Source organism: Hippocampus bargibanti, linkage group LG08, assembly GCF_051943395.1.
Source record: "Hippocampus bargibanti isolate YZ-2025 linkage group LG08, ASM5194339v1, whole genome shotgun sequence".
NCBI lineage: Eukaryota > Metazoa > Chordata > Actinopteri > Syngnathiformes > Syngnathidae > Hippocampus > Hippocampus bargibanti.
Genome location: NC_142741.1, coordinates 1,963,780 through 2,024,727, shown reverse-complemented (window position 1 = coordinate 2,024,727; position 60,948 = coordinate 1,963,780). Strand labels below are relative to the sequence as shown.

General features: G+C 40.0%; 4 protein-coding genes across 4 annotated transcripts in view; 2 read left to right on the top strand and 2 right to left on the bottom strand.

Annotated features, from left to right (window-relative positions):
- Positions 1 to 3,291: 3,291 nt before the first annotated feature.
- Positions 3,292 to 10,776, bottom strand: tank (TRAF family member-associated NFKB activator). The gene is made up of 8 exons (XM_089003225.1): positions 10,613 to 10,776; positions 9,203 to 9,344; positions 8,595 to 8,703; positions 8,390 to 8,454; positions 6,864 to 6,916; positions 6,663 to 6,781; positions 4,908 to 5,350; positions 3,292 to 4,556 (listed from the first exon to the last, which is right to left on the bottom strand). The coding sequence occupies exons 2-8, from the start codon at positions 9,299 to 9,301 to the stop codon at positions 4,386 to 4,388; spliced, it is 1,059 nt and encodes a 352-aa protein (XP_088859351.1). The 5' UTR covers positions 9,302 to 9,344; positions 10,613 to 10,776; the 3' UTR covers positions 3,292 to 4,385.
- A 2,512-nt stretch (positions 10,777 to 13,288) lies between these two features.
- On the top strand, positions 13,289 to 33,307 carry rbms1b (RNA binding motif, single stranded interacting protein 1b). Its single transcript, XM_089002421.1, has 13 exons — positions 13,289 to 13,583; positions 17,632 to 17,798; positions 19,090 to 19,148; positions 20,934 to 21,025; positions 23,581 to 23,738; positions 24,517 to 24,596; positions 25,690 to 25,805; positions 26,497 to 26,546; positions 26,632 to 26,719; positions 27,414 to 27,464; positions 28,063 to 28,173; positions 29,246 to 29,326; positions 30,246 to 33,307. The coding sequence occupies exons 1-13, from the start codon at positions 13,533 to 13,535 to the stop codon at positions 30,315 to 30,317; spliced, it is 1,176 nt and encodes a 391-aa protein (XP_088858547.1). The 5' UTR covers positions 13,289 to 13,532; the 3' UTR covers positions 30,318 to 33,307.
- A 3,198-nt stretch (positions 33,308 to 36,505) lies between these two features.
- Positions 36,506 to 43,200, top strand: cd302 (CD302 molecule). The gene is made up of 6 exons (XM_089002128.1): positions 36,506 to 36,668; positions 38,115 to 38,240; positions 39,367 to 39,477; positions 40,284 to 40,466; positions 41,412 to 41,432; positions 41,543 to 43,200. The coding sequence occupies exons 1-6, from the start codon at positions 36,575 to 36,577 to the stop codon at positions 41,746 to 41,748; spliced, it is 741 nt and encodes a 246-aa protein (XP_088858254.1). The 5' UTR covers positions 36,506 to 36,574; the 3' UTR covers positions 41,749 to 43,200.
- Positions 43,201 to 45,037: 1,837 nt separating this feature from the next.
- The window catches only part of tanc1b (tetratricopeptide repeat, ankyrin repeat and coiled-coil containing 1b), an 83,714-nt gene continuing 67,803 nt past the window's right edge, over positions 45,038 to 60,948 (bottom strand). The window contains exons 19-26 of the mRNA XM_089002127.1: positions 60,129 to 60,262; positions 59,120 to 59,243; positions 58,173 to 58,348; positions 57,409 to 57,541; positions 53,652 to 53,743; positions 48,497 to 48,643; positions 48,304 to 48,404; positions 45,038 to 47,577 (exon numbers count right to left, since the gene is read on the bottom strand). Coding sequence (XP_088858253.1) covers positions 46,671 to 47,577; positions 48,304 to 48,404; positions 48,497 to 48,643; positions 53,652 to 53,743; positions 57,409 to 57,541; positions 58,173 to 58,348; positions 59,120 to 59,243; positions 60,129 to 60,262 — 1,814 coding nt within the window. The 3' untranslated portion in view covers positions 45,038 to 46,670. The remainder of the gene's footprint in view (positions 47,578 to 48,303; positions 48,405 to 48,496; positions 48,644 to 53,651; positions 53,744 to 57,408; positions 57,542 to 58,172; positions 58,349 to 59,119; positions 59,244 to 60,128; positions 60,263 to 60,948) is intronic.

Genomic DNA, 60,948 nt, shown 5'->3' with positions numbered 1-60,948 from the left:
CCTTCTCCAAACACAGGGGGCGCTAAAGTAATAAACAAATAAATACATAAATAAACAAACAAGTAAATACATAAATACACGTACATGTACATATATGTACATGTACGTGGATGTATCTATATGTACGTGTGTGTATATGTACATATACATATTTATACACACATATACATACATATACATACATGTACATATACATACACACACATTAATGTATGTGTAAATATACATAAAAATACACATACATTTGCATGCATGTCCATATACATACATACATACACGTACATACATACACAGCCACGTACATATACATACACGTCCACGTACATATATAGATACATATACATACACACACATCTTAAACACATATATATAGATAATATATAGATAATATAGATTATATATATATATATATATACACACTGTATATACACACACACACACACACACACACACATATATATATATATACACATACACACACATCTATATATATACATACATCTATATATATATATATATATATATATATATATATATATATATATATATATATATATATATAAATAAATAAATTAGAATAAAGAAATAAAATACAAGACCACGAGAGCCGTCAATGGCGTTTCCAAACAGTGAATGACAACGTAATTATGAGCAAGCAGCTGTTCATCCTCCCAGAGAGAAAAGCTAGCAGGCTGAACTATGTTCAACTCTTCACAGATTAACCAGAAAGGATCATTAGGGATCTGTATTTGCCAGACAAGCCCCCTCCAAACCCCCCCCAAACCCCTCACCCCGCCATCCCAAACATCCCCGGCAACACACACTGTCCATGCTGTGCTGCAGAATGTAAAAATGACGTGGTGTGTCATTAAAAATGCACTAATAAACATGTAATGTTTGGCATGGTAAATGGAGGAAGGGGGAGGGGTTGGGTGTGTGTGTGTGTGGGGGGGGGGGGGGCACTTTACGTTTCCAGAGTTATTTATGAAACGCAATTAAAGACTGTGCGGATAAATATCAGCTCGCAGTGGATATGAGACATCTACACACACACACACACTCCTGTTTCAATGGTATTGTGAGGACCGGATATCTGCAGATAAGGAGTGAGGACTACCGTTACTGATATGTTTAGAGAAGAACGACTGTTACATTTGAACAGTAAATGTCACCCCATTTCCCACTTCAACTTGTTTAAAAACAAAAAATAAAAAGTGGACTTGAAACTGAAATAACAGCAGGCGTGAGGTTTCTGAATGGGCACATTCAAAGTCCTCACCCCTGTAGTGAATTTGGATAAAATACCGTTTTACTTTTTGTGGTATGAAATTTTTCTTCTAATTAACCACGCACACACACACACACAAACACACACACACAGTGAGTAAAAAAGTGTGTGTATCCAAGTGAAATGAAAATACACACTAAAAATCATTTTGGGTGAATTTGTGAGGACCTCTCTGAAACTTTAACAGATGCATATATAGACCCTCTAGAAGCCTTTAGAATGAAAAACTTGTGAGGACCGGCCAAAAGGTCCTCACTTGTCAAAAATGTCCTCACTACATATGGTATAAAATGGTCCTCACAAGACTAGTCATACAAACACAAAGACACACACACACAACAATGCAAATGAGACCACTCGAGATTGTTCAAAGTTTTTACAGCATTGTAAGGGGGGGGGGGGCAATGTCGACATTTGTTTTTAAATATATTTTCTATGGGGAGGGGGGGACTGATTTCCTCAGATAATGTTGAATCAAAAATTACGATATGCCATTTTTATTGAGGGATTTTGTATTTTCAAACTTGATCGTTTTTTACTCAAGCTCCGTCATCACTGAAATATAGAAATAAATATAAAAAAAATGCAGAACACACAAGCACTGGTCGCCAAATGTGGAGGTAATAGAGCTAATTGAACAGCACGTTTGTGCCTGATTGTTGTGTGTTGTTACGTCTTTGACACCAATTCCCGAGTGTAATGACCATATGGTATGTAAACTTCTGAAATGGCGGCTAACTTGGAAATAATTTCAGGGAGAAAAAAAAAACAACCCAGTGATTGAGCAACAGCTGCTTCACAATTACGATGCTAATTTCAACAACAGGTTTGTGGGCGGATAGTCTTACCACTATTTTTGAATGATTAGCTTAAATGTAATTCAATGAAGAAATGTGGAAAATTGCATATGGCGCTTACTGACACCGAGGATTCAACTTTTGCTTATTCCAGCAAAAACAGAGCTAAAAAGCAAAGCTAGTCCTTTGTTTTTATTTTATTTGTTTATTTTTAATGGCTGTCTCAAAACTTTCCATAGATGACATTATGACAAATTCGAAAGACATGTAAAGGATTTTTATACCCATCTTACACCAGTAAGCTACATTAAGTTGCTTTAATGTGCTGTTAGCGATTTTGTTTGTTAGCAACATTCATGCTGTTAGCATTTTCGTTTGTTAGCAACATTCATATCCTTTTTTAGAGGTACTGAGCCGAACCAGTTAATATGGATATTCACCCAACCTTTCGTGAGTGAAAAATGGTTATGTAGGTTTTAAAATTTCAAGATAAAAAAAAGTTTATATTAAAAACAGTCAAAATAGATATGTATACTCCCCCCCCCCCCAAAAAAAAAAAGTATGACGTACTATCGCGACAGTCACATGGTGACGACAAAGGAAAGCTACATTTCCACAGCACTGATTGGCCAAGCAATGTCATGTGATCATCAGCAGCCAATGATGGCCAAGCAGGCGTGTCCAAACTAACAGTTGACAAATGAGCCCATTTCCAACGGAGCTTGGGCGCCATCTTGTGCATTTTCTGGGACGCTACATTGGAGTCCTGACGCCTCGACTTGATATGGGAGGACTCCTTTAATCGATTGCAAACATTTATGCTTTGCTCTTCAGAACTATTTGAATCCTATTCATAACTGGGTAAGTAACAAGAACGCATCTTCTCCGAATCTGAAGCCATTGTTTTGATTCTCCAGCAAGGCAAGTCACAAACTGGGGGCGGGACCTTCTGAAACTTCTGAAAATCCTCAATTCACAGCTCAATTTGTTGCAGTTTTAGCACATTTGAAGTCATTTTTATTGGTGTTTTGCAATTGACTAAAAATATCAGCATGTGTGTTTTGGGTATTTTAGATGCTATAAAACGTTTTTCTGATGTCAGTTAGGAAACAAAAAAATGGTGTCGGTTGTCCTTTAAATAAAAATGCTGTGATCAATGCAAAGTGCCTTTCAAAAATGCATCAACAAAAAGAGAAAACCCCGATCCGCCTGACAATAAAAGAGCCATCGCAAGGGTTTATTTCCTCATTATGCATCATCATTAAAATCTCAGCTGTAGGCCTATTAGGAAAAAAAAAACAAATACAGTGATACCTCGGTTTACGAACCCCTTGGCTTACAAACTTTTCGGTTTACGAACGTTATATTTATGAACATATTACCTTGGCATACAAACTATTTTTCGGGATACACACGGAGCTGCCACAATGAGTGATGTGTCGTTCGCGAACGAGCCCGTTCTCCTAACAAGAAAATGGTGGCCACTGTTTTGTCCTCTATTCCCCGCCCTCAGTCTTCGGTTAAAGCCACGTGATTGGTGAAGAACGCAGCATTGAGCGGGGGGGTGGTTTAAACATTAAAGAGACAGTGAGAGAGTTTCAACTTTGATAGTTCAAAAGAATAGTGTAGACTGCAAGGTTAAAATATCCCATCAATCAGGCTCCACAAACAACCCGCACAAGCCATCTGTACGCTTGATGCAAAAAGCTATCAACCCAGCTAAACAGAACACAATTGATGAGGAACTCGGTAAAATTATGGCAGAGAAAGCACCTACACAAAGGATCATTCCTCAAGATGGTGAAAGAAGAAGGCTACGTTCCTCATCAAGTGTTTAATGCTGAGGAAACCGGCCACTCCATTCCATCAAGACATCAACGACCATCACAAAGTCAATAAAATGACTATTGTACAGTACAGTTTATTTCTTTAATTATAATACCATAGCACATTTATTATACATAAAATAAGGTATATTTTGTGTAGTTGTAGTTTTAAGGCTTAGAAAATTAGAAAGTAGAAAATTATGTTTTATGGGGACCTGGGAACGGATTATTCTGATTTTAATACTTTCCTATGGGAAGTTATTTTTTGGGATACACACTTTTCACCTTACGCACTCTGTCCGGGAACCAATTAAGTTCGTAAGCCAAGGTATCACTGTATGTGCGGTTGGAGTGTACCATTCAATTCTTCAATATTAAATAAGATGGATTCAAGTCTGATTTGCAGCGTCCCGTACAGTGAACGTACTTTGCGGCTATGAAGTCTCCGGGCTGCTTTGCGTGCGCGAGCATCCGTCAGCGATGCGTTTCATCCGAAGGGGAGAAATGTGAGTAAAGGTGGCTGTTCATTTGCTCCTGAGGAACCACGGCGTGGCAGAAGGCACATTTATCCGGGATGTCGCGCTGATCCGTCGCCGTCTCCGCCGCCGCGTCGGCCTCCTCGCACAGTTCGGGGCTCCACAGGGACTGAAGCGAAGGAAGTTGGGGTTTTATTTATGGGTGAAAAATGATACGGCGTGTACGCAATGTGAAAGCAGAAAGGCCAAAATAGGATTCTGGTGCGTCTGGCGATGTTACTTTTACAACCGTCGTGGCAGTTCCCGATTAAAAAGGTTCTAAAAAAAAAAGCGTTGTGATCATGCGAGCGCGCAGTTTACACGGAAAAACAAAGGGATTAGCACTCATTACGCGATAATGTGTTTCAAGTTGCGCCGCGGCGCTTATTTTGGACTTTTCACACACTCGCGCTCTTCCATTAGCGAGGAGCTAAGCAGAAACCGATAATTTGCTACTGCTTTTCGCAGACCTGCTTCTCACCTGCTGGGGACCTCGAACGTCCTCCTGGGAGAGCGAGGAGGACGTGGTGCGGGAGGCGAAAGTGGGGATGACAAAAGGCACGGACATTTCCGAAGGCTCCTCCTCTTCCTCTTCGTCGTGGTCCGCTTGCTCCGCCTCCCCTTCCTTGTTGTTGGTCGCCGCGAGGATGCCGCTGAGAGGCCGCCCGATGGGCGCGGTTAGAGCTACGTGCCTCTCCGGGGCGCTATTCAGGAAGTCGTATTCGCTGTCCACGGGAGGCGGGAATTTCACGCTGAACTTGGAGAGAGAGTCTATAAAGTGGCTGTCGTCGGGGCTGGCGCCGCGCGACGCTAGCAAGACGGGCACCAGCGGGAGGTGCGCCGTCGACCTGGACGGCAAGAAGAAAGGGGCTTCGGGTTCCGCGGCGCGGTCTGTGCACTGGATGGGCATGGAGAACTGCTGATCTGTCACACAGCACATTCGACCTTTTCTAAATGATTCTTTTTTTCTCCTTCCCGTCGCCATTACAGTGAACACGGATGATGTAGAAGTGATCAACATTTTGGACAACAGGTGGAAAATGTTAATGAGTGTGAAAATGTTACGCTAGGGTGGGGAATAAAGTTCGGAGGGAATGAACATGCTTGAACTCTGCTTTAAAAAAATATAAATGAATAAACAAACAAATGAATAGCGATCGATAGTTCGGCAGCTATATAGGTAAGCAGATAGCTAGATAGATTGCTAGGTAGATAGCTAGGTAGATAGTTAGGTAGATAGCTAGATAGCTATTCAGACAGCTAGATAGATAGCTATCGCTAGGTAGATAACTAGACAGATAGCTAGGTAGATAGCTAGCTAGATAGCTAGCTAGGTATACAGTTAGGTAGATAGGTAGATAGCTAGACAGATTGCTAGGTAGATAGCTAGGTAGATAGTTAGGTAGATAGCTAGATAGCCATTTAGACAGCTAGCTAGATAGATAGCTATAGCTAGGTAGACAGCTAGGTAGATAACTAGACAGATAGCTAGATGGATAGCTAGGTACATAGCTATCTAGATAATTAGATAGCTAGGCAGATAGCTAGATAGGCAGATAGATAGCTAGGCAGACAACTAGGTAGATAGCAAGATATGTATATAGCTAGATATATAGATAGGTAGATAGCTAGATTGATAGTTAGATAGATAGCTAGATAGATATGTAGATAGCAAGTTAGACAGTTAGTTAGACAGATAGGTAGACAGCTAGCTAGGAAGATAGCTAACTAGGTAGATAGCTAGCTAGCAACATTGGTAGCTAGATAGATAGCGAACTCGATAGCTCGCTAGCTAAATAGATAGGAGCAGATTTAAATGCAGCACAAAAAAACACCCCAAAAAGGAAGTACGCAGCTCAGCAAATACCGAACACATTTGAGAACACATTACACATGAGAACACATTATTATTATTATTATTATTATTATTATTATTATTATTATTATTATTATTATTATTAAGCCCAGATCCACTAAAATATCGCATTGGAATTTTGGAATCCCTCTCAAATAAAATGCCTTTTTGATGTCTAATTCCTTTTTTGCTCCTTTTGAGTTATTTTAGAAAACAGGAAGTCTTACATAAAGGCCCCTTTCACCTCAACACACCAGACACGACATCATACACTAATATATAATTACGATCTTAGCTAAAATCTAATTTGAACAAATTTATATTTGGGATATTTTACTTCAGGCCTCGCATATTAATTTCTCCGGCATAGATTATAAATACCGGTTGCAGTTTCCATCCCTCCTCGGAATCTCTTCAGGTGATCTTTTTGCCTTCGGGAGAGAGAGCGAATCTGCCGGAAAGTTCCATGAATGGCTTCCAGTGCATCCAACATGTCCTGACTGACAAAACAAAATACACCATTGAAACACTTGGAACATGTGGGGGAATCAATTAATAATAATAATAATAATAAAGACTTACTATTCAACACAGTTAGTGACAGTTTTTAGCGGAGCAACATTGCTGAGAGTCTCCTGGGAGGGGAAAAAAAAAACATTTATGATTATAGTGGAATGTATTCAAGGTAATAAATAGTCTTACAGTAACGTTGTCCTCTGGCACCATCTTGTGAGAGTGAAAGTGCAGTTCAAGACCACGTGATTTGTGGGGTGAAAAGGGGTTGGGGGTTCGTTTTCAACCAATCACATCATTTGTAATAACATCCCAGTCAAATAAAAATGACTTGAAAATGATTAGCATATTTTGAATTCAAATCTATTTTATGAAATGTTGTTATTGATCGATTTGTCCACAAGATGGCGTTTTCTTTCACTGTTGTTATTTCCTGAGAGCTTCACAGCAGTTTTGGACAAGTCCCTTCATGATCATCGCCCGATTTTGAAAACGGGCTGGAATTGATGTGGAAGTTTTCAATGAGCCTGCATTGATTGATTTATGGTTCTCCTCCCACGTCATAATTACGGCAACGTTAGGGATGACCGCAACTGAACTACGAGCTATGAATAACAACACAGACATTTATTTAATTCTTAGGGGGGGTGAGTAAATGATAGTAGCTTTTATTCTGTCTCCTCAAAATTTCAAATACTGTATATAAAATACAGTGATACCTTGGCTTACGAACTTAATTGGTTCCCATACAGAGTGTGTAAGGTGACAAGTGTGTATCCCAAAAATTAGTTTCCCATAGGAAACCATTAAAATGACAATAATCCGTTCCCAGGTCGCCATAAAACATAATTTTCTACTTTTCTAAGCCTTAGAACTACACAAAATATACCTTATTTTATGTATAATAAATGTGCTATGGTATTATAATTAAAGAACTAAACTGTACAGTATAATAAAGCCATTTTGTTTACCTTTGTGATGGTTGTTGATGTCTTGAAGGAGTGGAGTGGCCGGTTTGACCAGCATTAAACACTTGATGAGGAACGTAGCCTTCTTTCACCATATTGAGGAATGATCTATTTTAGGTGGTTTCTCTGCGATAATTTTACCTTGTTCCTCATCAATTGTGTTCTGTTGAGCTGGGTCAATAGCTTTTTGCATCAAGAGTACAGATGGCTTGTGCGGGTTGTTTGTGGAGCCTGATTGATGGGATATTTTAACCTTGCAGTCTACACTATTCTTTTGAACTATCAAAGTTGAAACTCTCTCACTGTCTCTTTAATGTTTAAACCACCCCCCCTCAATGCTGCGTTCTTGACCAATCACGTGGCTTTAACCGAAGACTGGGGGCGGGGAATAGAGGATAAAAACAGTCAGCTGCCATTTTGCTGTTAGAAGAACTGGCTCGTTCGCGAACGATACATCACTCATTGAGGCAGCTCCGTGTGTATCCCGAAAAATAGCTTGTATGCCAAGGTAAATTTTTCATAAATGTAACGTTCGTAAACCGTAAAGATCGTAAGCCAAGGGGTTTGTAAACCGAGGTATCAGTGTATATAAAATACAATTTAAAAGAAGGGGGAGAGCACACATACCGGATGCTGTCTTTTCCCATGTGCCCCGTCCATGAGATGGTTGCACGATTCGCATTTGGTCTCCCCTTAGAATCCAAAGAAAGAGTGTAAATAAGTGGCAGGCAAATACGAAGTTGGCTGCATGTCATACCAAAAAAAAAGTCCTTCACAAAGTCCCAGAAAGACTTGCAGGAGAGGAGTAGAAGATTCGGTTATCTTCCCTCACCTGATGGTTGCTTTGTTGTCGACAGCTGAGCTTTCAGTTGGGCAATCAGCTGCTGCTGGTCTTCGATCTGCCTTTGCAGTTCTTGAGTGTATTGCTGATAATATTCAGTCTGTTCAAAAATAACAAAAAAAAATACATGTATGGTTGGACTGAGTTGTCCAAAGCATTATCTGGTCACGTCGGATGTTTTTAAACTCATTCACTGCCAGAGGATGTGCAAAAATGTGTGCACTCCAGTGCCAGGGTTTTTGTCATTGTCACTCGAATTCCAGGACCCACAGAATATTGAGTTTTAGGACTACTACATAAACATTCAATGCAACGTAACTCTCTTTTTTCATCAGAAAAAAAAGTTAATTCCTAAGTTATATGGGGTCTGGAGTTATATGAGCGTGAAATGAGGGCAGCTGTCCAAAATACAATGCAGTACATACATATTGGTTTATATAGCGCTATACCTTGGCCTGACGTCACGAATAAGGGGGCGGGACCTTCTGATACTGACCATTTCCGGTTCACTATCTACCGTGGTCGAACAGGCACTGCGTGGTGGTTATTAAAGACATTTTTGCGCCGTGTTCGGTTATGCAAGTGATTGGCAACCTTACCATTTGTTGCAGCTCCTTTTGGGCATTGTCCTTTTCAATAGAGACCTGGCGATAAGCTTCGAAAGCTTTGTTGAGCTGGTCTCCAATGTTCCTCTCCATGCCGTGTGCGCCGCAATCATCACTGACAGAGCTGACATGGGACCTGTCAATATACAGTGATATGTCGGTTTACGAAGCCCTTGCCTTACGAACATTTCGGTTTACGAACGTTACATTTATGACAATTTTACCTTGTCATACGAACTTTTTTCGTACACGGAGCTGACATCAACGACCATCACAAATTATAATACCATATCATATTTATTATAGATAAAATAAGGTATATTTTGTGGAGTTTTAAGGCTTAGAAAAGTAGAAAATTATGTTTTATGGGGACCTGGGAATGGATTATTCTCATTTTAATGGTTTCCTATGGGAAATTAATTTTTGGGATACACACTTCGCCTTACACACTGTCTGGGAAACAATTAAGTTTGTCAGCCAAGGTATCAGTATATATGTATATATATATTCTCATGTCATCATAAAAAAAATAATATATTAAACATGCGCAATTTGCAAAAAAAACAAGTTCTGTCACTCTGATGCAACAGTTTGAGTAGTATAATGGCATTTCCAGCTGAAGCATCACACACGCGAAAAACAATGAAATTTACACCTGAAAGGCTTTCCTGCACCATTTAGTGTCAGAGCGTACACATAAAACAATCAATATATATATTGATTAGCACATTAAGTATTTGGTGATCATATTTCTACTTGTAGAAGCTGATGTAAGGAATGAAAAGACATTTTCTTAACACTTAAGTTTGGCAATTTCCCCATTGTACAGGCAGACAAATGAGTCGTGAAACACAATGCTGGACTTCCAAATACTTTATGAAAACTTTTTTTAAAAATAGTTTTAAGTCCCTGCAGTAACCCAGTTAAATCCTTTACATTTTAGGAAATGCCTTGATGATGAAACAACGTTCTGAAAACCAGTAAACATGATGACCATGGCGAAGCAATTCCTGCAAGTAGACTTCCTCTAATTGTACTCTCGTTTCAAGATCCGATGGCAACTCCAGCAATAAAATAAGCCATTTTAAAACTTCAAGACGAGTAATATAAGACTGAGGATAAGTAATAACTATTTATTGTAGCCATCGTGTTTTTGCTTTAAAAAAAAAGTTATTGAGTCCAACTTGCTTATTTATATTATCATGAACAGGAGTGGCACGGGAAGTTTACCTTGGCGAACTTTTACTACTCAAATGTTACTTTTCAATCGATTTCACAATATGGGCGAATCGCAAATTAAGCGTCCAGATGTAGAAAACCGTATAAAGCTAATCAAGCTAACCGAATATCAATTTGCGTGCACCATTACGTCACAACACAAATGCAACTCAGGCGAGCGCTTACCTTCATTAAGGATTAAAGGCGAATATAATGCGTGGACGACATGATCTTCTTCACGCGAAAACAAAACACACACGCGCACCCACGCAGTGTTAGGAAGTGGGGCAGAGGAGATGGTGAAGTGTGTGTGTGGGTTTTTTTTTAACATAGCCTACTTTAGCAAAGTTGGGAACTTCCCTCGGGGAATCCCCACTGTTCCGCGCACTTCCGCCTGTGGTTGTTATGAGCCAATGAGAACGCGTCTTGGCGGCCCGCTCTTGGCGTTTTGGTCCCGCCCACTTTTGTCTGCTACTTTTATGGTAAATTTATGTACTGTATTAGTTGATATTCGAGAGTAAATGTTTGCTCATTTTATAATGTCACTTAGTGGAACACTAAAACTTAATGTACCCGTTTTTAATCAGTATTATTATAATTTAATTTACATCAAGAATTATTACGATTGTGGTGAGGTACTCGAAATGGCCAGCAGATGGCAGCAAGAAGACTTTTGGACTGTTTAATAATCTTTTCCTTTCGGCCTTTCCCTTCAAGGGGTCGTAATAATAATAATAATAATAATAATAATAATAATAATAATAATACATTTCATTTATAAGCACCTTTTAAAACTCTCAAGGTCACTTTACAGTCACAGTCAATAAATCTTGTGACAGCATGCGCTTCATTGATGCTTCCTCCAAGGAAAACAAACAGTGTGGTGTAGGTCTTCAGAAATTTAACACCAGACGGAGGACAACGCTAAACACTCGGCATTCCGGCATGTTGGGGGGGGGTTGAAGTGGGAAGAATGCGAGCACGAACGCATATCAAATTTCAACGGACTAGATTAACAATTTGTGAAAGAATTTAGAGGCCCGCTTATTAAATGACAACCGACACCACTGAACAAGTTGTGTCCATAATTTGTAAAATCACTTCAAATGACTTCTACTGAGCGCATTTTACAAAGATTCCATCGCATATAGCTATATTTTACATTTTAAGACTCGCACTGAATATTCAGGAAGTCTTGTTTTTGAGTTGATGACGATGCCTGACGTGACATACCAAAAATGCATTGTGTGTCGCTTTCTCGGTCAGGGGCGCTCCCTCCGTGACGTCACGTCTGGAATAGTCACCAACTCGAAAACAAGACTTCCTGAATATTCAGCGCGAGTCTTAAACGTCAAATATAGCTATATGCAGTGGAATTTCTGTAAAATATGCTCAGTAGAAGTCATTTGAAGTGATTTTACAAATTATGGACACAACTTGTCCGGGGGCGCCGGTTGTCCTTTAAAGCGCAATACGGACAAGAAAAAATAAATAAAAATAAAAACAGATTGTCAACAATACAACAATTGGGCTAAACAATAGCAAAACAGCGTTAACGGTGTTGCAATGCCTTTTTTTGTGCACTTCCAGGAATGCAAGCAAACAGGATGTCCTCAAGATCGGCGCAACAGGCCGTGCAGAGCAGACTTCCACGTAAAAAAAAAAGGTAAAGCAAGAAGGCGGTATTATCTCGCTGGAGACTCTGGTCTCGGGGGGAGCTTCCTGCTATTTTAAGACGCGAGGAATCGAGACGTTGTGTGCAAGGAGGTGCTTAACCCTCGTCGACGGTTTGTGACACAAATCTGTCGATTTTGCACGGCATAAAATAAGAAGACGGCTTCTTCTCTGTCTCTAAAATTCTGCTAGCAAGCCGACAAAATCTCAATGAGAGTTAATTTAGTTCACACGGCGGGAAACTTAGACATTTAGTTTCACTCATCACGTCATACGGAGGATATAAGTAAAGGTAGCAAATCTGACTGGCTACCTAGCCAACTAGCTAGCTATTTGCTATCTATAAGCTATGTATTGGCTATCTAGGTATCTAAGTGCTATCTATTAGCTATGTAGCTGGCTAGCTATATGTCTCTCGTTTTACAAACACTTTAGCTCACAAACTTTTCACCTCACGAACCGGTCCGCATTGACAGTGATAAACGAGGGACTACTGTAATGTCACTTAGGGGTTTAGCTAAGGATCAATATGAGGTCATTTTAAGATCAGTGACATCTTTTATCAAACGGGTAACAAAATATGTAACATATTGATGAGAGGATATTAGCAACAACCAACAATGCTGACACGGAAAAGAGCATGTGATCAACGTTTCACATTTCGTGACGTCGACGATTGTGACGTCGTACATTTTTCTTCCTATCTCATTCAAATGTGCAGTCAAGAACGACGTCACTGCTCAGTGTCATTCGCCGTGACTACAAGTGTTGTAATAGTCCGTCACCACCTCTGTGTGTGACTAAATTAGAATACTTTGAGCAGTCGGTAATTCAAATCGTCACGGCATGTTAAAAAAAACTACGTTTCATGCAAAGGCAAACAGAACCATAAGCCACACAGTGGAATGTTGAGCATGCATCACGTAACACTCCAAACGACAAAATAGGGGGATACCGGGCTCAAAGGCGTATTCTTAGCCAAACATCGTATTACATTGTACTCTATACGCGATGTTATTAGTCACCTAATAATGAGGTTTATGTTTGAACAGTATAAACATGTCCGCTAACAGCGAACGTAGATATAATCTTTGTGTTTCTGATGAAAATTGGGATTGGACCACCCCTACGCGGCGGGCGAAATGGTTTGGTCCAACATTTCAGCCTCACTCCCGCTTCCCGCAGAGTGCGAGTCATGAAGCCCGTCAAACTGACGAGGCAGGGCCGCGGTCGAAGTTGGGACGGGGCCGTCCATTGCCGGAGAGTCGACAATCTCGAGGCTGCGTGACCACAGCTATGCTCCCAATTTCATTTTTATGCGCGTCGTCAACCGAGTGAGCGGCCGACATATGCCAGCCGGTTTTCTACTTTTAGGCGTGGGACTTATTAGTTATTCAAGTCAAAACCAACTCTCCCCTTCGGCACACTGAGGATGATTTTTTCTAATACTGGAAACGCACTAAGGACTCCATTTCGCAAACAGGTACCTCAAAACGTTTTCCACTCGCTCTATTCTACCTTTACGATTGACTTCCGCACGTCTTATTACTGATGTAATAATGGCGAAACCGAATTGGACATCAACTCGCCCCTAATGTCGATGTTTTATATGTGTGAAACCGGAGTGTTGCGTTCAGGGTCTTGTGAGGCATTCATTTGCTATGTGAAAAAAATGGAAGGTTGCGATACCGAAGAAAAACCAGGATTATTATGCTCGGTTGGAGGGTAAAAGAAAAGAGAAGAGCGCGGTATTTTAAAGCGCCCGTATGATTCAGATGTCTCTCGAGAAGAAAGGTGAATACCGGCGACGTGCATCAAGGAACGAAACAAACAAGCCAAGGACTTGACTTTTGGTTGCTCCTCAGCAACCCCGAATGGCATGAGAGGAAAATAAAGTTTTCCAGCAGCACTTCCAAAATAAATGGCATGCTCCCACTTTGCATTGGATTTGACAGCATTGTCCCTGAAAGGTGACGAGTTAAAGGACAACCGACGTCACTTTTTTGTTTCCTAACTGACATCAGAAAAACGTTTTATAGCATCTAAAATACCCAAAACACGCAGTATGATATTTTTAGTCAAATGAAAAACACCAATAAAAATGACTTAAAATGTCTAAAAAGTACTTCAATTTGAAACAGGAAGTGGCCAGTTTCAGAAGGTCCCGCCCCCATGTTCATGGTGTCACGGCAAGACGTCTTGCCTTGCTCGAGAATCAAAACAATGGCTTCAGATTCGGAGAATATTCTTTCTTGTCACTCATCCAGTTATGAATATGATTCAAATAGTTCTGAAGTAGAAAGCATACATGTTTGCAATCGATTAAACAATTTATTCCCTGCCATTTTGAGGCAATAGGGGGAGGGGGGTGTAGCACTAAAAAAGAGGCAGAAAATGGTGACAAAGCTCCGTGTCAGGAATTAATCAGCCAGTTTCCACTGATTAATTCCTTACATGGAGCTTTGTTGCCCTCTTCTGCCTCTTTTTGGTGCAACACGAAGTTTTCAGACCAAACAAGTACAGCAAAATGCATTGACGTGATGGAAGGACTGCTACAATGTGTCCTTTTTTCGGTCAGGGGCGTTCCTTCAGTGACGTAGAGTGAGAACTCGTCACCAACTCAAAAAGTAGACTTCCGGAATATTCAGCGTGAGTCTTAAAACGTCAAATATAGCTCTATGTGGTGGAATCTTTGTAAAATACGCTCAGCGGAAGTTATTTGAAGCCATTTTACAAATTATGGACACAACTTGTCCGGAGACGTCGGTTGTCGTCCTTTAAGCGTTGATGCATTCATTTTGTCCCGGTTGCATCTCTGGATTTCTCTCCGAATCTCATTTCTGAAAATAAAGCCTCCATTTTGCTTCATGTTCATGTTATCCTGTGGCAGGAGCTGAATGGGCGAGGCCTGTTACTGGAAGCCTTGCGCATTATACAGTATGACAAGCTCAGCTGGTCTGTTGCTGACTGATAAGATGTCGTCCGCTCCCCATTCTCTTTCTCGCAGTCGTGTATCCGAATGAATTGATCGGTGAATGAAACCCCAAAACTGACCCCCCAATCACATTGATGGCTTTTTGGTTTTTTATTTGATGGCGACCGCGACTGTCACCTTATTGTATTCATGTGACAACAGGAGGATTATTATTGATCACAAATGCGCTTTCATTTATTATTATTATTGTTTGTAATCTCATCCATCACAGGAAATCCTTTCCGGAATTTTTCTTTTTTTTTAATGCACGCTGCATTAATTAATTCAATCAATTTTTCATCAGTTGATTTAGACGAGGAATGGATGGGAGGTAACGTGAGGGGGGGGGGGGGGTAATAATACTACTAATAATAAATTTCATTTCTAAGCGCCTTTCAGAACTCTCAAGGTCACTTTACAGTCACAGGTTAAGTTTTTCTATGGATGAGCAGCGGCAGCCACACGCGCCAGCGTTCACTCAACCCGGAATAACTCAAATACTGTAGTTAGAAAGCTAGCTAGCTAATAGATAGCTAGCTAGATAGCCAGCCAGATAGCTAACAGATAGCAAATAGATAGCTAGCTAGGTAGCCAGCTAGATAGCCAGTTAGATAGCCAGATAGCTAGTTCATTAGCTAGTCCCACAATGGGGAAATTGTTAACATCACAATAGTTAAAAAAAATAAAATAACAACAATCATGATTATAAATCGGTATTTGTGTAAACAAAGTCTATTTGTCCATTATCTGTCTGCTGAAATATTTTTTGACAATGATTGACACAAATTATGCAAATGTGTGTATGCAAAAGTGTTTTCAAATATTCCAAAATAATAAATGCTTTAAATAGCACTTTTAACAACAGCTGAAGCTGGAACAAAGCGCTAACATGGACAAAAGGCGAAACCTGCCCCCTCGTGGCACATAAAAAACACTACCAGAGATCTGACCAGCGCTTTATCGACACCACTGCAAAAAACAAAAACAAAAAAAAAAAACACACATTTGGGAATGGCACTCCAACTCATGCTTTTCAATTCCCGAATACATTTGAGAATGGCAGTGAATGAGTTATTGATTGATAATTTTGTCAAAATCGCCAAATCTGATTTCCCAGTGACGCCAATATGAAGACGAAAGAAGCTCCCTTTCTTTCTCCACTCGGGTTGCTCAATCATGTCAGGGTTTCATGCTTCAGATTCCATTAGCTTCCTCTAAACTTGAGATTCTCCAAAGAGAACTTGATTGTGGGAGATAATCACTGAAAAATCCCTGAAGGGGAGAAAAGCTTTTTATCAGACTAGGACAAGTCACTGTGGAATTTGTGTTTGTTCCCCCTCATACCGGCTGCAACAAGTATAACACTGACACGTTTTGTTTTGTGTTTTCTTCATATTTTATTTCACACGCACTTGATTGGCATTAATGAGCAAATAGCGTTTTCAGTCTGCCGTTCACACAGCGGCGTGATCAAGGCTGCAGATTTCATTCAATGTTGTTTTCTTTTACACCCGCATGAATTAATGTAACGTGAACCTTTTTTTTAAATGTGTCTGCAAAGTGAAATCAAACTTTTTTGAGAGATATCTTTTAGCCTCCTACATTCTAATCAACTTTTAATTTTACTGGTGAGGAAAAAAAGGCCGACCCAATCTAACTTCCCATTGACAGTTTATTCATTCATTTATTTATTAATTCATCTATTTATTTATATTTACATATTTATTCAAAATCTAAATGCTAACAAATATTTAATTAAATAAGTATTTATCTAAATATGTATTTATTTAAATATGTATTCAAATATATCTATTCAATCATTTATTCATCTATCTATCCATCTATTTATTTATTCATTCATTTATATTTACATATTTATTCAAATATTGATATATCTAACTATTTTAAATATGTATTTAATTAATAATATAATTATCTAAATATCTATTTATTTATATATACATTTAAATATTTATTCAATCATCAATTTATTTATTCATCTATCCATCTATTTATTTATTCATTCATTTATATTTACATATTTATTCAACTATTGATGTATCTAACTATTTTAAATATGTATTTAATTAAATATGTAATTATCTAAATATTTATTTATTTAAATCTATATTTAAGTATATTTATTCAATCATCTATTTATTCCGTCATGTATTCATTTATCTCTTCATTTCATTCATTTAACTATTTATTTCTGTATTTATTTAAATGTTGTTTATTTATTGACATGTATTTAAAGTTCGATCGATTTATTCAATCATCTATTCAGTCATTCATTTATCTTTTCATTTACTCATTCTATTTATTTTTCTATTCATTTATTAATACATTTGTTTAAATATGTAATGAAATGCTGATTTATTCATGTATTTATTTAAATATTTACGCGTTCAATCATTTATTTATTCAGTCATTTATTAATTTATCCATTCATTTATTGTATTTATTTCTCTTTTTTTCCTATTCGTTTATTCATACATTTAAATATGTAATGAAATGCTGATTTATTTACTTATTCAAATTGTTTCCCCACCTCCAGTCACCCGTCAACCTCCTGTCTCCTCCCATGGCTCCCCCCAGCCCAAGCAACAACAGCAGCAGCAGTAGTAGCACTGCGGGCTGGGAGCAACTCAGCAGAACCAACCTGTACATCCGAGGCTTGTCGCCATCAACAACAGACCATGACCTGGTCAAACTCTGTCAGCCGTGAGTAGCGCGCTTGCTCCCTCTCGACTGCTGCTCTGCCATCGATTGATTTGCCTAGTTCCAAATTACGCCAGCACTCTTACATACAAAACTGCTTTAGGCTCCAATGACTGCTTTTGATGATGACACACTCGAAAATTCATCCATTCATCCGCTCATCCTCACAAATGCCACGGGTGTGTTGTAACCCATCCCGGCTGTATTTGGGCAGCGGGCGTGGTACACCCTGAACTGGTTTGCCAGCCAATCGCAGGGCACACACACACACACATACTAACAATCATTTGCACTCATATTCATGCCACGGGACAATTAAGAAAGACTCTTAATATGCCATGCGTGAATGCTTTTATAATAATAATAATAATACATTTCATTTCTAAGCGCCTTTCAAAACTCTCAAGGTCACTTTACAGTCACAGGATCAGTTTTGCTGTGGGTTAGCAGCGGCAGCCACACTCGCCAGCGTTCACTCAACTCGGAAGTAACTCAAATAGATAGAAAGCTAGCTAGCTAGGTAATAGATAGCTACTTTACAGTCACAGGCTAAGTTTTTTTTTTGTGGGTTAGCAGCGGCAGCCACACGCGCCAGCGTTCACAAAACCCAAAGACATCAAAGATAGTTAATATATAGCTAACAGCTAGATAGCCAGCCAGATAAATAGCTAATAGCCAGCTAGATAGCTAATATATAGCCAGTGAGATTGCCATATAGACAATACAATATCATGGATCCTACTTTATATGGCGCTTTCACAACAGCTGCAGCTGTAACAAAACGCTTCACATAATGGTCAACACAAAGCAAAATCATAAACACAACAGGAAGATAAAAACATGGACACTTGTGCATGCTTTACGAAAACATTTAGGACTGAATTTTGGGAGGGTTTGGAACGGATTAGGGCATTTACATGGAAAACACATCTTGGCTTACAAATTTATGAGTTGTACATATACTTTTGGAATGTGGGAGGAAACCTGAGTACCAGTAGAAAACCCACACAGGCACAGGGAGGACACTGCTTTAAAGTACCTTTTTTTTTTTTTCGCAATCGTTAGTAGCGTCAGTGAATTCTGTCTTCACCGAGGGGTCGTCGTCCATTTTCCGTCCTCATTCTGTGGACGTTGACGCCTGCATTGCAGCCTCTTCCAATATCTCATGCCACTGCCATGATGTCATAGTCGCTGAACCCTCCCTTGTTGCATGCTGTACAACTGGCTCTCTCACACTCTCTCTTATCCTCTCATGCATATGACGTATACATTGTCTTTCTGCTTGTCCCTCAAGGTATGGCAAAATCGTATCAACAAAAGCCATCCTGGACAAGACGACAAACAAATGCAAAGGTGGGTGGACTCATTTACGACGGCGCGCTCACGCAACGCTAGCTCGCGTTGGTTGGGACACTTTTAATGAAAACAAGAGTCCAGCTGCTTTAAAGGACAACCGACACCTCCGGACAAGTTGCGTCCATCATTTGTAAAATCACTTCAAATCACTTCTACTGAGTGCATTTTACAAAGATTCCACCGCATATAGCTATATTTTACGTTTTATGACTCGTGCTGAATATTCAGGAAGTCTTGTTTTCGAGTTGATGACTATGCCCTAAGTGACGTCACGGAGGGAGCGCCCCTGACCGAGAAAGCGACACACAATGCATTTTGGGTACTTTTTTTTTCGTCTGAAAACACAGTGTTGACGGCGAAATTAGAAGGAAAATTACATAAATAATGCGATGGTGAATCGTTGTGTGTTGCAGCCAATTGCGGTAACACCAGTCTTTGAAATAACGTCTGCCCGGAGGCCCGCGGCGTACAACTTTTACGTCGGGCGTACAAGTTTCAAAACGTCTCGGCCGGGGTGGACGACAACTTCTGCAAGAAAAAAATAATAATATTTTTTTCAAATTAAACGTTTGTTTTATTCAATAAAGCAAAGGCTACAATCAAACCGCTACAAACCACGTGGACTCCTCTTTCTAAGCACCTTTCAAAACTTTCAAGTACACTTTACAGTCGCGGTATAGTCCGAAGCACGAAACAGGCTTCTGATTGGCTGCTGTGCCGAGTATGGAAATTTGAACGGGGCGGCTTACAACTTTATGGCCAGGCAGGCAACTTTTCAGAGTTGTCTGCCCTGGTGTCCGCTAACTTTTTATCATGAGTTTCAGACACTGGTAACACGCATAAAGAAGGTGTAAGATGACACAAATTTGCAGCGGACAAATATAGCCCATTTCCAACGGAGCTTGGGCGCCATCTTGTGCATTTTCTGGGACGCCACATTGGTGTCCAGACGGCTCGAATTGATACGGAAGGACTTCTTTAATCGATTCCAAACATGCATGCTTTCCTCTTCAGAACTATTTGAATCCTATTCATAACTGGATGAGTAACAAGAAAGGATTTTCTCCGAATCTGAAGTCTCTGAAGCCATTGTTTTGATTCTGGAGCATGGCAGTGTGTGACCAATAGTGATGTCATGAACAAGGGGGCGGGACTTTCTGAATCTCCCCAGTTCCGAGCTCATTTTGTGGCAGTTTTGGGACAATTGAAGTCATTTTTATTGGTGTTTTGCATTTGACGAAAAATATCAGCCCTGCGTGTTTTGGGTATTGTAGATGCTATAAAATGTTTATTCTGATGTCAGTTAGGAAACAAAAAAATGGTGTCGGTTGTCCTTTAAATGATCCCTGAGAATATTCCTGAAAAGTAGCCGACCGACTGTGTTGAGTGAGCCATTCCAATTGAAAATCTTTCAAAATTTCAATCCGCCATCTTTCCAAATGTTCAGCGTACCCCTACGACATAAGCTTTTCAGCTTTTAAAGAACAATCGCGCGTCCGCTTTTATTTAGTTTCAACGGGGCTAAAAATAGTTCCAGGAGGAGCCGGCCATGTTTGTACGCCGCGGAACAAAGCGCCGACCTCAGCCGTTCGCATCACGGCGCTCGCCGCACGTCAGCACTTTTTTTTTTTTTTCCCGCCAGCATCCAAAGCATATCGAGCCGCAGTTAGCGACATAGCCGATGCTACAAATTAACCTTTCGTTTCATCCAGAAGGAAAATGATATTATTGACGAACGTACGTGACCCTGACTGTCCCGCGTCCCCTTCTTTGTCTCCTCAGGATACGGATTTGTGGATTTCGATAGTCCCACCGCAGCTCAGAACGCCGTGATTGCCCTCAAGAATAGCGGCTTTCAAGCTCAGATGGCAAAGGTGAGAAAAAAAACGTGGAAAAAAAATAAAATAAACCCTGCCTCGAGTTTTGCAAACACGTAAACCGTTTTGCTTTCCCCTTTTTTTTTGCGCATCCATCAAACAAAGTTTCACTGTTTTTTTTTTATCCCTTCGCCAGTCGAACAAATGGGGAGGAGATTGCATAGCTTTACAAACCCGATTGACTGTGTCCTTGCCAAAATGGCTGCCATTACGTCCGCCGCGCCCGTCCGTCGCTAGTTTCTTAATTCTCTCCCCTTTGTCCGACAGATCTGTAAACCATCACCAAGCTCTTGAAAACAATCTTTGTTGTCTAAAATATTGCACTTTAACCATAAAAACGTCATCGTGGTGCCTTTTTCACGCTTCTATGTTACTCATTCTGCAGGAACACTAGACGTGTTCGGAAACATGCAGTAGTGTACCTGTCAATATTTATCTAGCTATCTAGCTAGCTACCTATTTGCTATCTAGCTAGCTAGCTATTGGCTATAGGGCTAACTATTAGCTATGTACTTGAGAGTTTTGAGAGGCGCTTGTAGATGCAATGTATTATTATTATTATCTGTCATCTAGCTAGCTTTCTATCTATTTGAGTTACTTCCGGGTTGAGGCAACGCTGGCGCATGTGGCTGCCGCTGCTCACCCACAGAAAAACTTATCCCGTGACTGTAAAGTGGCCTTGAGAGTTTTGAAAGGCACTTATAAATAAAATGCATTATTGGATTGGATTGGATTGGATATGCCTTTATTAGTCTCACAGTGGAGAAATTTACATTTCACATTATTATTACTATTATTATTATTATTATTACGAGGAATTCATGCTTGACTGTGCGCTATTACTGCAAGATAGCTAAGTGAACGCTGGCGCATGTGGCTGCTTGTGACTGTAAAGTGACCTTGAGAGTTTTGAAAGGCGCTTATAAATGAAATATATTATTATTATGATAAAGTACAAACTAAAATTTCAAATTGTCGTATGTAAACCACAATAAGTCTTTTTTTTTTTAATTAAAATTTGAAAACTAGTTTTTCATGAATTTGTTGTGTGCTCCAAATGTAATACAATGACACCTCAGCTGACAAACTTAATTTGTTCCCAGAAAGTGTGGAAGGCAAAAAGTTCGTCTTCTAAACATGTATTTCCCATCAGAAACCATTAAAATGAGAACAATCCGTTCCCAGGCCCCAATAAAACATATTTTCTTTGCTAAATAAGCCTTAAAACTACACAAAATATACCTTATTCTATGTATAATAAATTGCTATTGGATTGGTTTGACACTCTTACATCAAAATTCAAGTCAGCTGGAATAATTTGTAAACTATTACTTCAAATGGGCGTAAACATCAAGGTCATACAAGTTGACATGATTTTCTTTCGCGAGGACACATGATGACGTGGCGGGGCGGGGCCTGGAGTTTGACAACTGCGCCGTAACCTCATTAAGTATGCAAATTAAATTACAATTACCAACACATGAAGAGGCCTCTAGAATTCCTTCTCGTACGCCATCCGAGGTCGTCCATAGTTCATCTATACTCTTCGTACCACAAAAATCGCGTTTAGGAAGTCACGTTAGCTGCGCGCGGCGTCTCGACAACTGCGTCGTCTCCCGCCTGCAGATTGACGATCAAGATGCTCAAAACACGACGCCATTTACTCCCCGTTCTGATCTTGCCAAACCAGTTTTGAACCAGTTTTTTTTTCTGGATTCTATTTCCTTTCACCGACCGGGTTATAAGGATAATAATAATAATAATAATAATAATAATAATAAATTTCATTTCTTAGCGCCTTTCAAAACTCTCAAGATCACTTTACAGTCACAGGATCAGTTTTTCTGTGGGTGAGCAACGGCAGCCACACGCGTCAGCCTTCACTCAACCCCGGAAGTAACTCAAATAGAAAGCAAGCAAGCTAGCGAGAGAAAAGATAGCTAATAGCTAGCAAAAAGATAGCTAATAACTAGCGAATGGATAGCTAATACCTAGTGAATAGATAGCTAATAGCTAGCGAATAGATAGCTAACACCTAGCGAATAGATCGCTAATACATAGCGAATAGATACCCATTAGCTAGTGAATTGATAGCAATTAGCTAGCGAATAGATAGCTAATAGCCAGCAAATAGATAGTAGGCAGCAATGGCGGCGGACGTGGCGGCCGAAGCCTCTGACTTCAAGATGGCGCCACGAGAGTGGCTGCCTTTCCAGCAGCTCCTGTATTTTTGTTTTCTACTTCTTTCTTTCCTTTCCTCTTCCGTTCATCACTTTGCTACCGTGAAATCTGTTTAAAAATAACCTTTTTTTTTTCCCTGGTCACGTGTCACCTTGCTGACCGTCTGGTAATGGATGCGGCCATCTCTCACATTTCTGCTGATGCTATTAGAAGAGAAATGAGCTGATGCTAGCATAAAAAAAAACATGACTACGTACAGCTCTAGGCAACAATTGTTCACAGCGGCCATTTTGGACCTCGAGCTAACATCACATATGAACTGGTCTCCACTAAACCTGCGGTGCCTTTATTTTGCCCCCCTTTCATTTCAGCAACAAGAGCAAGACCCAACCAACTTGTATATTTCCAACCTGCCCGTGTCCATGGACGAGCAGGAGCTGAAGAATATGCTGAAGCACTTTGGCCAGGTTATATCCACTCGCATCTTGAGGGACTCGGGCGGAGCGAGCAGAGGAGTAGGCTTTGCCAGGTAGGTCAAAATAGCCATTGCTGAGTTAGCATTTCAGGACTGCTGGCAGGTTGGAAATATCCTACTTTGAGTGTCGATGCTGGAAACGTTACACTTGAACTATAAACACGAGATTCAAATGACGTCGGATGAGGAACGTTTTGTGGTGGGCTTGCTCATCTTTTCAAAAGCCCTTTAACTGATTTGTTGCCATTCCCGGTTTTCTTCAGGATTTTTTTTGGGTTGCAGATAAAGCGGCGGTCAGACCTCTGGCAATGTTTTTTCCCCTTCCGCAAAGGAACAGAATTTGCCTTTTGTCCATGTTCGCGCCTCGTTCCAGCTTCAGCTGTTGTTAAAGCGCTATATAAACTATGTATGGATTGTATTTTGTACAGCCGCCCCCATTTCAAGTGCAGATAACTCCAGACCCATATAATTTAGGAATTAACTGTATTTTTTCTGATGAAAGAAGAGCATTTATGGTTTCTAACGCTGAATTGAATATTTATACAGTCCTAAAACTCAATGTTCCGTGGGTCCTGCAATTTGAATGAAAATGACAAAAAATACATTGGCTGGCAGTGAATGACAATTTTTTTAAACACATTTTGACAGGCTATAACCCTATTTACACTCACCAACTGCCTCAAAATGTTTTTTTGTTGAATACGCCACTGCAAAATTGACGAGCTGTGTCATGGGAAATTATGCGACAGCTTTGCAAATCTCTGCTAGAATTAAATAAAAATGCACCGATTAATCACTAACCCGACTGCGCTCTTTTGTCTCCTAAATTCAGGATGGAATCGACGGAAAAATGCGACGCTGTCATTTCTCACTTCAACGGCAAGTTCATGAAGACGCCCGCCGGTGTCCCAGGTAAAGAATATCACATTAAAAAAAAAAACGCAATACAGTGATACCTCTGTTTACGAACCCCTTGGCTTACAAACTTTTTGGTTTACGAATGTTAAATTCCTGAAAATTTTACCTTGGCATACAAACTATTTTTCGGGATACACACGGAGCTGCCACAACGAGTGATGTGTCTTTTGCGAACGAGCCAGTTCTCCTAACAAGAAAATGGCAGCCGACTTGTTTTGGTCCTCTATTCCCCGCCCCCAGATCAACTCAGCTAAACAGAACACAATTGATGAGGAACTAGGTAAAATTATGGCAGAGAAAGCACCTACAAGGGATCATTCCTCAAGATGGTGAAAGAAGAAGGCTACGTTCCTCATCAAGTGTTTAATGCTGAAGAAACCGGCCACTCCATTCAATCAAGCCATCAATGACCATCACAAAGGTCAATAAAACGACTTTATTGCACAGTACAGTTTATTTCTTTAATGATAATACCATAGCACATTTATTATACATAAAATAAGGTATATTTTGTGTTGTTTTAAGTCTTATTGAGTTGAAAATGATGTTTTATGGGGACCTGGGAACGGATTATTCTCATTTTAATGGTTTCCTATGGGACATTCATTTTTGGGATACACACTTTTCGCCTTACACACTCTGTCTGGGAACCAATTAAGTTCGTAAGCCTAGGTATCACTGTATTCAATTTCTGCCTTTATTTCCTATCATTCGGTCACTGTGAACTGGTTTCCGGGTGGCGGGGGGGGCGGGGTGTCAGACAACCATTTCCTACCTTCCAAATCGGGGTCTACGGCGAGAGGGATCGTATACATTCAGCCTAAGAGGCTCACCGTGGCCTCCACTCCCAGTTTAATCTTTTTTAACTGGATTATCTGACAGAAATAGTCCCTGGCAGCCATGCCTCCTTTCAGAAGGCCGTGGGGGGGGGGGGTCATGAGGGGGGTTTACAGGCCCACGGTCGGCAAATTACAAGCTTGTGTCATCCGGCCGCTTAGTAAACGACTGTTGGGAAAACACGAAAACACCCAGACTGCTTTTAATCAAGCTTGGTTTTAATTCTCTTGTGCCCCCCCTCCCCCCCCAGCACCCACTGAACCTTTGCTTTGCAAGTTTGCCGACGGCGGGCAGAAAAAGAGACAAAACCAAAACAAGTTTGCTCAGAACGGTCGAGGTTGGCTTCGAGATGGAAACGCCAGACTGGTAAGCATTGCATGTCACACTTAGGCCTTCAGTAGTGCTAGGTCTGAATCAATCAGCTGTGAGTATGGTGTGATATTACTGTTTGGCCAGCAAATTACTTGTGAATACTATCATTAAACTGTTTGAATTTTTACTATGAACGTATGTATTCATGACAACCTCATAAAATTGCAATATTATTTGCTATTTTTGCTAGCTTCTTAGCTATGTATAGTATATCTGCAACCAAATCCATTTGTTCTCCTTCAGCCAACCCCTATTAAATCGACACAAAAATGTATATGCTTATGCAGCTGGCTACAAATACATCGTGCTAGCCCTGGCCAGTATGCACTTATCACTAGCAGCGAGTGATACGATGATTGGCTAGTGACTAGCCAAACATAATTTGCGAACGTCTTCCAGAAGGCCTTGGGTTGCCAACTCAAACTCTGATTGGTTAAAGCAACAGTTTCATCGACACTTATTTTATTCTTCGGGGCCTTCAGAATCGATAGTGAAGGCGTCCAGGTAGATTTCTGACCCTGATAACAAATGATGGCTGAAATGTGATTGGTTAAATGCTTAAATACGAAAACACACATCTGGAAAAATATTTTTAGGCCAGTAGAGAAGGCCTTGCAGGCCCTGACGGCCGACCACTGACAACAATCCATTCTTTTGTTTTTTTTCTTCAACTTGTTCTTTTCAGGCCGGAATGACCCTCACGTATGATCCCAGTGCAGCTGCCATGCAAAACGGGTACGTTGAGCTTGCTTTTTTTTGCGCTCTGTTGTCGTCAATGTCACTAATTGTTCTGCGTGATTATGTTTTTTGATGCGCACAGGTTCTTCCCGACAGCGTACAGCATTTCAAACAGGATGATTGCTCACACGCCCTTATCCACGTACATGTCGCCGCTTTCAGCCTACCAGGTTGTTGGTTGTTGCAATTTAATCGAGAGAACATCGATGTCTGCATGTGCTGCGGCACCATTTGTGTTTAAAATATCCCCATTGCTTGAAGAGTAGTGTAACTCTCGAAACATTGCGGAATTTATTCGGGAAATTAAAAGCGTGACGGAGTGCCATTCCCAAATTTGTTTGGGTTTTGGTGTTTCTTTGGGGGGGTGCACATAAAGCGCTGGTCAGACCTCCTGTAATGTTTTTCCCTCCCCTGAGGGGGGCAGCATTTGCCTTTTGTCTATGCTAGCACTTTGTGACAGCTTCAGCCGTTGTTAAAGCGCTATATAAATCAATATGTATGCATTTTATTTTATTTGGAACAGCCGCCCCCATTTCAAACTCAGATAACTTCCGACCCATATAACTGAGGAATTAACTTTTCTGATGAAGGAAGAGTTTTGCTCATCGCCTGGTGTGAAAGAGTTAATGTCTAAAGTTCAATTTGAGATTGACAATATAATAAATACATTTTAACGTACTTAAATTTAAACCAAAAAATAATATATATAGAAGCGTTCAGGTATCGCTACTTTAAGATCATCCAGTACAACCGCCACTTATACACACACAATGAAACCACATTCCTGTCTATGCAAGGCGTGTCAGCGAGAAAAAGAGAATCATAAGCATAATATCATTTTTTTCCTTCTGTGTGATGATCCAGATGCAGAACCCGTCTTGGATGCCTCATCAGCCCTACATTATGCAACACCCCGTAAGCACCCAGTTTTTTTTCTTAATAATAATAATAATAATAATACATTTGATTTATAAGCGCCTTTCAACACTCTCAAGGTCACTTTACAGTCACAGGATAAGTTTTTCTGTGGTTGAGCAGCGGCAGCCACATGCGCCAGCGTTCACTCAACCCGGAAGTAACTCAAATAGATAGAACGTTAGCGAGCTCGCTAACTTTCTATCTATTTAATGACTATACCATTAACCTGCGTGCATCTTTTTAGGTAGGATTCATGCTTAATTGATATCTGAAATAGTGTTTTTGACAATGCGAAAGTCATTTACAGATATGTGATATTATAAAATAATGTGTATGTGTGTATGTATGTAAACTGTGTATAGTTCTGTATGTATATGGGTATATATATGTATGTATATATTTGTACTGTATATATGTATGTGTATATGTACTGTATATACGTGTTTATGTGTGTATATGTGTAGAATTATTGTTCAGAGTAGAAGTGAAACTTTTTTTTGGAAGCTGCACATAAGGTGATTTATACAGAGCTATTATTATTATTATTATTATTATTATTATTCAACATTTACGGGGTTGATGTTGTTGTTTCCAGAGTGCGGTCATATCGCCCTCTGTGGAGCCGTCGTTGTCAATGCAGCCGCCATCCCTAATGACTCCGCTGGCCCAGCAAATGAGTCATATGTCTTTGGGCAATGCAGGAGCGGTAAGAGAACAGCGCTTTTTGATCAGAAAAAAACTCGAGTAACAGGGGGAGTTCCAGTTCCCTTTGTTACAAATCATCCCCCCGCCCCCAAAATGAAACAAACTTTGCCAAGCCTTCAAGCTCTCCCGAATAAGACCTTCTTTCAGGATCTTCCACAACTTTGATGTCATCCCCGGTCATTAAAAACCGGTTCCTAAATGAGCTTTACCTTTAACAAAACGGCAACATGATAGGGAGGCGAAAACACGCTGACACCGGGTGGCCAAAAGTGATACTGCAATATTTTCCTTACAAATAAAGTAAAGTCTCGTTATATCGATATTCAAGGGAGTCCGAAAAAATATCGATATAACCGGGACTATCGATATATCCGACCCTGTTTGCATGTAATTTTCTCCGTGCGTGCATAGAAATAGTATCGATATAACAGGGACTATCGATATATCCGATATCGATATAACGAGACTTTACTGTAAATATAATAACAATAATAATAATAATAATAATAAGAAGAAGAATACATTTCATTTATAAGCACCTTTCAAATCTCTCAAGGTCACTTTACAGTCACTGGATAAGATTTTCTGTGGGTGAGCAGCGGCAGCCACACGCGCCAGCGTTCACTCAACCCAAAAGTAACTCAAATAGATAGAAAACTCGCTAGGTATCTAGCTAATAGATACAGTAATAATAACTGTTATTTATAATCACCTTTCAAAACTCTCAAGGTCACTTTACAGTCACAGTCGCTAATAGATAGAGTCACCTAGCCAGCTAGATAGCTAAACGATAGCTAGCAAGCCAGCTAGAAGATAGCAAATAAATAGGTAGGTAACTAGCTAGCTAATAGATACAGTAATAATAATAATACATTTCATAAATACATGCAGAAATAAATACATAAATAAATAAAAAGGCAAACAGCTAAAACATTTGTTTACGACACGGAAAGACTATTTTAGAGACAGCGTTTTGATTTATGACCGTGGTCAGGCAACACTTTCAACTCTTATGTCAAAGCGCCACCAGTTGTGACATAAATCCTACAACTCCCATCTTTCTCTGCCTCTAGTTCATGGCCAACAGCAGTCCGATGCAGAGTGCTTACATCCCTCAGTACACCCACATGCAACCGGCGGCCGTCCCCGGAGATGTAAGCGCATCAACACCTTGAAGCAAAACATTTTTCGGAAAAAATGGGGAACTACAGTGACCCCTCGGTTTACGAACTTTTCAGTTTACGAATGTTAAATTTATGAAAATTTTACCTTGGCATATGAACTATTTTTCCGGTTACACAAACAAGCCCGTTCTCCGAAAAGAAAATGGCAGCCGGCTTGTTTTGGTCCTCTATTCCCCGCCCCTAGTCATCGGTTAAAGCCACGTGATTGGTCAAGAACGCAGCAGTTGAGTGGGGGCGTTTTAAACATTAAAGAGACAGGCAGACAACATAAAGAGAGAGTGACAAAATGGATAGAAAAGAGTGACATTTGGACTCGTTTCAACTTTGATAGTTCAAAGGCAGAGTGTAGACTGCAAGGTTAAAATTCCCAACAATCAGGATCCACAAATAGCCCACACAAGCCATCTGTACACTTGATGCAAAAAGCTATCAACCCAGCTAAACCGAACACAATTGATGAGGAACTAGGTAAAATTATCGCAGACAAAGCACCGACAAGGGATCATTCCTCAAGATGGTATAAGAAGAAGCATCAAGTGTTTAATGCTGAGGAAAGCGGCCACTCCATTCCATCAAACCATCGACCATCACAAAGGTAAATAAAACCACTTAATTATACAGTACAGTTTATTTCTTTCATTATAATACCATAGCACATTTATTATACATAAAATAAAGTATATTTTGTGTAGTTTTAAGGCTTAGAAAATTAGAAAGTAGAAAATTAGAAAGTAGAAAATGATGTTTTATGGGGACCTGGGAACGGATTATTCTCATTTTAATGCTTTCCTGTGGGAAATTAATTTTTGGGATACACACTATCTGTGAACCAATTCAGTTCGTAAGCCAAGGTATCACTGTATTGGCGACGTGGCGTTCTCTCTTACAGGAAAACGGAGTCGCGTCTCAAGTGGACACTTTGGGCAACCCGTCGTCGTACGTCTACCAACAAAGCAAGTAGTGCAGACTTAACGTTTTGGACAACCACTACAGTAACAAAAAGCAATGAAACGCTATGGATCTCCCTCACCGTTTTTTGCACTGGTTTTGCAATTTTGGCGAGGCTATTTTATTTTTCTGTCGAAAACAATTCTCAAAAAAAGTTTTTTTTTATTATTTTCATACAAGAAAAAAAAGATTTATTTTTTACCAAAGATTGCCAAGAAATACAATAAGAAAAAACAACCCTATATGGCGATCAATTTCTTTTTCCGCTTTAATATTTGAATGTGTTTTTTTTATGTGTGCTTGCTGTGCGAGTGTTGCCATGGCGAAATGTTTCATGTTTTTTTTTCACCACTTACGTCGTGCTTTTAGATGAAAATTCTATCGGATTACAGTTTGCCTTAACAATTTTGCGATTGTTTAAATCGGCAACAAAAACACAAAAAAATGGAAGAAAGGGGCTGTTGCTTTGTAAATAAGCTAATGTCATGTGATTTATTATTATTATTATTATTATTATTATCATATATTTGCTGCAGCGGGCCAACACGGAGTCGATGTAGTAATGTACTGACACCTATTGATTTTATTTTGATATTTATTTTGGGGGGAAAAAAATACTTTACATGGTGCGAGATGTTTTGCTTAAAGATCTTGTGGATTTGTTATTTTATTTCTCATTTAAAGGACAACCGACACCATTTTTTTTGTTTCCTAACTGACATCAGAAAAACGTTTTATAGCATCTAAAATACACAAAGCACGCAGGCTGATATTTTTAGTCAAATGCAAAACGACAATAAAAATGACTTCAAGTGTCTCAAAACTATTTTCAAAATGCCCTCGGAGAAGCCGAGTTTCAGAAGGTCCCGCCCCCTTTTAGTGACGTCGCGCCAGGATACTCTTTCACAAACTGCCTTGCTCCAGAATCAAAACAATGGCTTCAGAGAGTTCAGATTCGGAAAAAGATCCTTTCTTGTTAGTCATCCAGTTATGAATATGATTCAAATAGTTCTGAAGAGGAAAGCATAAATGTTTGCAATCGATTAAAAGAAGTCATTACGTATCAATTCGAGCCGTCTGGACTCTAATGTAGCGCCCAGAAAATGCACAAGATGGCGCCCAAGCTCCGTTGGAAATGGGCTGATTTGTCTGCTGGGAATTTGTGTCAGCTAGTATCAAATAGTAGTCTTGGTGCAACACACAATGATTCACCGTGGCGTTATTTATTTGTTTTCCTTCTAATCTCGCCATCAACATGCATCAAAACGATGTTTTCAGACCAAACAAAGTACCCAAAATGCATTGCGTATCGCTTTCTCGGTCAGGGGCGTTCCCTCCGTGACGTCACGTCAGGAACCGTCATCAACTCAAAAACAAGACTTCCTGAATCTTAAATGGTAAAATATAGCTATAAGCGGTGGGATCTTTGCAAAATACGCTCAGTCAAAGTCATTTGAAGTGATTTAACAAATTACGGACGCAACTTGACCGGAGGTGTCGGTTGTCCTTTAACAAGCTAAAAGGAACACAGATTTCGAATTGGATACCTCCTTCCCCACACACACACGTACACAACACACACGTACACAACAAAGCCTTTGACAATGGCCTTTTTATGGAAGCTACCAGGAAGACACGCCTTGTGTCGTGCCTCCATTTTGAAATAGGAAACCCAACAGTCGGCACTTTTTTTGTTTTTAAAAACACCAAAGATTACGAGTTCGTCTACGGGAAGGAAAACGGACATTTTGAACTCTCCGATGGAAGCTTTTTAGCGACGGAGGACGGATTGTGCCTTTTCTTAACGCGGGAATCCCACAAAGTGTTTTTGTGTTGACAGAAAAGGAGATGAGGCAATCTGATCATGACTGTTTAACTCATTCACTGCCATTCCGGAATTTATTCGGGAATTGAAAATATGACGTGGAGCGGCATTCCCGAATTTGTTCGGGTTTTAGTTTAGTCTTGCGCTGGTCAGACCTCTGGCAATGTTTTTTTTCCCCTTTCCACGAGGGGGCAGCATTTGCCTGTTGTACATTTAATAGTAATAATAGTAATAGTAATAAAAAAATAATAATAAAAATTAAAAAAAAAAATACAAATTTAAAACAAAAAATAAATAATTAAAAATTACAAATTAGAATTTAAAAATGTAAACATTTTAACAATTATTATTAAGAATAATAATAATAATAATAATAATAATAATACCATTTAATTTCTAAGCGCCTTTAAAAGGACACTTTACAGTCACAGGATTTTTTGTGCAGGTGAGCAGCGGCAGCCATTCGCGCCAGCCTTCACTCTACCCGGAAGTAACACAGCAGCAAAGTTATGAAAGGAAGAAGTAGAAAAACATAAGCATGTCTTGCCCCCCATTTAAAGCTCAGATAACTCCAGACCCATATAACTTAGGAATTAACTTTTTTTTGTGATAAAAGTGTCACGTGAGTAGTTTTTAATTCCTTAACTCATTCACTGCCATTCACAAATTTATTTGGGAATTGAAAATATGACATCAAGTGCCATTCCCAACATTTATTTCGGTTTTGTTTGTTCTTGTTTGGGTGCCGATAAAGCGATATTTTCCCCCCCCCTTCTACATGGTGGAAGCATTTCCCTTTTGTCCATGTTAGCGCTTTGTTCTGCTTTAGCTATTGTTAAAGCCCTATATAAACCAATATGCACAATATGTACTACATTGTATTTTGGACAGCCGCCCTCATTTCAAGCTCATAACGCCAGACCGAGATAATTTAGGAATTAACTCTTATTCTCTGATGAAAGAAGAGAGTCTAAGGTTTCTTACGCTCAATTGAATGTTTATGTAGTCCTAAAATTCAATATGCTACGGGTCGTGCAATTTGAGTGAAAATGACAAAAACCCTGGCACTGGAGTGGACACATTTTTTGCACGTCTGGCAGTGAATGAGTTAAAAAACAAATTTGGTTTGATCTGATATGAGAAGTGGTGCTTTCAATGTCTTTTTAAGGGGGGGGGGGGGGGGGGGGGGGGGGGGGGGGTTAATATTATTGATCAAGATGCTATTCCAACAAGTGGTCAATCAGACCAGATTATCTACCTCAGTTTTTCCAATGTTTCTCAGTTCTAAACCGGGTTAGCAAAGTCCAGCTCACTTCCCAGACCAAATTTGAAGCTCAGGAGTTGCTCACGCAGCGTCGTTTCCTTTTTTTTTTTTTCCGGGCTGTATTTTTGCTTTCAGGAAATGGGAGGTGAGGGGGGTTCAACCGCATGCTTCTTAGCTTTAGTAAACAAACTCCTACTTTCACCTCAGTTGCTCTGTGCTCATTTTCTAAATACAGTGATACCTTGGCTTACGAACTTAATTGGTTCCCAGACAGAGTGTATAAGGTGAAAAGTATGTATCCCAAAAATTAATTTCCCATAGGAAACCATTAAAATGAGAATAATCCGTTCCCAGGTCCCCATAAAACATAATTTTCAAATTTTCTAAGCTTTAAAAATACACAAAATATACCTTATTTTATGTATAATAAATGTGCTATGGTATTATAATGAAAGAAATAAACTGTGCTGTAGAATAAAGTCGTTTTATTTACCTTTGTGATGGTCATTGATAGCTTGATGGAATGGAGTGGCCGATTTCATCAGCATTAAACTATTGATAAGGAACGTAACCTTCTTTCACCATCTTGATGGATGATCCCTTGTAGGTGCTTTCTCTGCGATAATTTTACCTAGTTCCTCAATTGTGTTCCGTTCAGCTGGGTCGATAGCTTTTTGCATCAAGTGTACAGATGGCTTGTGCGGGTTGTTTGTGGAGCCTGATTGATGGGATATTTTAACCTTGCGGTCTACACTCTGCCTTTGAACTATCAAAGTTGAAACTCTCACTGTCGTAAAATGTTCATAAATGTAACGTTCGTAAACCGAAAGGTTCGGAAGCCAAGGGTAAACCGAGGTATCACTGTAGTTTGGCACCCCATCGTAGGTGGAGACAAAGTCACAAGAGCCATTATTTGGGTGTCAAAACGTTTTAACTGAGGTTATGTGTCACCCCCCAACATCTCCCCCGTGACTGAGAGCTAAAATAAATCGCGTTTTTGTAATATTTTGCTGCCCGAGAAGGCGTCTGAATCAAGTGCCATCGCGTCGAGGTCGGAAAAAAAATGTGTCAAGAAGAAAAGCCGCTTTTACAAGCAACCATGTCAAACAGTCTTTGGGTTGTCATGAAAAGAAAGGTAATTTATATTTTCAAAAGAAAAGTTTTTTGTACAGAGATTGAGGAAAAAGGTTTATGAAACATTTAGTTTTTGTACCACATTCTTGCCTGTGGTGATTTGTTTGTACAGTAAAAAAAAATAGCTTCTTTATGTGTGTTTGGTCGTGTTTGTTAAGGTTGAACTTGGTTCCCCTTTATAGATTTCTGCATCAGGTTTATTCTTTTTACTTTGATTTGTTTTTAAATAAAAGGAGAGATTTTTTTTTTAAAGTGGATTCATATTTTTTGGGGGTGAATAAGACAACGATTGTTTTTGCATAGGCTACAATGCCTCAAATTTGTCATTTGTTATATATATATATATATATTTGTGTCTTATAAAGCAGTGATTTTCAACCCGAGTGCCGTGAGAAACTATCCAATGCCCCTTTTTCAAATTAAAAATTTTACAAACATTTATTAATCATTTTCTGCCAATATTATATCATTGCCCGTTGTCCGTGCTGAAAAAAAGACTGGGAGTGTAATTTAATATTCGTCCGTGTGGCAACACGTCACCGATTGCCTCGTTCCTCCGAGATGGTTAGTGGTGTGCCGCAAAAAAAATCCAATGTAAAAAAACGTGCCTTGGTTCAAAAAAGGTTGAAAAACACTGTTATAAAGGACATAAAACTTGAAAAAAATACAGCAAAATGTAGTAATCAATTTTAGAGACTTAACAACAGGGGTCATTTTTTTAAAATCTCATTCAATGCAGTCTAATCAATAAAATGAACACACGTGCCCACCAATTGACACAATTATGGCTAGAAAAAAACAAACCAACGCATTTCCTTGTCTTTTCAAATTCTGACAGCAAACCACGCGATATGAACCGCTCAAAGAAGCCCTTGTACCTGATCATAAATAACCATCCAGTATGTTTCATAGAAAAATAAAAATACATTTTGACCGAAATAAACCCAGTTGATATGCAACCGTACAACACCAAGTACACACGCCCATTGACGCCCAAGTTACAGCTTCAACAAACAAAATTAAAAACAAACAAACTCACCAAACAAGACGCTTTAAATCCACATGTATGAGCATCATCTTCGCTTTTAGGTCGAAATCCATTTAATCCACTCCAGGAGGACATTTCCATGAATGATATACGTCGCCTGAATTATTTTTTGTCGGATTTCAAACCAACAAAAAGAATGCATTCAAATGCAGCGGTAGATGACGGTCACGTCTTTTACTTCCGGGTAACAGGTAAGGTAAAGGACACGAATCACGATATTTAACCCCTGAAATATAAAAACGTATATATATTTTTTTGGGAGTTTTATTGTATTTTCTTATTTTTAAACGTGTTATTATACACAAATGCCATTATTCTATTCAGGTGTCTTCTAAAAAGAATCGTTCAGAGGCGTTCAGGTGTCATTGGTTTTTAAAAAAAAACGTTCTGATTTGGTAAAATTAAATACGTAATTTCAATTATCATCGTACTTTTCCACTTTCAAACTCACAATGCCAATGTGAAACATAAATTTCAAATGCTGCGAGTGACTAATTTTGTAGAATATTTTTATCCATCAGAAGCTGCGCGACGGGAATCAATAACGATATTTATAACTTTCGAATTGTAGTTTTGAGCTTTGAACGCGTCATTTGACCTTGCGATTGGTGCAGCGTTGTTGATTTTTAGGTTATTGTTAACATTAACAGTAGGCTTCTAGGTTGTGTTAATCTATAAACAATGTCAAAACATAACGAAATGTAAAAGGGCAGTTTGACAGCAAGTTGGATTACATTTCGTTCACGTTCAAATCAGCTTGCACTCCGCTTGAAAACGAGTCGGCTGCAAAATACACTGCAATTTTGGTTAAAACATGATACTTATCGTCTTTTTTATTTTATGTTTCCAAACCAGTTATGTCACACTCCTGCACGTTGTAAAGTGTTCTGGTTTCACCTCGGCGGGCATGTTTGGTCCGAACTGGTGGGAGGGGCGACCTCTCCGTTGCAGAATAAACAAGTGGGGGAGTTTTGCTGCTTTTTGTGGCTCTTTACTGTCATGGAGTTGCCGCAGAAAATGAGTCGTCGTGCTCCGTCGCTGATTTACTGCTTGTGTGTGTTTCTTCTGCAGCTGCAGGCGGCTTGGACGGGAGGTAAAGACCACCACGGCGAACTTCGCCCGACTTACTTTGGTTGTAAACGCGATAATGACACCCGACGCTGTTTTGATACGTGCATTTCACTGGCCTCTTTTGTTTTTGTTCTGCGTGATAAATCGTTCTCTTGTTTCAGTTGTCGCGAATGTTAAAACATTTTAAAGTCCCTCAAAATGTCGATGTTTACTCAGCAGTCAGTTTTTTTTTAAAGAGTCAGCGTTGTGTGGTTCTAAATTGCACAATTTCCTGTAAACTGGCCCTTAATCGCTATAAAATGTGTCTTTCGTCGCCGTAAAAGAATTACTACAAAAATATCGGAACGCCCTACTAACGAGATAAAATTGACCACTGTTTATTTTTTGTTGAACATTGAGCGATATCTTTATTTGTTGAGGTTAGTGTGTCATAAATCAGCATAACCTAGCATAGAGTGATAACTGAAATTTCGGGATCATATTTTAAACTTCGTAGAGCTTCAACGAACGAAAAACGACTTCAAATAGCTCACACATCACGTTTAAAAACCATCCGAGGGATGTTTAATTGTAATTATATTTTCCTAAACGTCGAGTATAACTGACAACTGCTAATATGGGATTACCGCGAATCGTTTAAATGGTTTACTAATCCGGATTTTTGGTCCATTTAAGAAGATTTACTCGCATCAACAAGTAAATAAACCGCTTGTTGTGATTACAGTAATCCCTCGTTTTTTCGTGGTCAATGGGGACCAGGACCACCCGCGATGGACGAAAATCCGCGAAGTAGAGTTATATCATAATAACAACCCACGTGATAAAGCTGGGTGGTGGCTGAGAAGAAGCATGGCCAATCCACATGACTGTAAACTGCATTTTTTTATTATTCTGAATGTTTTTTTACCCCTGAAAACAAAATCTTTGATGCATTGAAAATGTGATAAGTGAACCGCGAAGTAGCGAGAGATCATTGTATCGTATTAAACAGGCAAAGTTTGTCACTAGTAGCATGAAATTTATTATTATTATTATTATTATTATTATTATTATTATTACAAGTAGCATTATTGATGCAAGTGGAAACGCATTTCTCAATTGGGAAGAGATTTCTGGTTTTGTCCTTAAACTGCCGTTAAAGGTTTAGTTTTTACCATGACAAAACACTATTGAATTCATGGGTGTCAAAGATAAGGCCCGCGGGCCAAATCTGGCCCACTGGATTATTCTATTTGGCCCGCTAAAGCAAATAGAGCATGTCAAGTTCCATGATGCTAGCTAAAGTCCAAACCAAAATGTAAAATTGTCCCATGTCAGTCATTATTTTTTTACTTCAAATTTGAATACTAATTATTAATCAATTTGTTGTGTGTAATATTTCATATTCATAACGGCCCCCCTGAGAGGAAACCGTAACGACAATATATCAAAATGTTTAAAAAATACTTAGCACGGTGGTCTCTCGCAGATTGTCCCGCTGATGGACGCACCTGGGTGCCCTTCCAGGACAGATGCTACCACTTTGTCCACGGAGAAGAAGACAAACTCAAATTATATAGTTTTGAAAATGCCAAAAGCCTCTGTCCAAACTCTGGTACGTCCAAAATATTCAACTTCATGTCTCCAAAATGGCCGTAAACCCAAAATGTTGTGATTACAATGACATGGCTGTCATGCTATTTAAAGTTTTATGTCTTCTTACTATTGCGCTTAGTCAATATACAGTGATACATCGGTTTACGAACGTTAAATTGATGAACATTTTACCTTGGCATACAAACTATTTTTCGGGATACACACGGAGCGCCACAATGAGTAATGTGTCGTTCACAAACGAGCCCGTTCTCCTAACAACAAAATGGCAGCCGACTCATTTTTATCCCCTATTCCCCGGCCCCAGTCGTCGGTTAAAGCCTCGTAATTGGTCAAGAACGCAGCAGTGAGGGGAGGTGGTTTAGACATTAAAGAGACAGCCAGACGACAGAGAGAGAGTGAGTGACAAAATGGAGAGAAAACAGTGAAATTTAGACTCGTTCCAACTTTGATAGACAGAGTGTAGACTGCAAGGTTAAAATTCCCATCAATAAGGCTCCACAAATAACCCGCACAAGCCATCTGAGAAAGCACCTACAAGGGATCATTCCTCAAGATGGTAAAGGAAGGCTACGTTCCTCATTCAGTGTTTAATACTGATGAAATCGGCCGCTCCATTCCATTAAGCCATCAACGGCCATCACAAAGGTCAATAAAACCACTTTATTATATAGTACAGTTTATTTCTATATTTATAATACCATAGCACATTTATTATACATAAAATAAGGTATATTTTGTGTAGTTTTAGGGCTTAAAAAAATTAGAAATTAGAAAGTAGAAAATCATGTTTTATGAGGACCTGGGAACGGATAATTCTCATTTTAATGGTTTCCTATGGGAAATTAATTTTTGGGATACACACTTTTCGCCTTACACACTGTCTGGGAACCAATTAAGTCCGTAAGCCAAGGTATCACTGTATTATTCCCATTAATTACAATGTTCACTATTATTTACATGATGAACGTTCATGATCTACATGATGCCCCTGAACGCATCACACGTTGTAACGTAATTTTCCCATTGTGGGACGAATAAAGGTTTTCTGATTCTGATGATTAGATTTTTTTTAAACTGGATTATTTGATTTTTTTTAAGTGTCCCCCCCCTTATGTCCCCCCCAGAACTGCTGTCCATCCAGAGCGCCGAGGAGAATGACTTTGTGGTTAAATATAGTCCTGAGGTGTGGAAAGGCGAAGTCAGCGTGTGGCTCGGAATGTATTACGATACAAACAGTTAAGTGCTATCTAGCTGGCTATCTGGCAGGCTACTTAGCTAGCTAGCTATTAGCTATTTAACTAACTAGCTGGCTATCTAGCTAGCTATCTATTAGCTATCTCGCTGGCCTGCTATCTATTAGCTCTCTTGCTAGTTATCTATCTATTAGCTCTCTTGCTAGCTATTAGCTCTCTCGCTAGATTGGATTAGATTTGCCTTTATTAGTCTCGCAGTGGAGAAATTTACATTTCACAGCAGCAAAGATAGATAGCTATCTATTAGCTATCTCGCTAGCTAGCTATTATCTATCTCGCTAGCTAGCTATCTATTAGCCATGTCGCTAGCTAGCTTTCGATTAGCTATCAGCTAGCTAGCTAGCTAGCTATCTATTAACTAGCTATTAGCTAGCTAGCTAGCTTTCTATCTATATGCGTTATTCCGGGTTGAGTGTGGGTTACTCACCGCCAGAAAACATTTTTGTTCTGATTCTGTGACTGTAAAGTGACCTTGAGAGTTTTGAAAGGTGCTTATGAATGAAATGTATTATTATTATTATTATTATTATTAAAGTTCGTCCATTTTGTATTTCACTTTTGTTTTTTGTCAAATCACGAGTAAAAAAACAACTTCCCTCCTCGCTAGCTCACTGTATGCACATCCTGACACAGCTTCAGGAAATCCTTTTTCTAACGGCGGCACAAAATGGGGATTTTATTTTGAAAAAAAGCATTTAGGAAGTGAAAGCTGCGCATCAGTGATTTATTTGTTTGAGTGCAATATTTAACGTTTAATTTTTTGGCTGATGCAAATGATTGTTCCCCAGGTGAAGGCATGATGTGGTTGGAAGAAGAACCGGTCAAGTTCACCAATTGGGAAGCGCATTCGTCCCCGTTGGACTTTGTTCCCGTGGAGACGTGCGTGGCCGTGCACAGCGACACGGGCAAGTGGGAACGCATCAGCTGCTTGGACGATATGGAAAACGGAGTGGTCTGCGAGACGTCTCAGAGTAAGGGACACTCGCCTTTTTATTCACTCATTCACTGCCGGACGATAGATATGCAGAAACGTGTCCACTCCAGTGCCAGGGTTTTTGTCATTGTCACTCAAATTGCAGGACACACAGAATATTGAGTTTTTGGACGACATTCAACAACATTCTATTCAGCGTAGGAAACCTTAGACGCTCTTCTTTCATCAGAAAAAAAATTCCTAGTTAATTCCTAAGTTAATTCCTAAGTTATATGGGTCTGGGGTTATCTCACCTCGAAATGGGGGCGCACGTACAAAATACAATACATACATTGATTTATATAATAATAATAATAATACATATAGCGCTTTAGCAACAGCTGAAGCTGGAACAAAGCACTGACAAGGACAAAAGGAAAATGCTGCCCCCTCGTGGAAAGGGAAAAAACATTGTTAGAGGTCTGACCAGCCCTTTATTGGCACCCAAGCAGAAAAAAAACAAAACGCGAATAAATTCAGGAATGGCGCTTCAGGTCACGCTTTTCAATTCCCGAATAAATTTGGAAATGGCAGCGAATGAGTTAACTTCAGCGGGAGCTAGCTAGCTTTCTATCTATTTGAGTTACTTCCGGGTTGAGTGATTATTAGCTAACTCTTAGCTAGCTTTCTATCTATTTGAGTCACTTCCGTGTTGAGTGATTATTAGCTAACTCTTAGCTAGCTTTCTATCTATTTGAGTTACTTCCAGGCTGAGTGATTATTAGCTAACTCTTAGCTAGCTAGCTTTCTATCTATGTGTTACTTCCGGGTTGATTGATTATTAGCTAACTCTTAGCTAGCTAGCTTTCTATCTATGTGTTACTTCTGGGTTGAGTGATTATTAGCTAACTCTTAGCTAGCTTTCTATCTATTTGAGTTACTGCCGGGTTGCGTGATTATTAGCTAACTCTTATTATGATGGTTTTCCTTTGTATTTTTTCAGAAGCCGAGCAAGCCAAACAGAGTAAGTTTTTTTTTTCACCCCACCCGCCCCATATACACATACACAAATATTCTAGACATATTTTTATAGAGATGATCACCTACCTGCATGATTACCGCCTTCCGCAACAGAACCGAGCGGACTGCTGTCAGGGTTGGTCATCCTCTGCGTGATCGCCATCTTGGGCGTCTCCGCCGCGGTTTGGTTCCTTCGCCAGCGGCAGCATCCGGGCTCCTCCATGCTTACGGGGTTCGAGTACCACCCGCCGTTTCGAGCGCCCGACGGCGACCGCTCGTGCCTGGTGGAGTCCGAGGACTTGGACGTAGAGGCGCGTTAGCTTCCGTTGCGTTTACGCCGCCTGCGTGGACGATACCAGTCAGTGCCAAATGGTTTTTGTTTTTTTTGACCCTGAATGTAAGATCTCCTGATTTCCAACGATCATATCTACACTAGCATTCATTCGGCAGTACAGACGCTCCCCTACTTACGAACATTCGAGTTACGAACAACAGTACATACGAACATTTTTGTAGTCGCAAATGTACAATTCTCTCCAGTTGTACAAGACTGTTAAGCGCTTTGCTACAGTTTAAGCAATTGTGAAAGCGGCATATAAATCAGGATGTATTGAGTGTATTATTATATACAGACGCTCCACTACTTACGAACATTCGAGTTACGAACAACAGTAGATACGAACGGCGTATCTACTGTTATAGATATCCTGCAAGCTAGCTAGCAGGCTATCTACAAGTGTGTCACCGAGTGCCACGCCCAGAAAACAAAACAAAACAAAACCAAATTAAAAAATCGGGATAGGTGATTTGTGAAGACAAAAAAAAAAAAAAAAAAAAAACAGTTTCCAGCTCTATCGCCGCAATTCAGTCCGACATAGTTCACAGCCTTTTTTTACATGTTATCAGCCAGTTATGATCAGAAATGAACTAATCGCTGAAGTCACTTTACAAAAAAAAAAAAAACATCAAATATTTTGATTAAGAATGCATATTCATGCTGTGGAGCTTTATTTGTATTTTGTTTAATAACCACTTCAGTGTTTGTACAGCTTTTGTCTTTTAGGCTCTGATAAAAAAAAAAGATCATGTGACGAGAACGCGGGTGGTTTCGTTTCTGCATAAGCGTTGTTGTGACCTCTTTCTAAAAGTGTCAAGGTTGCCAAATAAGGCACAAAAAAGTTACGACTCATTCCCCCTCTTAACTCATTCACTGCTAGACGATGTGCAAAAAATGTGTCCACTCCAGTGCCAGGGTTTTTGTCATTTTCACTCATATTGTAGGACCCGAAAAATATAGAGTTTTAGGACTACATAAACATTCAATGTTAATTCCTAAGTTATATGGGTCTGGAGTTACCTAGCTAGCTATCCAATTGCTATAGATTAGCTATATAACTAGCTATCTATCTATTAGTTATCCATTAGCTAGCTAGCTAACGTTCTATCTATTTGAGTTATTCCGGGTTGAGTGAACGCTGGCGCATGTGGCTGCCGCCGCTCACCCACAGACAAACTGATCCTGTGACTATAAAGTGACCTTGAGAGTTTGGAAAGGCGCTTCTAAATTAAATGTTATTATTGTGATTATAAAAATATAGCAACTTAGATCACGTGGTTGCACCAGTGTGCCAACCTACTTTCACGCTTCTAAGATAGCTGATGCCAATTCCCCGTTTCAAACGCAAGAGGGCGCCATTTTGTTGTGTTCATCCTGTTTTCCTTCAACTCTTCTCGCACAAATCGAAAAATAAACTCCCGAGTCGTAATTCTTATTCTCATTGTTATTTTTCTGTTTCATGTTTGCTTATTTGTTTATTTTTGAATTCCTCAACAGCTCTGTGGGCAAAAATGTAGCAATTTATGACGTGGTGAGTTCACTCGACTTGGAGAGACAAAACAAGTTTTTCTCCACCCACAGAAGCCAAAAAAACGCGACTACAAACTTGAAAACAGCACGACGGATAGAAAACAACAAAAACTTGGCAGACATTTCACATTAAACTACTCTTGATTGTTAATTTTCAATGACACCCTCTTCTCGCCACTATTAGTGATGGGAATTCCGGCTCTTTTCAGAGATCCGGTTCTTTTGGCTTGGCTCACTAAAAACATTCGACTCTTTTGGCTCCAAAATGGCTCCTCAGTATGTTAGTTTTTTTTTGTTGCTTAAATTACTTAACTCCCAAAAATCATGTAAAATTATGTGAAAAACGAATTACTCATGTAAAAAATACAGTTAATGTAATCTTACCTATCTTGCCAATATTTTTAATTAAAAAAATTAATCAATTGATTCGACAAATGTACCGAAAGTTATGTCCTGCGTTATGAAACACACGTGGGGACAGTGACGTCATTTTTCGTCCGCATCTGTTTTAGTGCTTTTAAATAAATAAATTAAAAAAATGCTGAGGTTTGCTGCTGGCACGAAGAGTCCATGACTCAGACTTGCAGACTCGAAGACTCCACAAGACATCAGTGGGGCCAGGAGAGTTTGGTGGCTACTTGTAGTCGGTATCTCCCGTGCTTCTTTAATAACGATGCAATGCTTTCATGCGATTAATACATATAATGCAAACGAATTAAGAGATCGAGTTACTCATCCAGTTAATAGCTAACAATAGTAGCAAACGGCTTGTCATTCCCCCACAATTCCTGACAACCCAGTTCAAGAAACAGTGGTTTAAGTTAAAAACCAAATAGCCACGTTAACTTACCAGATAGGAAATAAACACCGCAAATGTTCTTGATGATGTCCACGATGGAATCTGAGCTTTAAAAAAAAAAAAATAACATGGAGTCACACGTTCCAAAATGGGGATTCCTCTTCCGTACAAACATTATAAACATGTTGCTATTGCTTGAGAATAATAAAAAACTAGAACGCAAAAAAAATAAAATAAAAAGTGGTGACTGTGTGTCCATGAACGTTTTGAAAGACAATTATAAACGAAACATATTATTACATTCATCACGTGTCTCTCGTTAATTTGACAACGATGCGCGCGCTTTTTGATGACGTCAATAGAAGCAGACCGCTCATGATGCATTTGCGGAAAAAGGGAAATCTGAATTTTCTGACGAAGATGCGATTTGAGAAGCTCCATTTCGGTAGATGTAGCGTCTTTTCACGCAAGGAACCATATGAGTAAATTTATTTAGATTAAAAATACTGTTTTGCAAACATGTTGTGACATTTGTGCCACACGAATAAAGAGGAATTAGCAAAATTAACGCTTTGCTGCCACTTTGTGGCAGCTTTCTGCCAAGGATTTATGATTCAGTGAGTCTTCATTGAGACACAAGTGGAACTTTTTGTCGCTGACGAACGATGTTGGTGTTTTATACAACGAATGAGGTCTTTGTGCAGCAAAGGGGCCACGACGAAGGGAAGAAGAAAATAAAATAGCTCATACGTTCTGGATGTAAACTAGCCTACATTGGTGTGCTTGGTAGTTGTAAATATTTACATGATTTCACATACCGAAAAATGGTAACATTAACTCACACACGCCGAACAAAATAGTCTTTTGAAATGTGACAAAACAAACATCCCCGATTTGTTTGATCACGCTGCGCGAATATGTTTGTCATCCTTCACGGCTAATGTGTGGGTGGGGGGGGTGTCTTTATTTCTCTCCCGTGGTTGCCATGGTAGCAAAACTCCATTACAGTATGCGATAACAATACTGATGAAAAAAACACACACACAAAAAATAACATGGCATTGAACGTAAGCATGCACTTCATTTTAAATGTCTCGGGCGGGGTTTAGCTGTGCAAAAATAACCATATGAAATATATTTGCTTACACTGAAGCCATTGGTAAATAATAAATTAATCTCGACAGCAACAACAAGCAAGTAGAGAAAAAAAAAGACGTTCAACTTTGTTAATGTACAAACGTATTTAAACAAACGTACACACACACATACACAGGCGTCCATTTTTTCCCCCTCTAGAGAACATTGAACACAATTTAAACAACGATCGGGATGTAAATCAATACGCCGCACAGGGGAAAAAAATGGCGGTTATGTTTGGTCTTTGGGGTGATATAATCCCGATTTTTACGGGTTGACTTTATTTAACCGAATGTGACTAAAGAACTGCCGGAGAATGGAGATTGAGGGTGGAGGGGGTTCCGCACCACCTGCCCACATGCTGCGTTCAAGCCATTCACCCTAAAGTCCGAGTACAGTGATACCTTGGCTTACGAACTTAATTGGTTCCCAAACAGAGTGTGTAAGGCGAAAAGTGTGTATCCCAAAAATTAATTTCCCATAGGAAACCATGAAAATGAGAATAATCCATTCCCAGGTTCCCATACAAAATTTTCTTAGCCGTAAAAGTACACAAAGTATACCTTATTTTATGTATAATAAATGTGCTATGGTATTATAATTAAAGAAATTGGATTGGATTGGATTTGCCTTTATTAGTCTCTTTATTAGTCTCATAAACTGTACTGTAACCTTCTTCTTTCACCATCTTGAGGAATGATCCCTTGTAGGTGCTTTCTCTGCGATAATTTTACCTTGTTCCTCATCAATTGTGTTCCGTTTAGCTGGGTTGATCGCTTTTTGCATCAAGTGTACAGATTGTGGAGCCTGATTGATGGGAATTTTAACCTTGCAGTCTACACTCTGCCTTTGAACGATCAAAGTTGAAACGAGTCCAAATGTCACTGTTTTCTATCCATTTTGTTACTGTCTCTGTCGTCTGCATGTGTCTTTAATGTTTAAACCACCTCCCCTCACTGCTGCTTTCGTGACCAATCACGTGACTTTAACCGACGACTGGGGGCGGGGAATAGGGAACAAAAAAAAAAAATGTCGGCAGCCATGTTCTTTTTTTGGAGAACGGCTTCACTCTCTCTACGTCTGTAACACCCCCACTGCTGCGTTCTTGACCAATCACGTGGCTTTAACCGACGACTGGGGGCGGGGAATAGAGGACCAAAACGAGCCGGCTGCCATTTTGTTGTTAGAAGAACGGCCTTGTTCGCGAACGACACATCACTCATTGTGGCAGTTTGTATGCCAAGGTTACATTTTCATAAATGTAACGTTCGTAAAGCAAAAAGTTCTTAAGACAAGGGGTTGGTAAACCGAGGTCTCACTGTACACAAACCAAGAAGTGAATAGTTTGTCGAATGAAAGGCGAGGAATGACCAACTTTGGCTGTCATCCTTTCGGTCGAGGTTTGTTTTGTAACGCAAGGCGCGGCGGACGGGCGGGAACTACACGTTGGACTCGATAAAGGATCGCTTTGGTTTGATGGACGTGATGTGCAAGGCTTGCCCGGGATTGGCTAGGGACTTAGCGTCTTTGTAGCAGATGAATTTGTCCGAGTATGCGGCGGCGGCGGCGGCGTGCGGCCCCCCGTTGTGTAACGGCGGCGGCCTGCGCTGCTCGCGGTAAGCGGAGATTTTCCCGAAATCGTCGTCGTCGTCGTCGGAGTGGTCGATCCAAGCGCGCGAGGCCGGCGCCGGGTTTTGCGGCAGGAAGCGCGCCGTTTTGTCGGTGACCCCCATAAAGGGTCTGGGTTTGTACTCGGCGCCGGACGCTTTGGACTTGACGTCGGCGGCCATCTTGCCGCTGTCCGATAGGCTGCCGCTGGAAGCGGACACGCGCATGTTCCCCCCGGAGTCCACGTCCGAGTGCGCCGGGGCGGCTTTGGACGGAAAAGACGGCGCCTGGTTCCCGCGGGTCGTGACCGTCGGGGTCACGCGGTTCCCGTAGAGCGCCTCGTCGGGCGTCTCCGCGTCCATCAGTGACGGTGAGGGGCTGGACGGAGCCAACTGGCTTTTGGCTCCGTGACAGCTGGTCTTGACGATTTGGGCCTGCTTGGCGGGCCGCAAAAGGAGGCCCTGCGGGTGGTCTCGGGGGTAGCGCCGGCCCGCCGGGTGCTGAGCGGCGTCGTTCCCCAGCGAGCGGCAGCGCGCCCGCTCGTCTTCCTCGTCGTCTTCCTCCGGGCCGCCGACGTCGTTGCCCCCCGACGCTCCCTCGGGGGTGACCTTGGCGGTCTGCGCCCGTTGCGTCTGCTTACATTCGTCCTCCACGCGGGCCAGCAAGCGACGGATCTCGCGGTTGTTGGGACACAACTTGGCGGCGTCGTGCAGGTCGCACAAAGCGGCAGCAAACTGCCTGCAAGACACGTTGCTTGGATTTGCAATGAATCGCCATTTTTGGGGGCGTAATTTCACTTTTCACCACTAGATGGAAATATACTGTTAGCTATTAGCTATTTAGCTGGCAAGCTATTAGCCGTCCAACTGGCTGGCTGTTGGCTGGCTAGCTGTTGGTTATCTGGCTATCTATTAGCTATTTATTAGCTATCCATTAGGTAGCCAGTTAGCTGTTAGCTGGCAATCTGGCTATATATTAGCTATCTATTAGGTAGCTATCTACCTATTAGCCGTCCAGCTGGCTGGCTGTTGGCTGACTATCTATTAGCTATTTATTAGGTAGCTAGCTAGCTGTTAGATGTCTATCTGGCTGGCTGTTAGCGTTGCGCTGTAAACCAGTGTAACCATGCGATATGCTTTACCTGTAACCAAAATACTACATAAGGTACTTTTTAACTTGTCACATTAGCTGGCTAGCTGTTGGCTATCTGGCTACCTATTAGCTATCTATTAGGTAGCTATCTAGCTGTTAGCTGTCTAGCTGGCTGGCTGTTAGATGGCTAGCTGTTGGCTATCTGGCTATCTATGAGCAATGTATTAGCTATTCATTAGCTAGCAATCTAGCTGTTAGCTGGCTGGCTGTTAGCTGGCTAGCTGTTGACTATCTGGCTATGTATTAGCTATTTATGAGCTATCCATTAGGTAGCTATCTAGCTGTTAGCTGTCTAACTGGCTGGTGGTTTACCTGCTGCTTCTTTTGGCTCGTGCGCGGGCATAATAAGCTTCATAGGATTTGGGTTTCAGCTCCAGGGCTTTTGTCGCAAACTCCTCAGCCATCCCAAAGTCCTGCGACAATCAAGCCACTTGTTGTTAATTCACATCCTTTTTTTTTCTTCAAAAAAAGGAAGATCATAAAAAAATAATGAAAAACATCTCACGTTGGTTTTTCTCCGGCAGCGGGAGAGGTTGAGGTAAAGGGAGACCCTCAGGTCTTTGAAGGCCTTCAGGTCGTCTCCGAAACCCTCCCTGGGAAACTTCCTCAAAGCGTACTGGTACCTCTGAGCCGCTTCCTTCATCTTGCCTTTCTGGAGGACGCATGAAGGTACAAATATGAGGAAGGAGCCTCTTGGAAGGGGGACGGGGTCAAAAACCGCATCACCACCTTGTCCATCTCGCAAAGATGGAGTACAGTATTATTAGTAGCTATCTATTAGCTCGCTAGTTGAATGTGCTAAGTAGTATAATCTAAAGCTAGCTAGCTATTAGCTCTATAGCTATGTATCTATCGAGCCGTGAGAGTTTTGAATGGTGCTTATAAATACACCGTATTATTAGTAGCTATCTATTAGCTCGCTAGTTGAATGTGCTAAGTAGTATAATGTAAAGCTAGCTAGCTATTAGCTCTATCGCTATGTATCCATCTAGCCTTGAGAGTTTTGAATGGTGCTTATAAATACACCGTATTATTAGTAGCTATCTATTAGCTCGCTAGTTGAATGTGCTAAGTAGTATAATGTAAAGCTAGCTAGCTATTAGCTCTATCGCTATGTATCTATCGAGCCTTGAGAGTTTTGAATGGTGCTTATAAATCCACTGTATTATTAGTAGCTATCTATTAGCTCGCTAGTTGAATGTGCTAAGTAGTATATTGTAAAGCTAGCTAGCTATTAGCTCTATCGCTATGTATCCATCTAGCCTTGAGAGTTTTGAATGGTGCTTATAAATACACCGTATTATTAGTAGCTATCTATTAGCTCGCTAGTTGAATGTGCTAAGTAACAAATTGTAAAGCTAGCTAGCTATGAGCTCTATCGCTATGTATCCATCTAGCCTTGAGAGTTTTGAATGGTGCTTATAAATACACTGTATTATTAGTCGCTATCTATTAGCTCGCTAGTTGAATGTGCTAAGTAGTATAATCTAAAGCTAGCTAGCTATTAGCTCTATAGCTATGTATCTATCGAGCCTTGAGAGTTTTGAATGGTGCTTATAAATACACAGTATTATTAGTAGCTATCTATTAGCTCGCTAGTTGAATGTGCTAAGTAGTATATTGTAAAGCTAGCTAGCTATTAGCTCTATCGCTATGTATCCATCTAGCCTTGAGAGTTTTGAATGGTGCTTATAAATACACCGTATTATTAGTAGCTATCTATTAGCTCGCTAGTTGAATGTGCTAAGTAGTATAATCTAAAGCTAGCTAGCTATTAGCTCTATAGCTATGTATAATAATAATAATACATTTTATTTCAAGCGCCTTTCAAGACACCCAAGGACACTTTACAATAAAAACAATAGAACACAGCACATAACAATAAAACCATAAGTAAAATGATAAATAATAAAATAGCAGAGAGAATTAGACATTGAAAGCAATTTTAAACAAATGGGTTTTGAGATGAGCCTTGAAAATAGGGAGGGAGTCAATATTACGGATGTTGGGTGGGAGTGAATTCCAGAGTTTGGGAGCAGAGCGGCTGAAAGCTCTGCATCCCATCGTGGTGAGACGGGCAGAGGGCACATAGAGGTGAAGGGAGGATGAGGATCTGAGGGACCGAGAGGGAACAGAGATTTGAAGCAGGTCAGAAAGATAGGGAGGAGCAAGGTTATGGATGGCTTTGAAAGTAAACAGAAGTATTTTGAATTCGATACGATGTTTAACCGGTAGCCAGTGGAGTTGCTGGAGTACAGGGGTGATGTGGTGAAAGGAGGGGGTTTTGGCGATGATCCGGGCTGAAGAATTTTGGACGAGTTGGAGTTTATGGAGAAATTTCTGATTGACACCGAAGAGAAGTGCGTTGCAATAATCGATGCGGGAGGTGACAAGACTGTGGATAAGGATAGCAGCGGAGTGAGGGGTGAGCGAGGGACGGAGACGGTTAATATTACGGAGGTGGAAATAAGCAGACCGAGTAATGTTATTAATATGGGAGTGAAAGGAAAGTGAGCTATCGAGGATGACACCCAGACTCTGTCGAGAAGGATAGGGTGGGAAATGGTGTCAAAAGCTGAGGTCAGGTCGAGAAGAATGAGGATGGAGAGTGAACCGGCATCGGCTGCCATAAAAAGATCATTCGTGATTTTTATGAGAGCCGATTCAGTACTGTGGCGGGGGCGGAAACCAGACTGGAATTGTTCGTAGAGGTTATTGTGAGTGAGGTGTGAGTGAAGCTGGGAAACAACTGTCTTTTCAAGAATTTTGGCGATGAATGGAAGGTGGGAAATTGGACGTAGGTTATTGAAATCGTTTGGGTCTGAGCCAGGTTTTTTCAAGATTGGAGTGACAGCTGCGGTTTTGAGTGGGATAGGAACAATTCCAGTTGATAATGAGGAGTGAATAATAGTAGAAATAAATGGGAGAAGAGAGGGTAGGCAGGACTTGATAAGGATAGTGGGGAGGGGGTCGAGTTGACAGGAGGAGTTCTTGGATTTAGTGATAATGTCTGAGATTATAGAGGGATGGGGGAGTGCAAAAGCGGAAAAAAGTTTGGAAGGAGTAGAAAGGCTGGGAGAAGGGGGGTGGACAGAGGACCCGAGGTGCTGATGGATTTTGTTGATCTTTTCGCTAAAAAACATCAGCAGAGTGTTGCATGTCTCAGAGGAATAAAAGTGTGAGGGGAGAGAGATAGGAGATTGTGTGATTTTGTGATAGAGGGAAAAGAGGGCCCGTGAGTTACCAGAATTTGAATCAATGAGTCCAGAGTAATAAAGCGATTTTGCGCGTGAGATAGAGTCCTTATAAAGGGTAAGGTGAGTTGCATACATGTCCTTGTGGATAGTGAGCCCGGACTTTCTGTAAAGTCTTTCAAGTTGGCGAGTCTTTGTCTTGATGGAGCGGAGATGGGGGGTGAACCAGGGTGCAGGTCGGGTAAATTGAACAGACCGGGACTTTACAGGAGCAAGGGCGTTGAGGGTGTTCGTGAGGTCCGCGTTGTACCGGGAGACAAGTTCATCAGGAGAAGAGTTGTGGTCCAGAGTCAGGGTGGCAATCATCTCAGCAAGGGTGGCAACGTTGATGTCCTTGATGTTGCGATATGTGATGACACGGGGTGATTTGGGGAGAGAGAGAGTGATGGAAACATTGAATGAAACCAGGAAATGGTCTGTTATAGGGATTTCATCAGCTGTGCAATTCTTAGGGGTAAGGCCAGACATGCAGATGAGGTCCAGGGTGTGGCCTTTTATGTGGGTGGGAAAATCCGAGAATTGGTGCAGACCAAGGCTGTCGAGTGAGGAGGTGAAGTCTTTAGTGAGGGGAAGAGTGGAATTGTCCATGTGGATGTTGAAGTCTCCGAGAATAATTACATTCGGTGACAGGGTGGAGAGGTGTGTGAGGACCTCAGAGAATTCTTTTAGAAAGTCACAATGTGGTTTTGGTGCACGGTATACAGTGGCTATGATGGTGGGTGAGGGTCCAGAAATTTTACACGCAAGACATTCAAAAGATTGGGTTTCCTGGATAGAAACTTGAAGGATTCTCCAGTTCTTGCGGTAAAGTATTGCAAGTCCACCTCCGCGGCCTGAGAGGCGGGGCTTAGCAATGTAAACAAAGCCTGGTGGAGTTGCGCCATTGAGCTCGGAGAAGTCTCCCGCCGTTTGCCAAGTCTCAGTTATACAAAAAAAGTCAAGCTTACGGTCAATTAGAATGTCTTGGATAAGACACCCCTTTCCCGTAAGCGAGCGGACGTTGAGGAGGCCGAAGTTGACGCTGGTGGCGTCCCCACGACGAGGCGCATTAGCCGACCTAGCCAGGCCGGCTAACATACGGTGGTCGATCGTGCGGCTACTCCCTCTGCGCGGCTGGCGGACGGATGACCACAGGGAGGTGATATCCTTGGAGCCATCGAGGTGAAAGCCTCGACGTGATCCGCGGTGGATATACCTCCGTGAAGGGCGACGAGCGATTTCCGGAAACCGGAGAATCGCCGGTGGCACGCTCGTCCATCGGGAGCGGAACTTCAGCAGCTCCGCCGCCGAGTACTGTAGCCGCCCAACAGGTCGATGGAGAAGCGCCATGATATTCACCAGCAACACCCAGAGGGAGGCAGCGGCCAGGTAGCCCTCGACAGCGGGAACAGGTGGGTGGAGATGATAACGCGGCTTCGTCAGTGATCCGGATAAGCGACCGGAATCATGAGATGGATCGATAGCCAACGTTCGTTTGGTGACTGTCTGGTAATTCCAGAGGTTCGTGAACCATAAAAAAAGCTAAAAAGAGGTTTAAAAGGCTAAAAGAAGGTAAAAAACAGGTAAAAAACATTACGCGGGAAAGCAGCGGCAGCCAAAGCGCGCCAGCGTCCGCTCGTCCCAGATGTATCTATCGAGCCTTGAGAGTTTTGAATGGTGCTTATAAATACACTGTATTATTAGTAGCTATCTATTAGCTCTCTAGTTGAATGTGCTAAGTAGTATATTGTAAAGCTAGCTAGCTATTAGCTCTATAGCTATGTATCTATCGAGCCTTGAGAGTTTTGAATGGTGCTTATAAATACACTGTATTATTAGTAGCTATCTATTAGCTCGCTAGTTGAATGTGCTAAGTAGCAAATTGTAAAGCTAGCTAGCTATTAGCTCTATCGCTATGTATCTGTCTAGCCTTGAGAATTTTGAATGGTGCTTATAAATACACTGTATTATTAGTAGCTATCTATTAGCTCGCTAGTTGAATGTGCTAAGTAGTATAATGTAAAGCTAGCTCGCTAGCTACTAGCTCTATAGCTAGCTATCTAACTAGCTATTAGTTATGTTCTTGAGTTTTGAATGGCACGTATTACAGCTTCAGCTGTTGGTAAAGCGCTATATAAATCAAAATGTGTATTGTATTGTATTTCGTACAGCTGCCCCCATTTCAAACTCATATAACTCCAAACCCATATAACTTAGCAATTAACTGTTTTTTGTTTTTCTGATGAAAGAAGATAATCTACGTTTTTTTAGACTCTCATTGAATGTTGATGTAGTCCCAAAAAAAGTGACAAAAGCCCTGGCACTGGCACTGGCGTGGACACATTTTTGCACATGGTGTGGCGGTGAATGAGTTAATGTGAAAACCAGAAGCGGCGTCAAAACAAGCAACGTGTTCTCCGAGCGTACCTTGTAAAGTAAGTTCCCTTCCTCCATGAGCTTCTGAAGCAAGATGATGAGGATGTCAGGCTTGGAGGTGGCCATGGCCCAAGCGGCGTTGCCTTGGGGAGAGAGACGAATAAACCAGACAAGATGTTAGTTACTAGGTCGCTAGCGTCGAGGTTATTTGCTGATTTGATTGCAAATTGTCACGGTTTGTAAAGTTACCTAAAGATTGTACCTGATCGATCGTAAGGAGACGTTCTGTGACCTTTAGTTTAGTGGCGGCGGGTTGGGAAAGAGTTAGCAGAGGGGAGAAAGGTTGAGGTCACGCACATTATCCAAAGTTGTTTTCAAGCAGCCATTGTCAAAAGTGTGGTCAGACGAGGACAACCGCAGCAGGGAAAGTTCTTTCATTCGGCCCATACTAGCCTTTACATTTTACCATTAAGAATAATTGTTGGAATTATTTACTTTTTTAATCATAAAAAGTCATCTTAAAATTAAATAATTAAACTCATCTTAACATTCATCTTAATTAAATTCATCTTAACATTAAAAATAATATTGATGATGATGATGAATATTATTATTATTTACAAATATTACTATTTTTATTTCATAATATTTATAATATTTCGATTTTTGAAATTAATCTTAATATTAATCTTACAATTAATCTTGAAATTAAGTATTTTTAAATTAATCATAATATTAAATATTAATTTTAATTAATGTTAAAATTAATCTTGAAATGTCATATTTTTTAAATGAATCTTAATATTAATCTTACAATTAATCTTGAAATTAAATATTTTTAAATTAATCTTAATATTAAATATTAATTTAATTAATGTTAAAATTAATCTTGAAATTAAATATTTTTAAAATGAATCTTAATATTAATCTTACAATTAATCTTAAAATTAAATATTTTTGAAATGAATCTTAATATTAATCTTTAAATTAAACATTAATTTAATTAATTTTAAAATTCATCTTGAAATTTTATATTTTTGAAAATGAATCTTAATATTAATCTTACATTAACTTTGAAATTAAATATTTTTAAATTAATCTTAATATTAATCTTTAAATTAAATATTAATTTAATTAATGTTAAAATTAATCTTGAAATTAAATATTTTTAAATGAATCTTAATATTAATCTTACAATTAATCTTAAAATGAAATATTTTTAAATTAATTCTCATATTAATCTTTAAATTAAATATTAATTTAATTAATGTTTAAATTAATCTTGAAATGTAATATTTGTGAAAAGAATCTTAATATTAATCTTACATTAAATCTTGAAATTAATTTTTTTTAATATTTAATCTTTAAATTAATTATTAATTTATACAGTATTAAAATTAATCTTGAAATTAAATATTTTTTAAATGAATCTGAATAATAATCTTAACATTAAATATTAGTTACATTAATCTTAAAATTGATCTTGAAATCAAATATTTTTGAAATTAATCTTCTTATTAATCTTAAAATTAAATATTAATTAAATCAATATTGAAATTACATGCTTTGGAAATAATTAAATTAATCTTAAAATTAATCTTGAAATTCCATGTCTTAAATTAATCTTAAATTGTTTTAATTAAGGTTAATATTAATCTTATAATTAAATATTAATAAAATTAATCTTGAAATTAAATATTTTTTAATTCATCTTAATATTCATCTTAAAATCAATTATTTTTTAAATTAATCATAATATTAATCTTATAATTAAATATTAATGAAATTAATTTTAAAATTAATCTTGAAATTAAACATTTTTAAATTAATCTTAATATTCATTTCAAAAGTAATTATTTTTGAAATTAATCTAAAAATTAATCTTATATTTACACATTAGTTAAACTAATGGTGACATTAAATTATAGTGAAATTAATCTTAATATTAATCTCATAATTACATATTATCTAAATTAATGGTGAGATGAAATATTAGTGAAATTAATCTTAATATTAATCTTAAAATTAAACATTAATTAATCTTCAAATTAACTTTGAAATTAAATATGTTTTTAATTATTCTTCAAATTAATCTTGAAATTAAATATTTTTGAAATCCATCTTCATATTAATCCATCAATATTTGTGTCCAGTCACATCATGCTAACCGTGCGGCTGACAGCAATGTAAAAAAAAAAAAGTACTTTGAGGTGTTGTGAAGTTTTAAGAATCGCTGCTTTGAAAGACTTTCACGTCATGCAAACAAACATGCTGAGAGAAAGTTGTAAAGTTCCGCAGAGTTCGTGACGGCGATAAGACGCGTTCTAAACTTAGCTGAGCGCCACACGAGGAAGCAACATGCAAGTGAACGGATGGCGTGTTTTTGTGACGCATTCCACAAAAATTAGCGTGATCTTATTTTGAGCGCCGCGAGATACTGCGCAAACAAAAGACCGAAGCCAGTGATTTTTATCGACATTCTCAGGACCAAATTTGGCAAAAATGTTAAGACACGTACACACAAGACTGTATTTGATTTGTTTTTGTCTTAGAATTTTTTTCCCCTTCATTTATGATGGAATTTTCTGTTTGAAGGTGGGCGGGGGTGAGTAACCATATTTGGTAACTTCTGGGTTCTTAAAAAAAAAAAAAACAAACAGAAACCCATTTTTTGTTTTGGGTTGCGAAGCAGTGCTGTCTTGAGATATGAGTGACATTTTGAGATATGAGCGGTCAGTTGTATGATTGGGTTAATTTTGCAAGCAGAAACTTTTGATACGAGGCAAAGTTTAAAGGACAACCGACACCATTTTTTTTGTTTACTAACTGATATCAGAAAAACGTTTTATAACATCTAAAATACGCCAAACACGCAGGCTGATATTTTTAGTCAAATGCAAAACACCAATAAAAATGACTTCAAGTGTCCTAAATCTACTTCAAAATGACGTCGGAGATGCCGAGTTTCAGAAGGTTCCGCCCCCTTGTTCGTGACGTCACGCCAGGATACTCCTTCACAAACTGCCATGCTCCAGAATCAAAACAATGGCTTCAGAGAGTTCAGATTCAGAGAAGATGCTTTCTTGTGACTCATCCAGTTATGAATATGATTCAAATAGTTCTGAAGAGGAAAGCATACATGTTTGCAATCGATTAAAGAAGTCCTTCCGGATCATTCTGAGGACTCCAATGTAGCGTCCCGGAAAATGCACAAGATGGCGCCCAAGCTCCGTTGGAAATGGGCTGATTTGTCTGCTGGGAATTTGTGTCAACTAGTATCAAATAGTAGTCTCGGTGACACACGCAACGATTCACCATGGCGTTATTCCTTCTAATTTCGCCATCAACATGAAATTTTCAGACCAAACAAAGTACCAAAAATGCATTGTGTGTCACTTTCTCGGTCAGGGGCGTTCCCTCCGTGACGTCACGTGAGGAATCGTCACCAACTCAAAAACAAGACTTCCTGAATATTCAGTGTGAGTCTTAAAACGTAAAATACAGCTATATGCGGTGGAATCTTTGTAAAATACACTCAGTAGAAGTCGTTTGAAGAGATTTTACAAATTATGGACACAACTTGTCAGGAGGTGTCGGTTGTCCTTTAAGTCAACCTGGAAACCAAATTCATCGGTGCAGGTGCATGTCAAGAAGTTGCTTTGCTATTTCAAGACAAAAACTGAAACGTGAAGAGAGTTCATTAATGATGTAACGGGTTGAAATGATGAATTGCTTAGTCATCGTTTCCATCTTGAAGATTTACATCTTGGACATTCATCGTGAAAATAAAAGAAGATAAAAATCCTACCCAGCTTGGCCCCTTTCTTCAACAACGTGACCACCACCGACGTATTCCGACATCCGATGGCTCGATCCAGAGGCCGCATGCCACTGTAGTCCACATGCTCCACCAGCGCTCCTCTTTCCACCAAATACTGGACCTGAAGGAGACGCCGCGTGAGTTCAAAACGGGGCCAGTCATGTACAGTGATACCTCGGTAGGGCACTTAAAATGTAATGTATTATTGTTATCATTATTAATCAGGCTCCACAAATAACCCGCACAAGCCATCTGTACACTTGATGCAAAAACCTATCAACCCAGCTAAACAGAACACAATTGATGAGGAACAAGGTAAAATTATGGCAGAGAAAGCACCTACAAGGGATCATTCCTCAAGATGGTGAAAGAAGAAGGCTACGTTCCTCATCAAGTGTTTAATGCTGATGAAATCGGCCGCTCCATTCCATCAAGCCATCAATGACCATCATAAAGGTAAATAAAACGACTTTATTATACAGTACAGTTTACTTCTTTAATTATAATACTATAGCACATTTATTTTACATAAAATAAGGTATATTTTGTGTAGTTTTAACTCTTAGAAAAGTAGAAAATGTTTTATGATGTTTTATGGGAACCTGGGAACAGATTATTCTCATTTTAAGGGTTTCCTATGGGAAATGAATTTTTGAGGTACACACTTTTCGCCTTACACACTCTGTCTGGGAACTAATTAAGTTCATAAGCCAAGGTATCACTGTATATTTCGGGACTGAACGGTCACGTACGATTTCCGCATCGCCGAAAAAGGCGGCCAGGTCGAGGGGAGTTCGTCCATTTTTATCGGTGTGGTCAATCACGGAGCCTTTCTCCACCAGAAGCTGCACGACGTTCTGATGTCCTTTCAAACACGCCCAGCTGAGGCCCGTCAGACCCTCCTTGTCCATGGAAGTCAGAGACGCACCTTTTGGAGACATAAACCGAAATCACAATTACGTTCCCGCCCGGCAGCGTTGAGAAGAAAGGAGCAACAGCATATATGGAACTGTGAGTCGCGGCTTGGAATTGAAGCGGATTTACAGTACGTGGGACAGGAGATGTGAGACTATTTCTTTTCGTCACTACATGCTACAGCTTCGTGTTTGATTTCAAAGCTTAGATTGTAGCAGAAGTGCACATTCCACCATGACGTCCTTGATCCATTGGTGAAAAGGACGCTTTGATCCTCTCCTCTTTCATCTAGAACTGCTTCATACAACAAAGAGGGTGCAGAAAGTGCTTCGATTGAATGACTGTCCGTGTCTTTGTGTTGTCATATTATTTGTTATTTAGTTTTTTTTGTTTACGTCAAGATAGTGCTGCCTTTACAGCAGCTCCTGTATTTTGCTTTTCTACTTCTTCTTTTCCTTTCCTCTGACTTTCATCACTTTTGCTGCTGTGAAATGTAAATTTCTCCACTGCGAGACTCAAAGGCTCATCCATTTCAATCCAATCGATTGGAAAGTCTGAACAGAAGGTGTACAGAGCTCATTGACATGAGGTCGTTCTACGCAGAGGATAAAGAATAGATGCATGCGAGTTTTATTCTGTTTTCCATCTAAAGGTGTTGCAGGGTGTTTGCCTTTAGTACTCTTTCCAGTTATTGTCTTGATTTCCATTTTGTTTTTGTCACGGTGGCTTTTCCCCGGGTGTGCTTTGACCCACGAAGGCAGAGTCGCCCCCCTTTGCGGCTTACCTTTGGAGAGCAGAAAGTCAACAGTGCTCAGGTGACCCTCGCAGGCCGCCACCATCAGTAACGTTCGGCCCTGCTTGTCGCTGACGTTAATGTCGGCGCCGTGCTGAAGCAGGAGCTCCGCAATCTAAGGGAGAATACGGCACACGGACACGTCACGGAGCATGTCGGCGGAATAAAAACAGTTAGCTCAAGAATTGTATCAGGAAGTGGAATTGAAGAAGAGGGAAGGCCTATTTAGCTATATGTTAGCTATCTATTAGCTAGCTAGCTTTATATCTGAGTTACTTCCGGGTTGAGTGAAGGCCTGGCTAGCTATCTGTTAGCTATCTATTAGCTAGCTAGCTTTCTATCTATTGTAGTTACTTCCGGGTTGAGTGAGGGCCTGGTTAGCTATCTATTAGCTAGCTAGCTTTCTATCTATTTGAGTTACTCCCGGGTTGAGTGAAGGCCTGGCTGGCTATCTGTTAGCTATCTACTAGATAACTAGCTTTTTATCTATTTTAGTTACTTCCGGGTTGAGTGAGGGCCTGGCTAGCTGTCTATTAGCTATATATTAGCTAGTTAGCGATCTATCTATTTGAGTTACTTACGGGTTGAGTGAAGGCCTAGCTATCTATTTGTTAGCTATCTATTAGCTAGCTAGATTTCTCTGTATTTGAGTAACTTCCGGGTTGAGTGAATAGTGGTGCGTGTGGCTGCCGCTGCTCACCCACAGAAAAACATATCCTGTGACTGTAAAGTGACCTTGAGAGTTTTGAAAGGCGCTTAGAAATCAAACGTATTATTATTTGTGTTATAATAAGTCCGCTTTTAGATACACAGCGCCGGAATTTGGCTTGTTGGGAGAGAAGGTTAGCCACTTTAGCTCATGGTGCGCGCGTGTGGTTGCTAGCGAATTGCTACAAACAAGCTTATTAAGAGGCAACCGAGCGTTCAAAAACATCAAGCGGAGCGGCAACGTTGCGAATCGATGGTTGCCGTGGAAACGGAGACGACATCGGCCACTCACCTGCCAGTGGCCTTGCCTGACGGCGCAAAATAGCGGAGAGACCCCCCGCCGGTTGACCTGCTGCACCGTCACCCCTTGGTCCAGCAGAAAGTCGCACACCTCCATCTTGCCTCGCCCGGCGGCTGCCGTTAACGCTGAAGGGGGGAAGACGGAGGACATGCCGCGTTTTATTTTGAAGAACCTTGTTTTATTTTTGATTTTTTTTTAATGCTGATGAAACCGGCCGCTCCATTCCAGCAAGCCGTCAACGACCATCACAAAGGTCAATAAAACCACTTTATTATATAGTACAGTTTATTTATTTAATTATAAAACCATAGCACATTAATTATACATAAAATAAGGTATATTTTGTGTAGTTTTAAGTCTTAGAAAGTAGAAAAGTATGTTTTATGGGGACCTGGGAACGGATTATTCTCCTTTTAATGGTTTCCTATGGGAAATTAATTTTTGGGATACACACTTTTCACCTTACACACTCTGGGCACCAATTACGTTCGTAAGCCAAGGTATCACTGTACTTTGATCAGGATGACTCACGTTTTCAGCATTTACGACAAAAAAAGTAATACACGGACTTAAGAGCGGCAATTTTTTTTCTTGCTCTATATCTTGATGAGCGCTTCCTTTGTGGACACGGAAAATGAGGACTATTACGCTGAATTATCAAGCTACTAAATCTGCGAAATGACCACTCAGACCTCCATTCTCAAAAATGTCTTATTGTATAGAACTACTTATCAGGTTGTTATTGCGTCAGAACCTTTTTCTTTGCACTTCTTCGTCCAAATTGCTTCCGTATCCAAGGGAACGAAATATC

What these genes read in the sequence shown, in the direction of transcription:
- rbms1b (XM_089002421.1), top strand. Translation starts at nt 13,533, where the DNA reads ATGATTTTTTCTAATACTGGAAACGCACTAAGGACTCCATTTCGCAAA. An exon ending in GACGACAAACAAATGCAAAG is followed by an intron (nt 19,149 to 20,933) that starts GTGGGTGGACTC and finishes TTGTCTCCTCAG; the next exon opens with GATACGGATTTGTGGATTTC. An exon ending in CGGCGGCCGTCCCCGGAGAT is followed by an intron (nt 29,327 to 30,245) that starts GTAAGCGCATCA and finishes TCTCTCTTACAG; the next exon opens with GAAAACGGAGTCGCGTCTCA.
- tank (XM_089003225.1), bottom strand. Translation starts at nt 9,301, where the DNA reads ATGGAGAGGAACATTGGAGACCAGCTCAACAAAGCTTTCGAAGCTTAT. An exon ending in AAAAGGAGCTGCAACAAATG is followed by an intron (nt 8,704 to 9,202) that starts GTAAGGTTGCCA and finishes ATTTTTGAACAG; the next exon opens with ACTGAATATTATCAGCAATA. An exon ending in GTCACTAACTGTGTTGAATA is followed by an intron (nt 6,782 to 6,863) that starts GTAAGTCTTTAT and finishes TTGTTTTGTCAG; the next exon opens with TCAGGACATGTTGGATGCAC.
- cd302 (XM_089002128.1), top strand. Translation starts at nt 36,575, where the DNA reads ATGGAGTTGCCGCAGAAAATGAGTCGTCGTGCTCCGTCGCTGATTTAC. An exon ending in GCAGGCGGCTTGGACGGGAG is followed by an intron (nt 36,669 to 38,114) that starts GTAAAGACCACC and finishes GGTCTCTCGCAG; the next exon opens with ATTGTCCCGCTGATGGACGC. An exon ending in AAGCCTCTGTCCAAACTCTG is followed by an intron (nt 38,241 to 39,366) that starts GTACGTCCAAAA and finishes TGTCCCCCCCAG; the next exon opens with AACTGCTGTCCATCCAGAGC.